The sequence below is a fragment of the Lemur catta genome, chromosome 4, assembly GCF_020740605.2.
Source record: "Lemur catta isolate mLemCat1 chromosome 4, mLemCat1.pri, whole genome shotgun sequence".
In the NCBI taxonomy this organism is placed as follows: domain Eukaryota; kingdom Metazoa; phylum Chordata; class Mammalia; order Primates; family Lemuridae; genus Lemur; species Lemur catta.
This window is the reverse complement of record NC_059131.1, coordinates 108006773-108067720: the sequence shown is the minus strand read 5'-3', so window position 1 is coordinate 108067720 and position 60948 is coordinate 108006773. Positions and strand designations below refer to the sequence as shown.

Below are 60948 nucleotides of genomic sequence, written 5' to 3'. Positions count from 1 at the left end.
GTCAATAAAGTCAGATTCTCTGGAGAACGGACCCAGATCATAGTAGTTGCTCCAGCTCCCCAGGTGATGCCAATCTGAGGCCTGAGTAGCAGCAAGTGAGAACCATTCTTAGGAGGAAGCCAGAATAAGTCTTAACTCATTTGTTTGAAGCTCATGATCTCAATTTTAGAAAAACTGTTCATTGAATATTCATTATAGAGATTTAAAAAAAAAATACACTGACTACAGGCATAGAGCACTGTGCTTCCCAAGGTGAGAGGCCACCAGTGATGGCACACTGGACAGGTGTCATATGACACACATAGGCACAAAACCATGTCACTGAACAACACTGACTCAGAGGGAAACATCTCAATTCTTTTAAAAGCCTGCTCTATTGAGGATAAGGCTTGGGTGCTAGGTCTTTAACACTTCTACTCACTAATCTTTTTTTAAAAATAAATCAAGAACAAGATTTGGACTCAAAGCCTAATAAAGGTTGTTTTTTTTTTCTTCTTCTTCTTTTAAAGAGTTTTAAGAAGTGCAGAGACATGACCAAGTCTGCATTTTTGGTAGATGTCTCCGGCTGTGAGTTTCAGTGTGGGGTCCATGGGCAGTGCCCATTCTCACCCATGCTGCCACCCTGGTCACAGTAAGAGGGTGTAACCATCTCTCATCTAAGATCAGGGGCTCTTTACAAAGCTAAATGAGCACTTACTACAGTAGCAAAGGATTGACTGAAGGAGTCTATCTTTCAATATTCCCTTACCTATATGCCATCAAATGAGACTTAACATGAAATGTTATCTCCTGATGAGTTTATTGACTGGGCACATTTCTCTGTCCACCTAACTAGATGATCCTGGGTATGGCAGATTTACCTTTTCATAGTTTATAGATAATAAGGCCCATTGTATGCAATGAATTAAAAATGTAAATCAAGTGAAAGTATAGTTTAAGAGGCTAACCTTGTTATTTTCAACTGTATTTATTTTGGGGCTTACCTACTATTTGTTACAAATAATTCTGATTTTCCATTTGAAAGTGAAATGATTCCTTTTCAAATAAGTCTAAGATAAATTTAATTAAGAAAAATATAGAAAGTAAAGAGTAGAGCATTGGCATATTTTGAAGAAGGTATGCAAACAACCAAAATTCGGGAAGTATTGCTTTAAATTTAGTATATTACTGACACACTTGTTTCTTGCTTTCTGTCATCCCTGGAAGCAGAATCTGCCCTAAAACACAATACATGAAATTAATGGAACTGGTAAAACCAGCACCCTCCTCTGTCCCTCACTTCACATGCCTAACTTGTCTTTCCTTCCTGTGCCCTCTGTCTGATCATGAACTCACTGCATGGGAAGTACCCCACTCTGCATGCAACTTCTTATTGTGCAACCTATTTCCATATATTCTGTGGCAGACAACATCTGTTTATCTAAAAAAAAAATAAAAAATAAAAAAAACCTTTGTTGAGCCCGTTGCCTGTCAGGCATACAAAGAAAAAAGCGGCAAAGTGGGATCAGCAAATAACCAGCCCATTGGGCCAGTGCTGAAGAGCTGTTTCCAAAGCCTAGATCTACCTTAGAATCCCCTGAGGTGCTGTAAACAAAGGCTCTTGCTGTGATGCGTGATGCTCAGCATCTTCCATAGACCTGTCGGCCATTTGTACATCTTCTTTGGAGAAATGTCTATTCAAGTCTTTTGCCCCGTTTTAATTGCTCTGATTTTTCTTACTATTGATTTATAGGAGTTACTCATATATTTTAATGTTAATTTCTTATCAGATACATGGTCTGCTAGTATAAAACACACAAAAGATAACAAGTGCTGCTGAGGATGTGAAACAATTGGAACCCTGTACACTGTTGGTGGAATGTAAAATAGTGTAGCTGCTATGGAAAACAGTTTGATGGGTCCTCAAAAAAAATTAAAAATAGAGCTACAGTATGATCCAGCAATCCCACTCCTGAGTATACATCCAAAGGAAATGAAATCAGTATGTGGAAGAGACATCTGCACTCCCATGTTCATTGCAGCGTTATTCACAACAGCTGGGATATAGAATCAACCTAAGTGTCCACCAACAGATGAATGGATAAATAAACGTGGCATAAGAAAACAATGGATACTATTCAGCCATAAGAAAGAAAGAAATCCAACAATGTGTGACAACACGGATGAACCTGGAGGACATCATGTTAAGTGAGACAAGCCACTCACAAATGGACAAATACTTCATGATCCCACTTATACAGGTATCTAAAACAGTCAAACTGACAGAAACAGTAGATTGGCAGTTGCCAGAGGCTGGGGAGAAGGGGAAATGAGGAGTTGTTCTACAAGTGTAAAGTGTCAGTTATACAAACAAGATGAGTAAGTTCTAGAGATCTGCTGTACAACATTTGCCTATAGTTAACAATACTGTATCGTGCACTTAAAAAGGGGTTAAGAGAATAGATGTCATATTAAGTGCTCTTACCACAATAAAAATGGACAAAAGAAAAAAGCTAATACACCATTTCCAGGCAGCCACTGATCTGTCTCTATAGTTTCAAGAATTTTCTAGGCTTCCATATTCTATCCATACTGTAGAATTTTATGCAAATGGAATCATACAGTATGTACTCTTTCTGTCTGGCTTCTTTTACTGGAAATAGTTATTTCGAGATTCATTCATGTTTCATATTTCAACAGTTTATTCCTTTTCATTTCTGTGTAGTATTCCATTGTGTGTATATACTGAAATTTGCTTATCCATTCATCTACTGATGGACATTTGGGTTATTTCCAGTTTGGAGCTATCACAAAGAAAGTGGGTATAAACATTCACGTACATCCCTTTGTGTGGACTAATGTTGTCACTTCTCCTGTGTAAATACCTAGAATTGGAATACTGGGTTAGGATGGGTACACGTTTAACATTTTTTTTTTTTTTTTTGAGGCAGAGTCTCACTCTGTTGCCCACATTAGAGTGCCGTGGCATCAGCCTAGCTCACAGCAACCTCAAACTCCTGGGCTCAAGCGATCCACCTGCCTCAGCCTCCCAAGTAGCTGGGACTACAGGCATGTGCCACTATGCCCAGCTAATTTTTTCTACATATATTTTTAGCTGTCCATATAATTTCTATTTTTAATAGAGACAAGTCTCGCTCTTGCTCAGGCTGGTCTCGAACTCCTGAGCTCAAACAATCTGCCCGCCTCAGCCTCCCAGAGTGCTAGGATTACAGGCGTGAGCCATCACGCCCAGCCCACGTTTAACATTTTAAGAAACTACCAGCAGTATGTAAGAGTTCCAGGTGTTTCACATTTCCACCATTTGTACTGACTTGGTACAGTCTGTCTTCCTAATTTTAGCCTTTCTAATAGATCTGTAGTACAACCATTCTAGTTTTAATTTACATTTCCCTGATAACTAATGATGCTGGGCAACTTTTCATGTGCTCATCTGCCGTCTGTGTATCATCCTTGGTAAAGAAGCTGCTTGAATCTTCTGCCAGTATTTTTATTGGGTTGTATTTTTATTATTGAATTTTGTGAGTCTGTAACATAATTCAGAAATGAACCCTTTATCACAGCAATCCCCAACCTTTTTGGCACCAGGGACCAGTTTCATGGAAGACAATTTTTCCAAGGACAGGGTTGGGAGTGCGGAAGCAGAGCTCAGGTGATGATGCAATGGGGAGCAGCCGTAAATACAGATGAAGCTTGCTCATTTGCCACTGCTCACCCTTCACTGCTTCTTTGTTGTTAGTGTCATGTCTAAATTTAAAGCATAACTCAGTGGTCCCCAGCCTTTTTGGCACCAGGGAGTGGTTTCATGGAAGACAATTTTTCCATTGATGGGAGGAGGCGGGAGACGGAGCTCTGCAGCTGGGTTCCTAACAGGAGGCCACAGCTTTATCAAATATATGTTTTATAAATTTTTTCTGCAAGGGTGTGGTTTGTTCTGTTCTTCCCCTAAACACTGGTTTTCAAGCAGTGTAAGGTTTTTTTTATTTTAATGAAGTCTAAGATTTATCAATTTATTCTTTTACTGTGTTTTGGGTGTTATATTTCAGAAATCTTTGCCTACACCAAGGTCATAAAGATATTTTTTCTTATGTTTTCTTGCAAATAGGTTTTACATTTAGGTCTATAATCCATTTTTAGTTAATTTCTTACAAGGTGGAAAGTAAAGATCAAAGGTCATTTATTTTTTCTTATATATGGATATTTAATTGTTCTAGCACCATTTATTGCAAAACATATCATTTCTTCACAGAATTATCTTTGCATTTTTGTCATAGACTAGCTGTCCGTATATATGTAGGTCCTATTTCTGGATTTCCTAGTCTGTTTTGTTTATTGATCTTTATGCAAATACCACACTCTCTTGATTAATGTAGCTTTATAGTACATCTTAAAGTAGCATTTAAGCCCTTCCACTTTGTGTTTCCTGTTGAAATTTATCTGGGCTATTGTAGGTCCTTTAAATTTCCACATGACATTTCAAAAAAGCTTGCCAATATCTTTAAAGAAAAAAGAAAACCTACTGGGATTTCAATCAGGGACTGTACTGAATCCTTAGGTCAATTTGGGAAGAACTGGCATCTTAACATTGAGTCTTCCATCTCATGAGCACATATCTGTCTCCACATATTTAGGTCTTCCTTAATTTCTTTAGTTTTCAGTGTAGGGGGCGTTGGAGAGGTCGTACAAATCATTTGTCCAATTAATCCCTAAGTATGTCATATCTTAATACTATTTTAAATGCTATTGCTTTTCATTTCAATTTCTGATTAACATATAGAAAGAAAATTAATTTTTGGTTATTGATCTTGGGTCCTTCAATTTCAAATTCAGTGTTTTGCTGCAGGAAAAAAAGTTGCCAAAGAGACCCCTAGAGGTATAATGGCAGAGGCCAGTAGGCTAGGAGAGTTTGCCAACTGTCAAATTATTCTACAGAAGACTTCACGCAATGCTCTCTCCTTGTGTGTGTGTTGGGGGTGGGGCGGGGGGGGCAGGTAGCCAGACATAGGAAAGGGGAAAACCTAGATGGTCAACTTGTGGTACTCACGTTAACAATCATCTACATAGTTTATTAGTTTTGAAAACCACTTACCTAGATTTGCCACTTAATTTAGGAGACTGAATTTTAACTGATGGTTCTTGTAAATCGGAAGAATGCTCATGTTTTGAAGTAATTTCTAGTGACAAAAATTAAAAACAAAGAATGTTAAGCGCTTCAAGTAAACATTTAAACATACCACTCAAATCTTATTTATGGTAGGTAATGTATCTGACCTTGTTGTGTATCATCCAGTTTCAGTTTTTCAGATGGACTCTCAGCTGTATTTCTTTGCTACAGAAAAATAAAAACTTATATTATGGCACCTTTGAAGCTTCTCTTTGGAAGTCTTGGAACTACTTTACACCTCATAAGAATGGACTACCCATTGAACACTAAGATATCATGCCCCTTAGACATTGACAACTGAATTTATTGGCACCAAATGACTGTGAACTAGCTGGATGAGAAGCCTCAAGCTCCTTGATGTTAAGTAATGTGCCCAAGTTCCTACAGTAAGTATAAACCAGGTCTGACTGCAAATATTAGGCTCCTTTCCCTACATCTCAGTCTCCAGATCCCAAATGAGTCACGCATTCATTCCCTGGGAAAGTGAGTTGCATGAAAGGAGAGAATAAACAAACACAGCAGGCAAAAACAATCCCCAAGAGGAGATGGTCAAAAAATTGACAGATGGGTGGCCAGCAGAAAATGGTCCACAAACCAGGAGAGGTGCTTCCACCTGTCAGCATCCTAGTGGACACTGATCGGAACTCTGAGCCCAGCTCCTTGTACTCACAGGCGGTGCAGACTGGTCATTCAAGGGGAGAGTTATCAGGCAACAGTCATCTCCTGCACTCATGATCTCCTCCAGGTCAGTAGATTCTTCTAGCGGCTCTATACACATTAAGAACAGAACATTTAAAATAATAATAACCATGCCCACACTGACACACTTACCATCACTATTCACGGAACGCTAACGTCTGGCACCTTGCCGTCCCTTGGAAAGAGCTGGTAATGAGGGCCTGCCTCAAACCTCAAATCAGAAATCTGAAAGCACTTGGGAAAACATCCTTGGGGTGAACTCCAGTGCAGAGCCGCTTTGTGGGCCAGCAAGACCCTCCCTTTCCCCACCTCCTGCCTCCCCATCCAGGTTTCCCTTTGTCCCTTCCAGCTGACCCACAAGAGAGACTTTATCAAGCATGGAAACTGATTCAAGGCTACCAGCCGCTCTTCCTTCTCCAGAGGCACAATCAGACACTTATTCCTCTTACATGAACACTTAGATGAACACACGTTTCCAGTGCCCTGTTCCAAGTGAGGTTTCAGCACTGCTTAGGAAGGGAATTCACAGTCAGAATTTTGTTATTTCCCAATGTACCTGTCTCTCTTCCATGGCTATTAGGAATCTCAGTGTCTTCTTTCTCAGACTTACTAAAAAGTTCTGAGGAAGTTTTCATCTGGCCAGGGACCATCTGAAATGAAAGCCAAAAGTCACATGACTTTTAAAAGCAGTAATCTTTAAAAAGAAACATTTTTTTAACGAAAACGTAAAGCTTAGAACATAGCACATTGATAAATCAGAAGTTAGTCTTCAGTTTGTCTTCTCTTGAAGGATCATTTTACTGTTTTTGGCTTCTCTCCACACCGCCTTCCTCCAGGACCAGCTCTGGCCAACCACTGCCCAACCTCTGCCTAACAGGGGCCTCACATTCCAGGAACTGCAGCTTCACCACATGCAAACCTCAAGTCTCCTCCCGCCAAAACATTTTATTCATTTTGTGAAACATGGAAAGACATAAGATTTTGATGTTTTCTGAAAGCAAACCTATCATGTCAGGGAAATTCATATGTAAAGTGGTGGAGAAGGTTTTTAAGTGATTGATTCTCCTTTAGTTCTCATCCTCATGCATGAAATGGTCTTTTCCTTAAAAGATATTTCATTAAAATAAGGTGAGTTTTGGGAAACTATATTTGCAGAGCACTTTATGACACTTAAACACCTTCACATAAAACACAGACCAAAAGAACGCTGGCCCAAGACTTCCTCCCTCAGGAAGAAGAGGTCCTCTGAAGTCTTAACTCCCTAGTGGCCATTACCATAGTATTTTTTGTCTTCTTGTCACAAATTTCAGCCAGCTGTGATACAGAAAGGTTTCTTATTCTTATGAATAAATAAGAAATACTATAGTCAGAGAGTGGGCAACTGCAGCAATCTAGAGATGGGCAGGCCATTTCTACAAGGTAAGACCCGTAGGTAGAATGTTGGCAAAACTCCCCAAGAAACCCTATTCTCAATGGCTTCCTCTAGGTTCCGGAGGAGCTGAGAGAGAAGGGAGCTCCAACAGGCCCACAGTAAGTACCCTCAGAACACCAGGAAGAATAGGGTGAGAAGGTGATGTTAGCCCAGAAAACCTTTCAGCTGTTCACAATAAATGAAATAAAGCGTGACAAGGCACAAAGAGGCTTTGTGCCCTACATTGTTAAGGCAATAACACATGAAAGGGAAGAACTGGGACTGGAATCCAGAACCCTCCACTCTTTTTACATGCCACTCAAAAGACTAGGTCTTCTGCTTGATCAAATATTCCCATTTAAACCCAACAAGGAAATTGAAGAGATGTGAAACATATTAAAACATTTTCAGGTAATCAAAAAGAATAAAACCTGCCATCTGTTTGTCTTCTCCTAAAGCTTGCATGGAAGGTTGTGATATGTTGAATTGCAAATCAAAATGGATTTCTCTTTTCATCACTGCTTTTTTGCTAATAATAACAGGCTTCTTCAGGTAAATGATAAAAATCTTCATCTTCTCAGTTTCTAATGAAATATATCAATGCACATCAACATACTGAAAAGTTCTATTTTAAAGTTTTATAACTTTAAGTAACTGAACTGAGATATTTGTCAACTGTCCAGATTTTTCTGTGATAAGTTGAAATCATATTAAGTGAAATTACTTTGAAATTCTATTTATTAAATGCACGTGTGTGTTTATACATACTAACAAGATATGATTAAATGGTTGACCTTGCAAAAAATAGGAAGTACCTTACCTTAGCAAAGAAATGGAGATAATTTTGTCTTCTGCAATTCAGTCGGTTTTTCTAAGAACATTTTGTTTACAAAAAGCTATCAACTGCAACAGGTATTTTATTTCCAAACATACTAAGCACAATAGTCATTTTTTTTCTCTCTCTGAAATCCTTATTTCTAAAATTCAAAATAAATTCACTGTTCCCAATATGCAAAATGGAGTAATCCATTGCCATTTCAATAATCTCTGCTTGAAGAGAAGAAATGGAAGCACCTTACAGAAGTCCGTGTCTCAGACAACAGCCTCCTTGAGTGCTCCTACCAGGTCACCAGCCCTTTCCTGACAAAGAGTAATTAGGTTTAGAAGAGGAAATAGCTTAAACCAAATTAATAAAGAGCAATAAAGAATCAGCTACAGTCAAATACAAGGTAAACTGGAAGCAGCAGAAGAGCAAAGGCAATAAAGTCCATGAAATGACAGGCAAAGCTAATGGCCACAAATTGACAGAACAGAAAGAGGAAAAAAAAGAGCGAAGCATACACAGGTGCGATCCATGCCGTCTAGTACAGCAGAGAACCTGAACATGGCTAGTACCAATTGGGATGCCCTGTGAGCATAACACAGGTTTCATGTCGTCAGATTGCGAAGACTCAGTACAAAAATGAAAATGTAAAATACCTCATTAAAAATTTTTATATTGGCCACATGTTAAAATAATACTTTTGATCTACTGGGTTAAATAAAATGTTATTAAAATTATTTTTTATTTAATATGATTACTAGAAAATTTTAAATTAAGTTGGTGGCTCATATTTTATTTCTATAGGACAGCATGAGTCTAGAGTAAAGCTCAGCGATCTCCCCAAAATGCTGACTTTACTCAATATTTACTCATCACTGCAGGGAGGGGGCCAAGTCTATCAAACCTTGCAACAAAAGTAATTTTGTTAATAAAAATACCTGAAAAAGTAACTAGCTAGTTGGGCTGTAAGGATCAGTGCAAACATGTAAGGGTCAGAAGAAACACCCTGAGGGCTACAGCAAACTTCCCGCATACTACATTGGCAACTCTAAAGCCGCGAGGGCTATGATGCAAAAGTCTTGTTTGTAGAATTTACTAGACATAGAAGCCGTACCACTTACTTCCTCCAGCTACTGCGAGACATTTTTTCAATTATAAGGTCTCCCAGAAGTGTGATATATTAATGAAATATAGAATATGAACTTTAGCAAGTTGGTTTCTGAAAACCACCATAGTAGCAAAGTTTACAGTTAAGAGACTTAAAAGAGGAAGAGTAATAGTTAGAAGTACCCTCGTCAGAAAACTCATGCAAGTACTTATAAAATATTTATATTTACTCTAAATAACTATCATAGACATTTTATATATCCTGAATTACATAATAGTAACGAATAATGACTACATATATTAAGAAACTATAAAGGTCATAAAGCAAACCCTACTTGATCTGAACCAAATGATAGATAACGATACTGTAATAGCTGGAGACTTTAACACCCCACTGACAGTACAGGACAGATCCTCCAAACAGAAAATAAAGAAATAATGGACTTAAATAGAATGCTAGAACAAATGGGCCTGACTGACATCTACAGGACATTCTACCCAAAATCCACTGAATATACATTCTTCTCATCAGCTCATGGGACATTCTCTAAGATTGACCATATCCTAGGACATAAAGCATGTCTTAAAAATTTTAAAAAAATAGAAATTATAGCATGCATCTTCTCAGATCACAGCAGAATAAAGACACAAATTAACCCTGACAGAAATTCTCATTCCTACCCAAAGTCATGCAAGTTAAACAACCTTCTCCTGAATAATTATTTTATAAATGAAGAAATCAAGACAGAAATCAAAAGATTCTTTGAATTAAATGAAAAAGGAGACACAACTTATCAAAATCTGTGGGACACACAGCTAAAGCAGTTCTGAGAGGAAAATTCATTTCCATAAATGCTTATGTCAAAAAGACATAAAACTTACAAATAGACAACCTAATGAATAGACTCAAAGAGCTGGAGAAAGAACAGACTGATCTCAAACCCAGCAGAAGGCGAGAAATTATGAAGATCAAATAAGAACTAAATGAAAAGGCCAACAAAAAAACCATAAGGGAAATTAATAAAACAAAAAGTTGGTTCTTTGAAAAGATAAACAAAATAGACACACCTCTGGCTAGACTTAACTAAGAGCAGAAAAGAAAAATCTCTAATAACCTCCATCAGGAATATGAAAGGAGAAATCACAACTGATGCCACAGAGTTACATGATATCATCTATGAATTCTACAAAAATCTTTATGAACACAAACTGGAAAATGTGGAGGAAATGGGCAAGTTTTTAGAAACACATAGCCTTCCCAGGCTCAACCAGGAAGAAATAGAATTCCTGAATAGACCAATAGCAAGCACTGAAATCGGAAATCCATACCATGCTCGTGAATTGGAAGAATCAACATTGTTAAAATGTCTATACTACCCAAAGTGATCTATAGATTCAATGAAATTCCTATTAAATGACCAACATCACTTTTCACAGATTTAGAAAAAATAATTATACACTTTGTATGGAATCAGAGAAGACCCCGTATAGCAAAACCAATTTTAAGCAATAAAAACAAAATGGGAGGTATTGGTTTGCCAGACTTCAAACTATACTACAAAGCTGTGGTTCTTAAAACTGCCTGGTATTGGCACAAGGGCAGGGACACAGACCAGTGGAACAGAACAGAAAACCCAAATATAAAACCATCCTCATATAGCCATCTAATCTTTGACAAAATAGACAAAAACATACTCTGGGGAAAAGAATCCCTATTCAATAAATGGTGCTGGGAAAACTGGATAGCCACATGTAGAAGACTGAAACAGGACCCACAGATTTCACCTGTCACAAAAATCAACTCACGGTGGATAACAGATTTAAACCTTAAATGGGAAACGATTAGAATTCTAGAAGAAAATGTAGGAAAGACTCTTACAGACATTGGTCTAGGCAAAGAATTAATGAAGAAAACCCCTAAGGCAATCACAGCAACAACAAAAATAAATGAATGGGACCTGATTAAATTAAAAAGCTTCTGCACAGCCAAAGAAACAGTCACGAAAATAAACAGACAGCCTACAGAATGGGAAACAATTTTCGCATACTACACATCAGATAAAAGACTGATAACAAGAATCTATTTAGAACTCAGGAAAATCAGCAAGAAAAAATCAAACAATCCTATCAAAAACTGGGCAAATGACATGAATAGAAATTTTTCAAAAGAAGATATAAGAATGGCTAAAAAACGTATGAAAAAATGCTCAACATCCCTAATCATCAGGGAAATGCAAATCAAAACCACAATGAGATACCACTTAACTCCGGTGAGAATGGCCTTTATCAAAAAATCTCAAAACAACACATGTTGGCGTGGATGCGGACGGACAGGAACACTCATACACTGCTGGTGGGAATGCAAACTAGTGCAACCCCTGTGGAAAGCATTATGGAGATACCTTAAACAGATTCAAGCAGACCTACCATTCGATCCAGCAATCCCATTATTGGGCACATACCCAGAAGAACAAAAGTCATTCTATAACAAAGACACCTGTACCCAAAGGTTTACAGCAGCACAATTCACAATCACAAAGATGTGGAAACAACCCAAGTGCCCATCAATCCACGAATGGATTAGTAAACTGTGGTATATGTATACCATGGAGTACTACTCAGCTATAAGAAATAACGGTGATACAATATCTCTTTGGTTCTCCTGGAGAGAGTTGGAACCCATTGTATTAAGTGAAGTATCCAAAGAATGGAAAAACAAGCATCACACGTACTCACCAGAAAACTGGTTTCCCTGATCATCACCTAAATGCACATTGGGGAAGGATACCAATTGGATATCAGACTGAGACCGGGAGTGGGGGGCGGAGATGTATGCCTACATGATGAGTGCGTTGCGCACCGTCTGGGGAATGGTCATGCTTGAAGGTGCTGACTCAGGGAGGTGGGGGGGGAGGGGATAGAGGTATGACTACATGGTGAATGCCAGGAGCACTGTCTGGAGAATGGACACGCCTGAGGCTCTGACTCAGGGGGATGGGCAGGACACGGACAATGTATATAACCTGAGCTTTTGTAGCCCCATGAAGAGCTGAAATGAAAAAGAAAAAAAAAATCGAAACAGCAATAAAAAACCTTCCCAAAAAGAAAAGCCCTGGTCCAGATGGGTTCACACCCAAATTTTACCACACCTATAAAGAAGAACTGGTGCCCATCCCACATAAACTATTCTCCAATATCGAGAAGGATGGAATTCTCCCCAACACATTTTACCAAGCCAACATAACATTGATACCAAAACCAGGAAACGATGCAAAAAAAAAGAAAACTACAGACCAATATCTTTTATGAATATAGATGCAAAAATTCTCAATAAAATCCTACCAAATCGAATCCAAGTGCTTATCAAAAAAATAATCCATCACGACCAAGTGGGCTTCATCCGAGAGATGCAGGGATGATTTAACATACGCAAATCTATAAATGTAATTCACCACATAAATGGAAGCAAAAATAAAGACCATATGATCCTCTCAATAGATGCAGAAAAAGCATTTAACAAAATTCAACACCCTTTTATGATAAGAATGCTTAACAAAATAGGCATAGATGGGACCTACCTAAAAATGATGCAAGCCATATATGACAAACCCACAGCCAACATCATACTGAATGGGGAAAAACTGAAAGCATTCCCACTCAGAACTGGAACGAGACCAGGCTGCCCACTATCCTCATTACTTTTCAACATAGTATTGGAAGTCCTTGCGAGAGCTATCAGGCAACAGAGCAGAATCAAGGAAGTCCAAATAGGGAAAGAAGAGCTCAAACTCTCACTCTTTGCTGATGATACGATGTTATATCTGGTAAACCCCAAGGATTCAACCAACAGACTCCTGGAATTGATCAATGAATTCAGTAAAGTCTCATGTTACAAAATCAATACACACAAATCAGAGGCATTCACATATGCCAATAACAGTTAATCAGAGAACCAAATTAAGAACTCAATACCCTTCAAAATAACAACAAAGAAAACAAAATACCTAGGAATATATTTAACTAAAGAGGTAAAGGACCTCTACAGGGAGAACTATGAAACACTGAGGAAGGAAATCGCAGAGCATGTAAATAGGTGGAAAACCATACCATGCTCGTGGATCAGAAGAATCAACATTGTTAAAATGTCTATACTACCTAAAGTGATCTACAGATTCAATGCAATCCCTATTAAATTACCAACATCATTTTTCACAGATATAGAAAAAATAATTTTATGCTTTGTATGGAACCAGAGAAGACCCCGTTTAGCAAAAGCAATTTTAAGCAATAAAAACAATATGGGAGGTATTAATTTGGCAGACTTCAAACTATACTACAAGGCTGTGGTTCTTAAAACTGCTTGGTATTGGCACAAGTGTAGGGACACAGACCAGTGGAACAGAACAGAAAATCCAAATATAAAACCATCCTCATACAGCCATCTAATCTTTGACAAAGAAGACAAACACATACTCTGGGGACAAGAATCCTTATTCAATAAATGCTGCTGGGAAAATTGGACAGCCACATGTAGAAGACTGAAACCGGACCCACATCTTTCACCTCTCACAAAAATCAAATCACGGTGCATAATAACAGACTTAACTCTTAGGTGTGAAACGATTAGAATTTTAGAAGAGAATGTAGGAAAGACTCTTACAGACATTGGCCTAGGCAAAGAATTTATGAGGAAGACCCCTAAGGCAATCACAGCAACAAAAATAAATGGGACCTGATCAAATTAAAAAGCTTCTGCACAGCCAAAGAAACAGTCACAAGAATAAACAGACAACCTACAGAAAGGGAAAAAATTTTCACATACTACACATCAGATAAAGGACTGATAACAAGAATCTATTTAGAACTCAGGAAAATCAGTAAGAAAAAATCAAACAACCCTATCAAAAAATGGGCAAACGACATGAATAGAAATTTTTCAAAAGAAGATATAAGAATGGCTAACAAACATATGAAAAAATGCTCAACATCTCTAAGCATCAGGGAAATGCAAATCAAAACCACAGTGAGATATCACTTAATTCCAGTGAGAATGGCCTTTATCAAAAAGTCCCAAAACAACACATGTTGGCGTGAATTTGGATGCAGAGACACAGCTCATACCCTGCTGGTGGGACTGCAAACTAGTGCAACCCTAGTGGAAAGCAATATGGAGATACCTTAAACAGATTCAAGTAGACCTACCATTCGATCCAGCAATCCCATTATTGGGCATCTACCCAAAAGAACAAAAGTCATTCTATAAAAAAGACACCTGCATCCGAATGTTTATAGCAGCACAATTCACAACTGCCAAGATGTGGAAAGAACCCAAATGCCCATCAATTCATGAATGGATTAGTAAAATGTGGTATACCTACACCATGGAGTATTATTCAGCTATCAGAAATAATGGTGATACAGAATCTCTTTTGTTCTCCTGGAGAGAGTTGGAACCCATTCTATTAAGTGAAGTATCCCAAGAATGGAAAAATGAGCACCACATGTACTCACCAGCAAATCGGTTTCCCTGATCATCACCTAAGTGCACATTTGGGAATAACACCAATTGGGTATCTGACAGAGGTGGGGGTGGGGGGTGGGGATGGGTGTATACCTACATGACGAGTGTGATGTGCACTGTCTGGGGAATGGACACGCTTGAAGCTCAGACTCTGGGGAATGGGGGGGCATGGGCAATATATGTTAACCTGAACTTTTGTACCCTCATAATAAGCTGGAAAAAAAATAAATAATAAATTTAAAAAAAATAAAAAAGAAGCCTTGAACGATACCAGAATCTTACATTAAAGCCTCCGATAATCTGAAAAGATAAAATAAAAATCTAAAGCACCTGTGTGGATACACTGCAGTTCTGCTACACACTGCCATTGATTGATTGACTGAGACGGGGTTTCAGCATGTTCCCCTGGCTGGATTCGATCCCCCACCTCAGCCTCTACAGTAGCTAGGACTACAGGCACCTGCCACTGACTTCACTTACACACTGCTTTTTGGCTACAGATGTATAAGTGACTGTCTTTGTCAAATTAGTGAAATGCTTTAAAACTGGATTGTTCACCAACAAGAAGGGTATTCTTACGTAGACTCTAAGGAAGTTTTTGACCCGTAACCAAAAGAGAATCACAAATACTAAGAAAGATTCTGCCAATTAGCTCTACTATGTCAACATGATCAGCCACTTATAAATTTGGGGCAGCAATTGGGTCTCCCTATATTACTAAATCAACATCAAAGGCCCATTCCATGTCACAATACCATGAAAGAGTGTTAAGAGGAAAGAGGCAGAAGTAGAGCAGTGTCAGTAAGAATACAAACCAGAGTCAGACAGACCTATGTCAAGTCCTGACTCGCAATGGGTTTACATTCATCTTTAAGGCTTAAGTTTCCTCATTTATAAAATGCTGATATCTACCTGACAAGTTTGGTGTGAGGATTAAATGAGACAACACATACAAAGCACAGTGCCCATAACATTATTAGCATTCAACACTATTTTTCTTCTGCAGCTACAAATCTCTAAATCTTTCAGTTTCTGTAGTTTCCATAAAACTAGAAACCAAAAGACAATTCTTTAGTCCCAAACAAATATTAGTTTTCATTTTCAGTAATTTTACATTAAAGTAAATGAGGGGAACTACTGGTCTAAAACATGGCAGTTAGCTTCATCAGCCACTGCTTTAGGATGCTGTGATGTTTACTTACTATACACAATCCTATAAAAGAAAAATTTTTGTCTCCAAAAAGCTGAGTGCAAATAAAATATTTTATTTCATTTTAGCAAGTCATTTCTTCATTTGTTTGGTCCTAATACATCTGTCTCCTCATAATCAAAATTTGCCTCATAAAACTATATAACACCACCAGAGAATCACCAGTAAAACCCTTTTTGGATATAAGGAGACACTAGTTTGTTTTGTTACATCGCCACATGTTTGTAGCAAATAATTGTGAAAGAAAATGACTATGTCTAATGATTCCTCCTCTGTTACTATTTTACATTTAAAACTGCATCAGCTATTTAACTGAACTTTGGGTTATGGAGAACAGCATCATACAATACAAACCTAGCATAGAGAGTATGAAAGAAAACCTTATCCTTCTAGTAACTGAAGGCTAAAAGTTGTCATATGATTTCACATCAGGTAATCTGCACCTTTAATGAGAATGAATTTTCTTTACTGTTTTTGAAACACATAAAATTTCAAACAAAAAAATTTTATGGGATCAAATAAAAACTCAATCGTTTCGGCCAATACAAAAAAGTTTAAAAAATGCACATGTAATATACATCAGAAATTGCTTTCCTAAGTTTTGGACTTAAGGAATCAGAAAGCTGCTGACTAACACAGATGACTACCTTCTGTCGACCTTGTCTCCACTTCAAACTATACCCTCTTTCCTTCTCTTCTAGCTCAAACTTTTCCAATTTTTCTTCAGCCTTCTTAAATGACTGCCTTGACAGCAACTACAAAAAAAAAAACAAAAAACACCACCACCACCTTCAAAACCTTTTGGTCAATGGCCAAGTGAGTTCGCACAGCCTATAAAACTGCTTTGCAGTGGCAAGTTATAGTTTACTGTGAAAAATACAAAGTGCCATCATTACACATCACCTTATTTTTCACGTATTCATATTCACTCTCTTCCTCTCAAAGTTAAATTCCCAGACGCAAGCAGGCAAGAAGATTTCAGGACTAGCAGTAAGGGCACAGCCACCTGGAAAACGGGGACTCTAATTCAAGCAGATCATTTAAACAAGGTCAATTTAACACACCACCACAAATCCAAAACGGTCAAGCAAGGCCAGCATTCACAATGTTGTCACGTGCAGTAACAATTAAAGAAAATAAAGTCACAGGTGTTGGTTAGCAGACTCTTTGCGGAAAGTGAAGGAGGAAAAGAGTTAAGGGAAAAATAAGTTTCCCAAGAAAATAAAGTTGGTGTTGAAAAATAAAAAGGAGAGAGGAGATTCGGGTTACCGGAGAAAATTGCTTCAAGAAATTAGTACTACCCCTAAGCCCTCAGCAAAACTGTCATTAAATCTCTCTGTCTGGTGCCGAGTGCTGCGTTAACCATGCGATCCCCTCCTGCCCTCCCGCCCAAGTTCTGTGTCAAAATGAATTTCAGGTGAGTCCGGGCCGAGTGGACAGTGTCCCGCTTGGCGGTAACTGCAACCGCGGCGTGCGAAACTCCGCCGGCCACAGCGCGCCAGCCCACAGAGGCGCTCCTGGGCAGGTGCCACCCACGGCGGCCCCCTGTCCCGGACCGGGACACGTCCCCTCCACGTGACCAGGGCAGGTCCACGAGCCCAGTCGCGAGGCCGCCCTGCTCTGAGCGCCGCCGCCGCCTTCAATCAGTGTCTGGGACTCGGGGCGGGACGGCCGGGGGAGGGGCGGGGTCGCGACCCTCCCGCGTCCCGGGCCCACAGCCGCCAGCGCCGCCGCACAGCGACCGCCACCCGCGAGGCCAAGGCTGCCTGTGACCGAGCCCGGCGCGCCGCCGGCCCCGCGGGCACGACCGACCGGGGGTCCGTGCGCAGCAGCGCGAGCAGCAGCGCCCGGCCGGGCTCCGGGCCCTCTCGCTCACCTCACGGTGCGCCGCCTCCTGCCGGTGCGCGCCGGGGAGCGTCCAGGGCGGTCCCGCCCGCTGCCGCAGCGCCGCCGCCGTGTGCTCCCCTCCAAGTGCTGCCGCTCCAGCCGCCCGAGGGGCCGCCACGTCTTCGTCTCTGCAGCCCGCCAAGGCCGCCGCGGACGCCGCCGACGCCTACTCTTCCCTGTCGGCGCAGCGGCGTCCGCGCCGTGGACCCTCGACGCTAGTCCTGCCCGCCGCCCCCTAAGTCACCTGACCCAGCGGCCTCCTCTGTGCGACTGCGCCCCCCTGACTCCGCCTGCGCCCCCCCTGACGCCGCCTGCGCCCTCCTCTGTGGCCTGCGCCCCCCGTGACACCGATGCGCCCCGCCTCACGCCGCCCGCGCCCCCCTGACGCCGCCTGCGCCCTCCTCTGTGGCCTGCGCCCCCCGTGACACCGATGCGCCCCGCCTCACGCCGCCCGCGCCCCCCTGACGCCTTCTGCGCGCCCCCTGACGCCGCCGGCGCGCCCCCCTGACGCCGCCCGCGCCCCCCCCGTGACGCCGCCCGCGCGCCCCCCTGACGCCGCCCGCGCGCCCCATCGCCGCCCGCGCGTCCCCCGACGCCGCTCGCGCGTCCCCCGACGCCGCCCGCGCGCCCCGCCTGACGCCGCCCGCGCGACCCCCCGTGACGCCGCCCGCGCCCCCCCGTGACGCCGCCCGCGCGACCCCCCGTGACGCCGCCCGCGCCCCTCCTGACGCCGCCCGCGCCCCCCGTGACGCCGCCCGCGCGCCCCCCTAACGCCGCCCGCGCGACCCCTGACGCCGCCCGCGCGCCCCCTGACGCCGCCCGCGCGCCCCCCTGACGCCGCCCGCGCGCCCCCGTGACGCCGCCCGCGCGCCCTGCCTCACGCCGCCCCGCGCCCCCCCTGACGCCGCCCGCGCGACCCCTGACACCGCCCGCGCGACCCCCGTGACGCCGCCCGCGCCCCCCGTGACGCCGCCCGCGCACCCCCCGTGCCGCCGCCTGCGCCCCCGTAACGCCGCCCGCGCGCCCTGCCTCACGCCGCCCGCGCCCCCCCGTGACACCGCCCCGCGCGACCCCTGACACCGCCCGCGCGACCCCCGTGACGCCGCCCGCGCCCCGCCTGACGCCGCCTGCGCCCCCCCGTGACGCCACCCGCGCGACCCCTGACACCGCCCGCGCGACCCCCGTGACGCCGCCCGCGCCCCCGTGACGCCGCCCGCGCCCTCCTGATGCCGCCTGCGCCCCCAGTGACGCCGCCTGCGCCCCCCTGACGCCGCCTGCGCCCCCAGTGACGCCGCCTGCGCTCCCCTGATGCCGCCTGCGCCCCCCTGATGCCGCCTGCGCCCCGCCTGACGCCGCCTGCGCCCCCAGTGACGCCACCCGCGCGACCCCCGTGACGCCGCCCGCGCCCCCCTGATGCCGCCTGCGCCCCCCTGATGCCGCCTGCGCCCCGCCTGACGCCGCCTGCGCGCCCCCTGGGTTTTCGGCGACAGCGAAGGAGAGTCCCGGCCGCACCGCCGCCCTTAACTGCGAGTCTCCGGTAAGGTGCGTGTCTTGCGAATACTGACTCCCAGTCCGTGCCTCGCTTGCTTCTCCCTTCTCTTAATACTTTCTTTCTCAGGCAAAAGTTTTTGATATTAGCAAAGATATACCAATATTTTCTTTCGTAGATTTTACTTCAGTGGTGTTATCTGAAAAGTCATTGCCAAACCCAAGGTTACCTAGATGTGTATTCTCTCCTGGGCTGTTTTATAGAAGTTTTACGTTTTGTGTTTTAATTGAGGTCTGAGAAGTTGAGCCGTGGAAGTGGAGAGTAGAATGATGATTACCCGAGGCTGTGTTGGGGCGGGGTGTGGGCCTCAGGTACCCAGTTGCACACAGAAGGACTAGGTTGTGAAATCTGTTGCACAGCAGGGCGACTGTAGTCAATAATAACGTATTGTAGATTTCAAAATAGCTAAGATAGTAACTTCAGATGTGTCACCACAAAAACGATAGGTGATTGGGCCGATGGATGTGTTAACAACCTTGGTTCAATTATTCCGCACTATATACATGTATCAGAACATGACAGTTTACCCCATAGATGTATACTATTAGGGTTTGTCAAGTAAAAATAACATGAGTTATAAAATTAGGTCTAAGATTCACTTTCAGTTAATTTTTGAGAAGGAAGGACTGTCTCGATTCTTTCTTTTGCTTTTCTTTTTTTTGGCATATAGATATGCAGGAGTTCCACCATCATTTTTGAAAAGGCTGTCCTTCCTCCGTTAAACTGCCTTTGCCTTTTTCGAAAAGGTCAATTGACTATGTTTCTGTGCTTTTATTTCTGGTTTCTCTGTTCTGTTCGGTTGATCAATTTGCAAGTCCTTCAACTTTGTTCCTCCCCTCTGATATTGTTGGCTACTGTGGGTCTTTTACCTTTTCCATATAAACTTTAGAATGAGTTTGTCACTTTCAAGTTGTCAAAATAACTTGCTGATGTTTTGAATGGAATTGTTTTGAATTTATGGATCAAGTAAGAGAATTGTCATCTTAACATTTAGTCCTCTTATCTATGAACATGAAAAAATCTCTTCGTTTATTTAGATTTTGATTCCTTTCAACGGTTTTGTAGTTTTCCTCATATAGAGGAAGACTTTGTTGGTTCTTTGGGATTTTTCTACATAGAAAATTGAGTTATCTGTAAGCAAAGAGCATTTTATTTCTTCCTTCCCAACCTATATATCTTTTATTTCTTTTTCTTAAGGCATTTAGCTAGAAGGGGCTTCAGTTCCCCACTTTAAGCCACCACTTTCAAATCCCTCGAAAAATCAACCACAGCAACCACTTAAAAATGAAAAAAATAACTCTGATGAAGTAAAATTTCCTTCCTTTTGATTTATGTCTGTGGATAGAAGGCCAACGCTGTCAGGTGAGCCCTTGTTATTTAATTGACATAAGCCATACTCACAGTCCATGGGGTGGAGACAATGGCAACAAAAAGCCTGTCTTCAAGGCCGTGCGTTACAAGAGCCATTTAGGATTCAAACTGATTTTAGACAGGCAAAATAGGATGCCATTTCCACTCTCTGGAAATGAAAAATGCAAATCCAAAATGTTAACCTAGTGCACAGTGAAGAACAAAATCATACTATAATTATATTCATCTTAGTTCTGTGATTATGTGCATGAACATGAAGAAAGACAAACATCAAGGAGAAATCAATGGAGAATGGAATTGTGTGTATAGGGGGTAGTTGTTAACATTTCCTTATGCCAATTTATACTTTTAAATGCAAGCACGTATTTCTGTGATAAAAGTAGAAAATCTAGAAAGGCATTTTAAAAAGTATCTTTGCAAAAGCTAAAAGTTCTTACAATTAAAAAGGAAGTCATGAAGCTCATGTCACACAGTGTTACCCACTGGCTTTTATACCAGAATTTGCCATTACAAATTAGACATTAGTTGCTTTTAAAACTGCTTGAATTATGCAGCCATGCAAACTAAAATATAAAAATATGAAATGTTTCCATCATTTAATATCTATCATTAAACCGAAAAAGCAAGATGTTTTAAAGTCTCTGGGGAAACTTTAAGTGAAAACGGGAAGAGGGTAACACTGGGAAATGCTTATATCTGTTCTCTTTAACGTTTTACAGAGCACACACCCTGTGCCGGTCACATAAGCTGCTGCAGGAGGCTCCTGTATCGGGGGTCCCCATTCTTCACGTGAAGACTCCTCAGTTCCTTCCATTGAAGAGACAGCGCTGCTTCTCTGGACCCTTGACTCTGAGTCAGGCCATGTGACTTGTTCTGGTCAATGGGATGCCTGCTGATGTGACACCTGAGGAGGCTCAGGACAGACTTGTGTTTTTCTGTGCCACTGCTGTGAGCGTGTGCCTGGGCTCTGGCTGAGGGATGAGGTGTGAGGTGAATCATCGCAGATGGGGCCATCCTGGACCATCCAGCAGCAGCTTCTCTGGACAGGTAAGAGACCCCAGTGAGAGGAGAGCATTGCTGAGCCAGAGTGTGGACGTGCAGGCCTGTGAGCTCATTGTTTCGGGCCAGGGGAGTTGGATGAGAGGGTTGGGGGGGTGTGGTTGTCCCAAAGCATCATCATGACAGGAGAGGACAAACGGGTACAGCTGCCCATAGTTTCTACCAACCATTTGTCAGTAACATTTCTATGTTATAATAGTTGTAGCAAATTAGATATCAGTAGATTTAACATACTTGTAGAGTTTCTGTATTTCTTTATAAAAAATACCTTTGAGATGTAATTCACCTGTTTAAATTGTACAGTTGAATGACTTTTTTGTGTATTTATAAAGTTTTATATTCATCAATACAACTCACGTTAGAACATTTTTCTTGCTCTAAAAAAAAAAAATCTCATCCCTTGTAGACATAATCCTCCAACCTTCCATCCCCTCCAGCCCTAGGCAACCAGTGATCTACTTTGTCTGTATAGATTTGTCCTTTCCGGACATTTCATCAAAATGGAGTCATGCAATCTATGGTCCTCTGACTAGCTACTTTCGCTCAGTATGTTTTCAAAGTTCATCCCTGTTACAGCTTGTATCAGTACTTCATTTTTTTCCCAGTCAACAATTTACTAACTAAAATTAATCTAAATTAAAATCTGTAGATGTATTAAAATTATAAGTTTTATATCTATGAAGCTATTCTAAGGTTTTTTTATAGTGGTACAATAGGCCGGGCGCGGTGGCTCACACCTGTAATCCTAGCCCTCTGGGAGGCTAGGTGGATCGCTCGAGGTCAGGAGTTCGAGACCAGCCTGAGCAAGACCCTGTCTCTACTAAAAATAGAAATAAATTATCTGGACAACTAAAAAAATATATATATAGAAAAAATTAGCCGGGCATGGTGGTGCAAGCCTGTAGTCCCAGCTACTCAGGAGGCTGAGGCAGTAGGATCGCTTAAGCCCAGGAGTTTGAGGTTGCTGTGAGCTAGGCTGATGCCACGGCACTCACTCTAGCCCAGGCAACAAAGTGAGACTTTGTCTCAAAAAAAAAAAAAAATACTATAGTGGTACAATATTTCTAACATAAAATTTACCATTTTAACCCTTTTTGGGTATAAAGTTAGTCATGTTAAGTACATGCATATTGTTGTCCAACCCTCACCACTGTTCATTTCTCGTGATTTTACATCATCCCAAATTAACACTCTGTGCCCATTAAAAAATAACTCTCCATCTTTCCTCCCCCTGAGGCCCTGGTAACCAGTATTCTACTTTATGTCTATATAAATTTTCCCATTCCACATACCCACATAAGTCAAATCATACAATATTTTATTATTTGTGTCTGGCTTATTCCACTTAGCCTAATGTTTTCAAGATTCATCCATGTTGTAGCACATATCAGAATTTTCTTCCTTTCTAAGGCTGAATACTTTCTATTTTATGGATACGTCTCATTTTCTTTATCCATTCTTGTGTTGACGATGGACATCTGGATTGTTTCCACCCTAGCTATTGTGAATAATGCTTCTGTTCATGTACAAGTTTTTGTAGAGATACACGTTTTCATTTGTTTTTGTGAAATAATGAGAAATACACGTATATTGGTCTCTGCCCCTGGTTACTGACACAGACCTCCTAAATCTCTTGGAATTTCCTGGATGTGACGAGCGTATTTTGTTCTAATGAGGAGACTCTTGTTGAGATTCTGGATGGGGGCTGGTCACCAGAAAGACCAAGCCATGATTAGAAGCTTGAAACTTTCAGCCCCCTACCCTGACCCACCATGCTCTGGAGAGGGGGGAGGGACAGGAAATGGAGTTCATAATCCATCATGCCTACGTGATAAAGTCTCCATGAAAATCCCTGAACCCCTATGGGGTTTGTAGAGCTTCCCAGTTAGTGAACACACCCTTGTGCTGGGAGGGACAGAAGCTCCTGTGCTTATGAACCTTGCTGACCCTTGCCCTACGTATCTCCAGCTGGCTGTCATCTCGTTCATTGATATAATAAACCAGTGAACATAAGTATTTCCTTAAGTTCTATGAGGCATCCTAGAAGATTATTGAACCTGAGGAGGGGTCATGGGAACCCTGACTTACACATAGTCTGTCAGAAGTACAGGTCACAACCCAGGGGTTGCAATTGTTGCCCCAAGTGGTGGGGGTACCGTCTTGTGGAACTGAGCCCTCCATCTGTGGGGTCTCTCCTAACTGCAGTTAGTGTCAGAATTGAGTTAAATTGTGGTATGCCCAGTCAGTGTTCACCAGAGAAGTAGTTGTTGGTGGGTTCAAACCCCTCACATTTTGGTTGTAGAAGTGTTCTGTGTTGAGTAGTGAGTGGGAGAGATAGAAAACTTAGTTTTGTGTTTGTATACATACCTTGGAATGAAATTGCTGGATCATGCTGTTTTTTGTATACATACATGGGAATGAAATTGCTGGATCGTACCGTAACTCTATGTTTAACCATTCTCAAATGGTTAAGGAACTGCTAGATTTTGTTCCAAAGTGGCTGCACCATTTTCATTCCCACCAGGTGTATGTGAGGGCTCCATTTACTCCATATCCTCAACATTCGTTGTCGTTTTTTTTTTTAATTATAGCCATCATTGTTGAGTTCTTAATTTCTGCACAATTGGAGCATGCATTTGTGCCAAAATAAGTTTCAAATGCAAATTGAATAAAAATGATAACATTTCTTCAACAGTAAACACAGGAACATTAATTTATAAGCACCCTTTATTAATATATAATGTCCTTTGTCTCTTGTAAACTTTTTGGGTTTAATGTCTATTTTGTCTGATACTAATATAGGTATACCTACTCTCTTGGTTACTATTCTCATGGAGTATCTTTTCCCATCCCTTCACTTTCAATCTATTTATGTCTTTGAATCTAAAGTAAGACATTGTAGGCAGCATATAATTGGATCATGTGTTTTTATCCATTCTGCCAATCTCTGTTTCTTGACTAGAGTTTTTAAAATATTTAAATTTAAAGTAGATAATGATAAGGAAGGACTTGATTCTGTTATTTTGCTATTTGTTTACTATCTGCCTTATAGCTTTTTTTGTTCTTCATTTCCTGCATGGAAAACCAGTCAACATTGGAAGACATGAAACTTCTAGAAGGAAGGCAGCTTTGTCCTCACCTTGATTTTAGACTTCTGAGTTCCAGGACTATAAAAGAATAAATTTGTGTTAAAATACTAAGTTTGTGGTAATTGTTACAGCAGCAATAGAAAACTAATATATGATGCCTTCTAATATTTAAATGTATGAAAGCAAAGGCTTTCAGAAAATAAGAATGAGACAAAAAGATAAATGTGATAAGAAAATACTAACAATTAAAGCAGTCTAAAATATAAAAGAGCTACTAAAGGTACTGGTAGATTTTCTGTGTCTATTAATGCTGAAGCTGGATGTCACCTGTTATTGAGGAATTTAAGTGGACTGCACCAGAGGACTATGAATATCCATACCAACCTAAACGTTTTACAAGCTACAAAGAAAAATGTAAAAAAAAAAAAAACAAAACAAAAACTGGTAATACCAATTTTTATTATATCAATGAGATTTAGCCAGTATACATTGCATACATACAAATGTCACAGTTACTATATTACACATTTTCACGTGCATTATCTCTGAATGTGGTGGATTATGTTTTCTAAATGACAAATAAAAAAATCTGGAGAACAAAGAGAGTAAACTATTGTCCCCAGTATCTTAAGGTGGAAGAACTGGGATCTGAACTCCAAAAATTCTACTTCTCTTTATTTAGCAAAATAGTCAAAAAAAAAAAAAAGAAAAAACCACAAAAACTTTTCACTTAGACACAGAAGTACATTTTAAAAATACTTTTATATAATTAAAATCTGCTTACTTTGTTTCATGTAGTGTTCTTCTAAATCGAAGAGGGGCTATCTTTGAATCTGGAAGGATACAAGCACTTTGTTTTTTCTCAATGGTTAGATTTTGTCCTGGATCACTGATTATAGGCCTATACAGAAAAATAAAAAGTCTGACAATTAAATCTGCTAATGCATTGCTCTAGCATTCATATATTTATAAGCAGTTGGAAAAACTCATATACCAAGTGCAAATTTGCATTACTGTCAATATTTTTATCAAATAGGAATAAATTTAATTATTAAAAAATACTGGCCATAAAAAAATCCAATATTTCTGTCTTTTTCCATAAATATTAACTAATAATAAGTTGACATTTTAGAGGGAGGTAAGAGCTTCATGTCTTTCTTTTACTACTCTTTAGCCAAGTAGACACTGTACTGGTTTCTGATAATATAGGGGGGAGAACACAGGTAAAGTAAAATAAGAAGATAAAGTGGTAAACGCCGCATTGGAAATTCAGTGAGGCAACAGAACAGGATGACTTAAGTCCTGGAAAAGAAGATATAGGGAAGAGTGCATGAAAGGCATCTGAGAAGAGGAGACGCCTGCACTGATTCTTAAAAGGTGAGTAGAAGTGAACACCCAGAGGAGAAAGAGTGAGGGCACCACAAGCAGAGGGACAATTTGTACAAGGCCACAGGAGGAGGACAGCCCAGCACATAGCTGAAAGGATGAGAGTGCAGATTCTAGAACTAGACTGCCTGGGTTCAATCCTTGTCTCTGGCAGTAATTAACTGTGAGGCCTTATCTAGTCATTTAGCTCTAGGCCACAGTTTCACCATTTATAAAAGAGATAAATAATGATACCTCCCCTCAAAGAACTGCTGTGAAGATTAAACAAATTAGTTAATATATATTAACATATATGTATAAATATGTATTGTTTAGGAGAGCGCCTCTCATGTAATAAGTACTCTAGAAGGACTCAATAGTTGAGGCTCTACCTCCCAGTTCCCCTTTTACTTACATTTTCTACTAAATATGAAGCAATACAGAGGCATGACGGCCTGTAAGTTGGCATTGCAATAGGCTAGAAAAGAGACAGTAAGGTCTTTGCCAAGGTGGTAGTAAATACAGTTTGATAAAAGAAATAATTCCTAGTGTTTGACAGACCAGTAGGGTGACTATAGTTTACAATAATCTATTGTACATTTTAAAATAGAAGAGAATTCAAATATTTCTAGCATAAGGAAAAGACAAATATTTAAGGTGATGGATATCTTAAGCACACTGATTTTATCTTTACACCTTATATGAATGTACTAAATTATCATATGTACCCCCAAAATACTTTTAAAAAATAAAAAAGAATACCAAAAAAAAAAAAATAGATGTAGAACAAATTTGAGAAACACCAGCAGTACTAGGAAACTAATTGGATTTGAGATCATAAAGAAGAAAGATCTATAGTAACCCTACAATGTGAAATGAGATTCAATTAATAATGTAAGCAACATGAGAGTCATACTGTGGTTTTGGTTTGTTATTGTTCTTATTGATACTATTTTAAGGGCAGGAAAGATAGGCTATCCTCAGATCCTCACTTTCCTTCTTACCCAGCTTGGATTCTATGATTCATCAAAACATAAATTTCTACAGGCCCGTAACAATCTTGCCGTCTCTGGCTTTTTTCTACTTGCCTGGCAAAATCTCAAGTCTGAGTGATTGATAATTGACTAGATGAAAGAATACAGAAGTAGACATTTTTAAAAAAGATATCATGAGCTTTCAAACATATGAAGACAAAACAGCAATTCAGAGATAAAAGAATTTATGAATTGATTGAGTTATTTCAATTGCTGGAACATTCGGGGAAAGCTTTAGGCATCTCTACTATATATTATAGATTCATTAGTGTGCCAACTTATGAACCAAATCTTCTTTTTAAATTGAGCATTAAGTTATTTTTTAAATTTCCCAAATGAAAAAGGCTGGCATTTACCAAAAAGTACCACCTGTTGTATTCTCACACTTTATCTATCAGGTCTATGTTAAATATACATATACAGAACATTTGAGTTACAGGAAATCTTAATGTTAATTTGGCAGAGGCAAAAATCAAGACACAGAGAAAGAAAATATGAAAGCTCAAACAGTGAATTAGTCACATAGCTAAACTTAAACCCCAGTTCTGCTGACTCTAAGTCCTCTTTTCCAGTTCATTTATTCATTTGCCCATTCAGCAAGTATTTACTGTACAGCTACTATGCCAGGCAATGCGAATGCAGCAATGAATACAACTGCCAAAGAGCCCTGCCCTCGTGGAGCTCACATTCCAAAGAGGCAGATAGATAATTAACATGATAAAGAGAGAAAATGTAAGGTTAATTACATGTCTCTATGGAGGAAAAAATGAAGAAGAGGTTTTGAGTAAGGGGTTATAAATTTTTTTATTTGGTGGCCAAGGAAGACCTCATCAAGGTGACTTCTAAATAAAGATATGAGCTAAAGTGATTAAGCAGCTGTATAAATTTCTGGGGAAAAAACATTCCAAGTAGAAAGGAAAATATATGCACAGTACCTAAGAGAGGAGTGGAACCTGATATGTTCCAGAACAGGGAGCAAGCTAAATGGCTGCAGTGGAGTAGACAAGAGGGAGAGAAGTCCAAGGTCCAATGGTAGGCTTCAGCAGACTGTAGTATGGGCCCCAATTTTTCAGCACTCCTGATTCATATCTTTGCCATGGCCTCATAGGTGGAGTGTACTTCTCACCCCTTGACTTTGAGTTTAGGCATCTGACTTGCTTTGGTCATTTATATACAGCTGTATGGCTCTGCTGACCCCAGGTGAACTAATTCATGCACGTGCAGGCTGGCTGGGATCTGCTGCTCTGGGATGACCTCAGCTAAGTGGCCAGCTGCATTTGTACAGGCATCTTCTTCTTGAGACTAGTGGGCTAGCCAAGCATTGTTCTTCTCTTGGAGAAGGCAGAAGCACTAAAGGGCAAATGGAAAAACATGAGATCTCTTAAGGCCTGAGCTCAGAACTGAGACCATTGCTTTTGCTCATATTTAACTGGCCAAAGTAAAAGGTAAGACCCATCCAGCCAAGCCTAGCCTGGACAGCTCACCTAAAGACACATGAGCAAAAATTAATGATCTTTTTCAGCTACTAAGTTTTGTTGTAACACATAACGAATACATGGGTCTTGTAGGTTTTATTACAACTGACATGGGGAATAACAGGAGGCTCTGATCTGGCTTGCCTGTTAATACTGTGGTCCCCAGCCCCGGGGAAGACTGGTACTGGTCCATGGCCTGTTAGGAACTGGACAGCATCACTGCCTGGGCTCTGCTGCCCGCACCCCACCTTCCCTCTATGTTAAAATTGTCTTCCATGAAACTTAGGAACCTGTCTGCACAGCAAGAGGTGAGTGGCAGCTGAGCCAGTGGAGCTTCATCTGTATTTACAGCCGCTCCCCATCACTCACATCTCTGCCTGAGCTCCACCTGCCCCCCACCATACCCCCGGCCCCGTGGAAAAACTGTCTTCCATGAAACTCATCCCTGGTGCCAAAAAGGTTGGGGACCGCTGTATTAATAGACTAGCTGCTGGGTTGAGAATAAACCAATAAGAGGCAAACACAGACTCTGTGAGACCAGTTAGGAAGTGACTGAAATAATCCAAGAGATAGAAGATAAGGGCTTGAGCAGGATGGTGGCAGCAGAGGGAGTAAACTTATTTTCATGGTAGGACTGAGAGTGTTTGCTGACAAACTGGATATAGGATTTGAAAGAAAGTGAGAAATCAAAGGCATCACCAGGATTTTAGGACTAAGTAGCTTGAAGAATGGAGTTGCCATGGAGGAAAATGAGAGGATTTGGTCATGGGTAGAGATAGGACAATGAGCTTCCGAGGGAACCCAGATTGGAAAAACTGAAACTGAAATCTTACATTAGGGAAGCATCAGGATATGGATGGTTTTCAAGGCTTGATACTAGATGAAATCACTTAGGAAGCAAAGACAGAACAGGTCCAAGAATTGAGCTTTCAGGCACGCCCACATTTAAAGTCTGGGGAGATGAAGAACAAGAAGAGACTGAGAAGGAGTTGAAGGTGGGAGAAAAACAGCCATGTGTGGGGTGCAGGAAGTGACGTGAAAAACAAGTGTTTCAAAGAGAAGAAAGTTCTCAACTGAAACGGATGTTGCAGATGGGTCCAGGAAATGAGAACTGAGAAGTCACCATTGGTCCAGCAGTGTGGATATCACTTACCCCTGCTTATCTTATGAAGAAAAGTGGCAGAGATGAAGACAGAAATCGAGGAAGCTTGTGAGATAATGGAAGGAGATACACTGCATGTTCTGGCTATCACTAATTGTTTCAAAGAATTTGCTGAAAAACATGCATGTAGAGTATCATTCTTTCTCTCTGCCACCTAACAATTTTTTCAAAGTTAAACTTAAGTCTTATTTTTCCCTTGAAGACTTCTTAGATTATTCCAGGCTCTTCTGAAATCTACCATATTTCCATGTGGTCACACATTTTAGCAGTGTATGTGTTAAAACCATATAGTTTTCTAAGGGGCTTTAAAATTCTTGACAGTCTCACAGTTCTCAGACTGCAAAAGGCACCCTGGGGTACCACAGTGAACTAGCAGGGGCACTGTGGGATATTTTTAATTTTTGAGGGAAACACAGTGATAGGTGACAGCACTTGCACATCAGGTAAATAACTAGCTCAAGATAGTTCACAGTTTCAACAAGGTATCATTCTCCTTCAATAATGTTACATCTTTGCAAAGCTGTATTTTCTACAGAAATCAATGTAGAATAGAGAGAATGGCAGCATCACAAATGATTCTAGGATTTAGGAGACTGTGCAGTGCCCAAAAGATGCATACAGACCATTGCTAAATAAGAATAAAATAAAAATGTTATCTTTCAATGTATGTGTATTATGTTTTCAAATGGTCATTGTTAGGAAATAAATACTTAAGTTGTTCAGACAAAAATAATAAATAGAACTGTTAAGTATTTCTCTTGGTCTAAGAGTGCTGTGAAAAAAAATTATTAACCCACTGAGAGTGTGGTGAACAGAGAAAGTTTGGGAAACTGAGTCAGTGGCTCATTGATTGACCAAGGATACAGGTGTCATGCAAGAAAAAAAAATAATGAAAGCTTTCTGAATAGATCTCTATTATCAGTTACTAATTCCCACCTAGATAAGTGGTCTGTCATCACTTGCTCTGCAATAGTCTTTTTCTTTTTCTCTGCATCCCCAATTTCCTTGTCCATAAAGCAAAACCAATACAATAGTTATCACAAAAGTCCTAAATCATAAATTAAACATCTTTGATTTCCTTCTTAGATGTAGATTACTTTCCCTTATTAATAAATTTAAATTCCAATTATTTAATCAAGTACCATTTACTTACCAAAATGCAATGCACTTAAATTTCAGTAGATGGCCGGGCGCGGTGGCTCACGCCTGTAATCCTAGCCCTCTGGGAGGCCGAGGCGGGTGGATCGCTCGAGGTTAGGAGTTCCAGACCAGCCTGAGTGAGACCCCATCTCTACTAAAAAAAATAGAAAGAAATTATCTGGCCAACTAAAAAAATTAGCCGGGCATGGTGGCGCATGCCTGTAGTCCCAGCTACTCGGGAGGCTGAGGCGGTAGGATCGCTTAAGCCCAGGAGTTTGAGGTTGCTGTGAGCTAGGCTGACGCCACGGCACTCACTCTAGCCTGGGCAACAAAGTCAGACTCTGTCTCAAAAAAAAAAAAAAAAAAAAAATTTCAGTAGAAATCATCAAATATTTCCATGGCCTGCTTTTATTTTATGGAGTCAGACTAAAAGAGGAAGAGACTATGCCATCCCTCCCCTCTGTTCCTTCCCTCAAGAGACATCCTGCAAAAGGCGTCTTAACTTGCTCTAGGAAGAATACCAACACTGACACAAGAAATTGGTTTAAAACTATGCACAGTAGAAGAGCCTGAAACCAAGTCTGAATCATTCAACCTTACATCAAAAATCTAAAACTAAGCAAAACTAAACTAAACTCTCTGCATAAAAAGTCTAATGATCTTTTCTTTGTATATATCAATAACACTTAATCAAATTTTCTCAATTACTGGTTTGATTAAACTGTCTTCATACTGTTTTTTGCTGTTCCAACTCATCTGAAAATATTTTTACTACTTTTTAGGTCATATCAAATTTAAAGATTTGTGATCATTCAATTCCAATTAGATTATCATGCATTATAATGACTAAAATGTTTCTTTTGAGGGAAAAGCAAATTAAAGAGGTTAAAAATTAAGAAGTCAAAATAAAGCTTGTTCTATTTTAGAATGTAAATGACTGTCATGCCCATTAATCACTCCAATGGATGAAATCAAGATCATGTTTAAATTAGTGGCTTTGTAACCTTAGGGAGAGTGCTTTAGTTAAAACTGACACAAAATACTAACTCAGAATGTCTAAAGGCATTATCAAAAAAGCAAAAAGTAAAAACTTGTAAGAAATCTGGAAAAGTTTGGTACAATTATTTAAATGTTAGCCTGCATTGAATGTAGGTTTTTGGTTTGGTAGAAATTTAAGATGTATAGTTTACACATGCAAATATGTCCCATAGAAAGTTTATTCATTTAATACATTCTGTGTTGCTCTCTAAGCTCATGACGTTATAAGATTTTATTTAGTAATAAATTTAAAACAACAATTAAAAAGTAAATAAACAACTGTGCAACCTACAGGTAAAGCAGGATATATTTTATAATATGTAAGGGTGATTCAGAAAGCAGACACTGACTAAAACATGGAAATTACATACAGAAAAGAGCCACATCAGCTAGAACACGGATATAAAACCCAGAAGCAAGCCAGAGAGGGAGATCAATGACCATCACAGAGCCAGCGCAGAAAGCTCACCTGCTTGCCAAAGTGTATGGCAGCTTATACTTTGTAGCAAAGCTTAGAACCTCTCTCAGGCACATTAAGTTAGAGGTCTCTGTAAACATAAAGCGGATTAGGAGCAGAAGTCACACGGATGGAAAGGACCTGTCAAGTGAAAAGTGACAAAAGAACTAGAAGAGACGAACATAAAGACCATAGGTTCGCTGCTTCTGTTCATTTAAGTGGTTAAAAATTAAAGAAGTTTCTGCCCTTTAAAGCAAATTGGTGCTAATTTCAGATGCCTTGAAAACTTACAAACATTTCCTGGGGGGTGGGTAGATAAATAAGTGCTACCACCATAAAGCAAAACATACTTGATGATGAATTTAGACACTTTGCTACAAATAATGTAATTGTAAGGAAAGGAAATCCACTAAACTCATATGACTTTGGATTTAGATTAAGAACAATACGCAATGAGTCTTTTTTTGTTTGTTTGTTTTTTGCTTTTGGAGACAGAGTTTCGTTCTGTTGCGGGTGCTAGAGTGCCCTGGCGTCAGCTTAGCTCACAGCAACCTCAAACTCCTGGGCTTAAGCAATCCTTCTGCCTCAGCCTCCCAAGTAGCTGGTACTACAGGCATGCACCGCCATGCCTGGCTAATTTTTTCTATATATTTTTAGTTGTCCAGATAATTTCTTTGTATTTTTAGTAGAGATGGGGTCTCACTCTTGTTCAGGCTGGTCTCAAACTCCTGACTTCTAGCGATCCTCCTGCCTCGGCCTCCCAGAGTGCTAGGATTACAGGAGTGAGCCACCATGCCTGGCCTGCAATGAGTCTTAAGTATTGGTAACATTCATTTCAAGTATAACTTCAGGAATGTATCAAAATAAGCCATATTTGGGACACTATTTTGCCTCATAAAGTAGCTTTTTTGTTTTTAGGATAATCCTGGTAATATTCCTGATTCTATTAAGCATAAACATCTAAACAAAAATAGGCATAGAAAATAATATGCATGTGGTTTTAGTAAAAGAATGATCACAAATTTCCAACTTGGGACATCCACAGAAAATCAGTTCACCTAGTCCAGAAATTGGTTACTCATTGCTGTTAATTTAGAACATAATTGATTCAGGATGATTGTGACCCAAATAAAATATATCTTGAATTTCCACTCAGTAATGATAATAATTTAATTTGCTGAATCCACATGACTTTGTTATTATTCAGATTGTCTAAACTAGAGTTTTCCCAAGTTGTGAGCCTCCACACCAACATCCCAGCAATCTCTTACAGTCTGCCTAAGATACTGATCACCTGGGGGTGTCTGCGGTGGCCAGTGAACTCTCACTTCAAGAAACTTGGTCCCCTCACCCAGGACATTATAGAAATTTAATAATTACCTGTTTGTACTAGAACTAGTCTTATCAACCTAACTGATTCTGTAAAAGACATAATTTAAAGTTAACATGGAGAATCTGGAATTTTGCTTCACTTTTCCTAAAAAACAAAACAAAACACTTTATTTCTGGCTTTTTCCTGAACTGGCCTGAATTTCTCTAGTGTTAGTAGCTTATCACTTTCAAAAAAATAACGAGGCTACTTTTTAGGGAAGGGGATGAGACCAAATAAGCCCATTAACATACATAGTGGCCAATTAACATTTTGAACAGTATAAACTAGATTTTTACAAATTCTCAAAGATTCAAGACAATCTTTCCACAGAATATATACCAAACATATCAATCATTTATAACAATGAGGACTCAATTTTCACATTAGTGAATATTCACCTCAGTCCAAATTCAATATATTCAATCATTGAATATCTCAGAGATTATTCATATGGAGTTAAGAGTACAGGCTTTGGTAGTCAGATCACCTGTTTGAACCCAGCTCCTTCAATTTGTAGCTAGATTATCTTAATGGCTTAGTTTGATATGCTTACTCATAGATAAAATGTTAATTAATAAATTAATTACTTCATCAAAAAAGGATTAAGAGATAAAATATGTCCAACACTTATAAAAAGTACCTGACACAGTAAGCATTAAATAAAATGTAGCAACTATTGTAACTATTATTGTCCACGTTCAGTCTTTGTGAAATTAATAAATATGGGCATGTCCACTCCATTATAAAGTTAAATTCAGAAGTCAAGAATTAAAAGATAGTTGTAATCTTTGAAGTAAAGAATTGTTTGGGATACTAAAGAGATAAACACTAAATTTTTCTTTGAATAGGAGATATACCTTTACTATCTTAACAAAACTAAAAATGTCCCGAATAGGATAGCAACTTGCCAAAAACTTAATAGACTTCAAGAGTTCTCGCCCCAGGGCTTATTATTACTTTAGATCTTCCTTGAAAGGTCACACTCCATCTTCATACTTTGCTCTGTTTTCATGACCTTTGATTGCTATATAAAATTTTATTATATATTTATGACTTATTGCCTGGCTCTCCTAATGTGAGTTCCATGAGGCCAGGAACCTTGTCTATCATTTTTATTGCTGTACTCCTGGTGACAGCACAAGATCACACGTAGTGAGCACTCAATAAGTGTTTATTCAATAAATGAATAATGAACTTTAACTATTTGCTATCTGGAAATCAATTTATGAAGATAATTTATAATTTTATTTATCCACTAATATACCTGTTTTTTCTAAATAGTGATACAGTTAAACAGGCACCAAAATGATGCTTAGCATATATATATATATGTGTGTAAATATATATATATATATGTGTGTATATATATATATATATATATATATATGTATGTATTTAGGGTTGGCACCTCTCCATCTTGTTTAATAAATCTTTACCTACCCTAAAGCCATAAATATATTCTTCAATTTACTTTTCTAAACATATAAAGGTTTTGCTTTTCACATATATGTCTTTATTCGTCAGGAACTCATGAAATTTTTTTAACTCAATGTGGTAGAATTTAAAGCTGAATAGTACTTCATTATGTATATATATCCTGTCATTTGCAACAACATGGACAAACCTGGAAGACATTATGTTAACCAAAATAAGCCAGGCTTAGAAAGACAGATACCACAAGATTTCACTCATATGTGGAGTGTAAAAAAGTCAAACTCACAGAAATAGAGGGTAAAATCGTGGTTACCAGAGTCATGGAGGGGTGGGGGAATTGAGAAGATATTGGTCAAAGGACACAATTTCAATTAGACAGGAGGAATCAGTTCAAGGGATCTATTATACGCTATGTAACTATAGTTAATGATAAAATGTTGTGTACTTGAAAAGTGCTAAGAGAGTAGTAGATCTTGTGTTCTTACCACAAGAAATGATAAGTAGTTGAGGTCATGCATATGTTAAATAGCTTGATTTAGCCATTCCACATTGCACACACGTCACTGCTCTGTGGGAAATTCTTCATTGGCCTTCCCCATTAACACACATCAAGGCTTAGGCTTCATAACTTCATAAGACCTCTATGATCTAACTTCTGCCTGCTTGCTTTGGTTTATGCTGTGAGAGGACTCCAAGCATGTCTGTCCTGTCTACCTTGGCACTATTCTCAGTGCCAAGCCCACGGCCTGACTGACATCTAAGAGATGATTACTAAATGGATACATCACTGCCTCATCTCTTATGTTTCTGTTTCATGGATCCTTTTTGCTAGTCTGAACTTTTTCAGTTAACACAAGTGTGGCCTCCTCTCATAACTCTAGCCTAGTTACTATTCACTCATTTATTCACACATTCGCTCCTCTATCTTGAAATTACCACTATCTAACCCTGTGATTTGTACTGAGCATGTTCTCTGAATGAATAAATGAAAACAAACTTAGAAGTACGGCTCACGTACATACCTGAGGAATTGACCAATATAAAGGACTGCAACACAAAAACAGTTTTTCCCCAGGCAGTATCTAAGTGAACAAGCACGGGAGGCAAACATGTTGCCCTCCCCAGTCTGGGAACTAGATTTAACTAATCAGGACTTTGTAGACTGAATGGGACCAAACCAAAACAAAGCACAAGGGGCTAACAAAACAACTTCTGAGAAAGAGCTAACTGAAAAGGTAATCAAGTCTCCCAAGCACCAAACCTAAATGACAGAAGGTCCAGGTGTTCTCTGAAGCCCCGGCCGTGGAGGCGGGGCCGGTGCGGGTGGGGCGGGGTGTCAGGTGGCCCCGGCACCTGCGCGCCCCCGCCGTTTCCTAGGAGATGCAACACACAAGAGGCCGAAACTTCACAAGGGAGAGAAAGAGGTAAGCGGCTGGCGCGGGCCGGCAATCCTGAGCGGGCTGCGGGGCGCCACCCTCCGTCCACCCCAGCCCAAGCCTGACCTGCGAGGCCCGCCTGGCATGTCCCCTCGGCGCCCTGTCCGACCAAAGCCAGTCTCCGCCCAGAGACAGGCCCGGACGCTGGTAGGGTAAGGACCTGAGTGAGGAGGGGCGGGGGCGGGGAGGGTGGAAGCGGACAGAGGGGTCCTGCGTGGACTGCGGTCACTGCTCCCGAGGCTCCGTGACAACTTTCCCGCCCCTTCTGGACCGCGGGGATGGGCCAGCTGTGGGAGGATGACTGCGGGGCATCCACCAGTCCCGGAAACCCCCGCCCCGCCCCCTGCCCGCCAGGGTCTCCGACCTCCTTCCCTCCCCGCTCTCCCTGCGGCAAGAGCTGGAGGGGACACTAAAAGGACTGCGGGGCGGGCTAGAGTCCCAAGGAGGCAGCGGAACTGAGTTCAGAACTACTAAACGGTGTAAAAGGAGAGAGAAGAAAGAAACTGGGTTCAAATCCAGCCCTCACTGGTGTATCCCAAGTGACGCGCAGGTAAAAGCGGAATCCCTGCACGCTCGTGTCCCTGCAGGGCGGGTCCTGGGGCCGCAGGGTGCTGGGGCATCGCCCACCCGTGGCGGCCGGACACGCGGGGGCCGGGACAACCCCTTCCAGGCAAACCCGCGAGACACCGGCCCCAGGAGTCTTTTAAGAGCCTTGGTTTGCGGAGCCGTATCAGAGTGCGTGTGACAACAACTGTACCTTTTCTGCAAATAATACGTTTTAATTTAGGTCAAGAGTCTGGCGTCTGGAGCATTGAAGCTGGTTTTTAGTGGTTGATAATCTCAAGTCTACAAGCAAAGACACTTATGCCATTGTATTGAGATAATCTTTGAAAAGGAATAGACATTTGTTCTAATGATAACGGAATTCTCATAGAGGAACCAAAAGTTATCGAACTTACTTTAATCAGAAAAACAACCCATCTAGTCGAAATAGTGGTGGAGACAAAAGTTACTTTCTTGTCTTCTCATTGGCTTTTTAAATCCTCCCCTGGCCCACGCCCGCGCTCCAATTCCCCAGCAGCTTGATGGGAAAAGGAGAAGCTTCCCCTGCTGTCCTTGGGCAGGATGTTTGATCTCTTCATCAGGGTGGCGCATTTTTGGTTTATTAGTTTTTAAATAATATGTGAATATCAGCACAGAGAACTGTGCTTTTATATTTTAAGACAGAATCTTTGTTTTCCCATTGTAATCATTCCTCTTTTAATTTCTGTAAACGTATGACTTGGTTAGTTTGAAATCTATTTTTCTGTGTTGCTTTTTAAGCAACTCAGTGATGGTTAAAATGTTAGTTACTGTTTTGTATTACAAACATTAATGTCAGCTTTGGATTGATATCATTATAGCATGTTCTACAAAGCCAAGCTGAAGACCTCCAAACCTTATCTGTTCAGTGATTGGCAGTCATAAGTTTTACCCTTCATTTGCCCTCTGTGTTGATCTTCTTTAATCCTATCTAAACCCCTTATTAGCTGGCAATACAGTCCAAGTTTACAACAGTTGTGCACTTAGATGAATGGTAATTATGCACTTAGATTAAAAATATGAAAAACTAGAATGGGAGATAAATTATAAGTGTATTTACTTTGTGTAGGTCTATACTTGAGCCTCTAAGTGTCTTTTTTCTTAAATCAGAATATAAGGCTTGTTTAACCCATAGGAAAGCCAATAAATATTATAGTTTGATTGTGGAAAATTCCAAGGTCCTAACAATTCTGTTAAATTACTTGAGGGTAATAATTATATTACATTTACTCGGGTTTTGTTTTGTTCCATGTGTATCATACGTATGTAATATATATACACAAGTACATAGGAAGCTGTGTTAATCCCCATTTTTCAGAATTAGTTTTCCATAGGTCAACAGAGAGGAGAATATGTAACTTGCAGAGAAATACTATTATGCTGGAGAACCATAAGATGTCTGTGTTTAAGTTACATATACGCATTTTGACTAATAATCCGTAGTTGCTGTGCTACACTGATAAATGTAGTTGTTTATGTGTTATCAGCGAATAGGTACATGGGAATAATGATTTTTAAAAAGATTTACCTTTATATTTGTGCCTCTGTACATCAGACCATTGTCCCCATATTTTCAGGGGGATAAAAGGCACAGCTGAAATAATGAGCTTCTCACTCTGGAGAGCTGTTTATTTTGTAATTATGATGGCTCAAAAGAGGCCTTTCCAAAATTTTACTGAAGGAGTATAGTATGAAAACTTGTTTTACTTAAAGGTTAGGTAGCATTTAAACTGGACAGATGTTTGCAGAGCCACAAGTCTGACCTTTTAAAAAATCTATGTCATGTCTATAGTCTTCACCACTCCACCCCTCAAGCTGAAAAAACTGGGGAAATGCCCATGTTCGTTGTTTATTATTCTTTCAATATAAGTATACCCTATCCTCTAGCCATCCTCAATTGAAACAAAATTTGTGTTTCTAGTGTTTATTTGGGAGTCAGTTGGTTAGGCTTGGAATGAGGTTTCTACATGGCCACTCCAGAAATGGCCGGGCTTGCCGGCTGATGCAGAGTCCTCAGTGACTAAATGTTCTGCTGGGCTAACAGTGCTAGTGCAGAGACAGGGCCACCCTCCCATTCCCAGGTGGTAGGGATGGTGGTGGCCCATGGCCTTAGTAGTGGAAGAGAGAGGGCAATTAATTCCACTTTTCAGGTTGTTGGGCGAATTTGAGGTAAATTTTGCTGATTGTTTCTGGCACCCTCTTACCTCTGAACTTCTGGTGGCACATCCTGGATAACACCCCACCACCACCACCACCACGTTACTGGGGACAGCTCCCTCTTCCATTCCCTTTGCATGCAGTATGTCCGTATTCAGAATTGCCTACCCTGCTTTCTACCTCAGACCTTCAAATGCTTGTCCTTGGTTATGTGTTAACATGAAAATAATTTGGCTAAAAGATAGTATGATGCTATTATACCATTCCATTTCTGAATTAAATGATTTTCATGGGGAGAGCTCTAAGTAGATGCCTTCTCCTTAACCTTCCAAGTTCTCATTTCTCATACTTCCTTCCCTTTCACCGTTTCTATTATTTTTCACAATGTCTTTCCGGGTATCTTTTCTTCTGCAAAGAAAAATGGATATGCTTGGTGCTTTTTTCTTTGTTGAAATATTCATTGCACCACGGGATTGTTTTGATTAGTTAGTATGTTTATATTTTGATTATTCTAATTTGCTCTTCTGTTAATTTTTAAATTCTCTTTAGTGCCACAAGGTATTTAACTTTATAATTCGTATAAGAGAAAACTAGACTAGGAATTGTTGGTAGAGTTTTGAAGATATACACAACTAAAAATATGTAGAAAAAATTAGCCAGGCGTGGTGGCACATGCCTGTAGTCCCAGCTACTCGAGAGGCTGAGGCTGGAGGATCCCTTGAGCCCAGGAGTTTGAGGTTGCTGTGAGCTAGGCTGACGCCACGGCACTCTAGCCAGGGCAACAGAGTGAGACTCCTTCTCAAAAAAAAAAAAAAAAAAAAAAAATCTTAAGGCAGAGGTAGGGGACAGTTTGAGTTGTGGGGCCCAGTTTGCCTGGAGCAGAAAGGATCATGATTCCTTTAGCCACATCTGTCATTGTAAAACCTGACACCAAGTTTCAGAAGAGCAGGTTGTTTAAAAATTGGAGACTAAAAGAAAAAATAAAAATAAAAGTTGGAGACTACATCAACAAATGAACAGCTTCAAGCCTAATGCACATATTAGACTGACTCCATCATTGATTCTTTGATCATAGACAGATCATTTAATCCTTCCATGTTTTTATTTTATAATCTTACTGTCATGAGAACATGATGGCCTCTTGCACAGATATATTCTCTGTATTGTTACTTAACCAGAAAGAATCAGTAAACCTAGAGATAGCAGATTTCCTTAAAGATAGGTATAAGTCACCTTAAATAGGATAACTAGGAAAAAATGTACAACAGTTTAATATGCTGGTAATAAATTACAAAATACTGATTTAATGAATTCCTAAGTGATGATACATTTTAATTCATGTTCTGTTTCATCAGAACACGTGGTACAAAACAAAACAACCCAAAAGATCTTTCTGAATTATATTTGCTTATACAGATGCAGGAAAATTTAAGAAAATCAAATGCATGTTTCGATTAGAACCAAGTAGAGAGATACTGCCTTTCTCTATATTAACACCTTCATATTTAGAGTCAGGGTCTATGCATAACATAAAGACCACTTACAGAAACTGTTCTTTTTCAAGCAAATGAGGAACCATTTGCTGGCATTTGTTAAGACCATTAGCTCAGGTTTAAATCTGACAAAAATAAAGAACTCCCTAAATAGAAATGGAATCTACTGTCTCAGTCTCTTTTCCAAGATCCTAAGCCATGGAGTTGGCATAGCCTAAATTATTTTACATGCGCCTATGGAAGGATTATTGCCTATATGAATTAAGAGAATTGTTAAATTCTTACACACTCCCTGCTATTTAAAGGCCCCACCAGGTTCTTCTAAAGTTCCTTGTGAACAAATACATTCCTGTAAATAGGAAGCAACATAGTTTTACTGTACTTCTCTGTACATGTTTATGTTTCTTTTTCTAGAAAGTCTGTTTTTGGAAGCTTTAAGTACTTTAACAACTACAACACATCCTTGTTGTCCTAAAGTCCTTCATATAATAGAGAAGCAATTTCTATGATTTTATTTTATGGAAATGAAAGTGCTACAGTAAGGGAAAAATATTCTTTGGATGAAGCACCAAATTATAAAAGGCCTTTTAAAACAAACTACAGGCATATCTTGGAGATACTGCAGGTTCAGTTCCAGGCCACCAAAATAAAGCAAATATCAAAATGAAGGGAGTCTCACACATTTTTTGATTTCCCAATGCATATTGAAGTTATGTTTACACTATACTCTTCTGTTGTCTATTAAGTGTGCAATAGCATTATGTCTAAAAAAACAATGCAAATGCCTTAATTTTAAAAAACTTTATTGCTAAAAAGTATTAATGATCATCTGAACCTTCAGTTGAGTCATAGGTGGAGGGTCTTGCCTTGATGTTGATGGATGCTGAGTGACAGGGTGGTGGTCACTGAAGGTTGAAGTGGCTGTGGCCATTTCTTAATATAAGACAACAGTGAAGTTTGCCACATTGATTAAGTCCTCCTTTCATGAAAGACTTCTCCATAGCATGCAATGCTGTTTGATAGTTATTTTACCCACCGTAGAACTTCTTTCAAAATTAGAGTCAATCCTCCCAAGCCCTGCCACTCTGTGTTATCAACTGAGTTTATGTATGTGTTGTTTAAAATCCCTTGTTGTCCTTTCAACAGTGATCACAGCATCTTCACCAGGAGTAGATTCCATCTTAAGAAACCACTTTATTTGCTCATCCATAAGAAGCAACTCCCCATCTGTTAAAGTTTTATCATGAGATTGCAGCAATTCAATCACATCTGCAGGCTCCACTTCTAATTCTAGTTCTCTTGCTATTTCCACCATACCTGCAGTTACTTCTTCCACTGAATTCTTAACCCCCTGAAAGTCATCCATGAGGGTTGGAATCAGTTTCTTCCAAACTCCTGTTAATATTGATACTTTGACCTCCTCCCATGGATCATGAATGTTCTTAATGGCATCTACAATGGTGAATCCTTTCCAGAATGTTTTATTTTTCCCAGGTGCATCAGAGTAATCACTGTATCTATGGCACTTATATCCTTACAAAATGTATTTCTTAAATAATAATGACTTGAAAGTCGAGATTACTCCTGGATCCATGGGCTGCAGAATGGATGTTGTGTTAGCAGGCGTGAAGACAACATTACTCTTCTTGTACATCTCTATCAGTGGTCTTGGGTGACCAGGTGTACTGTCAATGAGCAGTAATATTTGGAAAGGAATCTTTTTCTGAGTATAGGTCTCAACATTGGGCTTACAATATTCAGTAAACCATGCTGTAAACAGATGGGCTGTCATCTAAACTTTGTTTTTCCACTTACAGAGCACAGGCAGAGTAGGTTTAACATAATTTTTTTTTCTTTTTTGAGACAGTCTCGCTTTGTTGCCCTGACTAGAGAGCAGTGGCATCATTGTAGCTTACAGCAACTTCAAAATCCTGGGCATGAGCCACCATGCCTGGCCAATTTAGCATAATTATTAAGGGCCCTAAGATTTTCAGAATGGTAAATGAGCATTGGCTTCAACTTAAAGTCACCAGGTGCATTAGCCCCTGGTAAGAGAGTCAGCCTGTCTTTGAAACTTTCTCTTCTCTAGCAATGAAAGTCCTAGGTGGCATCTCTAATAAAAGGCTATTTCATCTACATTGAAAATCTGTTGTGTAGCCAGCTTTATCGATGATCTTAGCTAGATCTTCTGGATAATTTGCTGCAGCTTCTACATTGGCATTTGCCGCTTTGCTTTCCCTTTTCTGTTATGGAGGTGGCTTCTTCCCTTAACTCTCATGAACCAACCTCTGCTGGCTTCAGACTTTTTTCTGTGGCTTTCTCACCTGTCTCAGCCTTTATAGAATAGAAGAGACGTAGGGCCTTGCTCTGGATTAGTCTTTGTCTCTGGTTGGATCTTCTACCCAACCATTCAAACTTTCTCCTTATCAGCAGTAAGGCTGTTTTGCTTTTTTTTTTTTTTTTTTGAGACAGAGCCTCACTCTGTTGTCCAGGCTGGAGTGCCATGGTGTCAGCCTAGCTCATAGCAACCTCAAACTCTTGGGCTCAAGCGATCCTTGCAGCCTCCCGAGTAGCCGGGATTACAGGCACACACCACCATGCCCAGCTAATTTCTGTTTTTAGTTGTCTGGCTGCCACCACATCCAGCTAATTTTTTCTATTTTCAGTTGTCTGGCTAATTTATTTTTATTTTTAGTAGAGACGGCTCTTGCTCAGGCTAGTCTCGAACTCCTGAGCTCAAGCAATCCTCCCTCCTTGGCCTCCCAGTGTGCTAGGATTACAGGCGTGAGCCACCACACCCAGCCCAGTTTTCCTTTCTTATCATTCATGTGTTTACTTGAGTAGCACTTTTGATTTCCTTCAAGAACATTTCCTTTGCATTCACAGCTTGCCTGTTTGGCACAAGAGGGGAGCTTTTGGTGTATATCTTGGCTTTGGACTTGCCTTCCTCACTAAGCTTAATCATTTCTATTTTTTGATTTAAAGTGAGAGACATGTGACTCTTTCACTTGAACACTTAGAGGGCATTGTAGGATTTTCAACTGGCCTAATTTCAGTATTGTTGTATCTTAGGGAACAGGGAGTATCAGGGAGAGGAAGAGAGATGGGGGAACAGCTGGTTGGTGAAGCAGTCAGAACACACACAACATTTACCCATTAAGTTTGCTGTCTTACATGAATGAAGTTCATGGCACCCCAAAACAATTACAATATTAACATCAAAGATCACAGATCACCATAACAGATAAAATAATAATGAAAAAGTTTGAAATATTTCAAGAGTTACCAATATGTGACACAGAGTCACAAAGTAAACACTTAGTGTATTTTTCACACATTTTTATGCAGGTACACTGAGATAATGCTTGGAGGGTGTTATAGAATGTTGTATACATACCATATTACATCTCTAAAAGATGAACATTTCTGTATTCTATAATATATCTGGCCCAAGAGTTTCACATAAGGGCTTAAGGGCCTTTACTTTAAATTGTAGCTGGTCATACACTTGCAAACTCTATGGCTGCATGACAACTAAATGCAATATTGATCTTGAACTGGATTCTATACTGGAGGGGGAAATGCTATAAAGGGCATGACTGAGTCAACTGAAAAAATTAGAATGGTTCATTAAAGTATTATATTCATCTTCAGTAGGGGTAAAGGGTCCTGATGTATGTAAGTTAACCTTAAATGGTTTGGAAAAAAATTGTGTGTGTATCTGTTGTGTTTATATAGAGAGAGTTCTTAAATGATGAACAAAAATGGGGTAGGCTGGGTGCAGTGGCTCACACCTATAATCCTAGCACTTTGTGAGGCAGAGGTGGGAGGATCACTTGAGGCCAAGTATTTGAGACCAGCCTGAGCAATACAGCAAAACCGCTTCTCTGCAAAAAGGAGAGAAAGAAAATAGGGTAAGACATTAACAATAGGTAAATCCACGTTCTTTGTGTGTTCTCTGTGTTGGACTGTTCTTTTTTTTTTTTTTTGCAACTTATCTGTAAGCTTGAAATTATTTCCAAATGAAAGACTTAAAAGATAAAATAAAATTAAAAGGCCTATATATTAGGAGAGAATTAAAAAAAAAATGAAACAAAAACAAAAAACACACTCTGTAGCCCAAACTCTGCCGACATAGGTGTTGATGTTAGCACACAAACAATAACATAAGCACATTATTAAAATTTTTATCTCCATTTGCAGATTTGACTATTAAATGGAAATTATGAAGTTGAAGTACATAAAATGTTATTAACTATATTAGCGAATAGGTTTTAAAGATTGTGTCTGCATTAGAATATCTGATCATAATTCTATATAAAAACATAGTGCCTTCTCTCAGGGGTTTTATATTTCCATCAGCCATAGCCTTGGTCAGTACCTGCAGCCTTTCCTGTCCAAAAAGAGTGATTCCAAGTCAACAAACACTTTCTGGCATGATGTCTTTGTCAGCTCGGGCTGCTATAACAGAATATCATAGACTGAATATTTAATGAAAGTAAATTACTGGAGGCTGGAAGTTCAAGGTCAAGGCACCTAGAGATCTCAGTGCCCTGGTGAGGGCCCATATCCTGGTTCATAGATTGCACCTTCTGAGTCCTCACAGAGCAGAGGAGACAAAGGAACTATCTCGGTGCCTCTTTTATAAAGGCACTAATCCCATTCATGAGGGCTCCACCCTTATGATCTAATCACAAAAGGCCCTACCTCCCAATACCATCACCTTGGGGGGTTAGGATTTCAATATATGAATTTGGGATTGGCAGGGGACAGAAACATTCAGACCATAGCACATGGTAATGGGAAGAACTGTAGCAGAGTTGGTCTTGACTTTGTTCTTATACAATCTCTGCTGTGACTTTGGATGAGGCACTTAACATTTTGGAACTCATCAACCACACTGTCTGCATTACAGAATTGTTGGGGGACTTACATGAAAATGTTCTGGAAAATTAAAATGTGTTATATAATGTTGTTATTGAAAAATTAGGAATAACAGTGAGCCCAAAAGGTTTTGCTTATACTGTTCAAAGGATATTTGGTAGTTGGCATTATTTTTATAACACATAGTTCCTGGATTCTCAGCATGTATTATCATTTCATGGCTAAGCATCATAAGTAAATATCTGTTACATTATCTTCTCCATGAAGGAAAGTGTCTATGAACTATTAGTATCATAGTTTATATATCAGTTATGTGACTTTTTACAGTTACAAGGGGCAAAAACGTACCTGGGACCGTTGATATGTCTATTGGTCACCTTTGCTTCAGTCATAAATTATGCTGCAACCACAAAGCATTACCTTTCACTTCCATCATCTTCTGGCTTCAGTTGACAGTGGGACTCTTCCTGTTCCATGTGTCTTCTTCATCCCAGGCCCCAGGCTGAAGAGCAGCCCCCATCTGGGACATGCCATAGTCCTGGCAGAGAGAAGAGCCAAAGCAGGATCCTGGGGTAGCTCTTAAAGCTTCTGTTCCGATATGGCCGGTGTTGTATCTGCTCATGTTTCGTTGGCTAGAGAAAGTCACATGTCCAAGCAGTGGGGGAGCGGCCTGTGAATACACTATCCTACTTGGTGGGAACTGCAAGTCACATGGCAAGGGCAGCACTGTATGATTCTGTACAGGAAAGACAGAAAATAATTAGGCACAAGAGTACAATCTGCTGGCCTATGTTTATTTTAATATTCATCTAAAGGTACATATTGTTAATTTCAATTAAAATAAGCAACAATTTAGAGGAAAGCATTTACTATCAAATGAGAGCTTTGAGCTTAATGACTTCTACGGTCCCCAGAGCTTTAATATTCTGCAATTCATATTTAGAATATCTGGAAGATGATACCATCTCATATAATTGGGGCTCCTTTCCTAAAAGTTTCGTGGGGTTTTTGTTGTACAAAAAAGTAAATAGGGATTTCTCTCGACAGTTTCTGTTTTGGTGTGCTGTATTAATGTTGTAAAAGAGCTGCCCTCCTGAAGAAGAAGGCCAGAGTAGCCCAGCCACTGCCACATTAGCACCACTGACACCACCAAGTTGGAGGACTTGGGAAGTATTGAGAGACACAGTCACAGGCGGATATTGACACATAAAAGTGACCCCCACTGTTGGAAGCCACTTGAAGTCCAAGTGAATCCTTGGCTTTGGACAAAAAAGAATTCAGGAGTGAGCTGATAGTATAACATGAAAGCGAGTTTTATTTAGAATATATAGAAAAATCTCCACAGACAGAAGAGGCTAGTTCTCCCTGCAGACGAGAACTGGCTCCATGGTTCCTTTTTCCCCTGTATTTAAGCAGCAGGTTAATTATAGGCTAACCAAGGAAAAGAATATTCATGTCATTTCTCAGAAAGGGGAATGAGGGTTTTCCTGGAATTAGGGTGATGCCTCCTTTTAACTCAATATAGTCAAACAAGAAGTTTCATGGTGTCAGATGCATGATGGGAGTGGGAGGTTTCCTTAGAAACGTTTATGGTAATGAGATGTATGATGAAGCTGCAAGGTCAAGAGGTGGTCAGTTTCTCCACCGTCCTCTTTCTGTGCAGTTGGAACTTGTCCTGCCTCCATCTTGTTTTGATCAGGGTCATTGGAAAACTCTGTTTTGAGACTTCCGGACTCAGTTAAACAATGTCTGCACAATTAAGCAATGCCCAAGGCAATGCCCAAAGCAATGCCTGAATCAGTGCCAGAAGCAGTGCCTGCCAGTTCCCTGGCTCAACATGGGTCACTCATTTACCTGGCCTTTGCTGTCTTAGTGCCACTCACAGGTGTGTCACTGGGGCAAAAAATAGTTGTGATAATGAAGAATTGGTAAGAAATTTTATAATTTTAAAATTTAAAATTTTGCAATTTTACTGAACTTTTAGTTTGTGTTTTTGCCCCCCTTTCAGTTGTAAGAGACTGTGTATCTGTGGGTGTCTTTTCTGATGTAATAATTGCAAAATTGTGTGTGTGTGGTGTTCATAGTGTTTAGAAAATATATAATTAAAGACAGGGAATTTTAGAGCTGGAATGGCCTTGTTTTAATGGCCTTGTTTTACAGCTACGTTAATCGCAGTCCAGTAGGTTGAGAGCTTTGGCCATGATGCACAGTTGTAGACACTGGTTTGACATTCAAACCTCTGTCTCCATTCTCCTAATCCAGGTTTTCTATACTTCAATGAGATCCACCTTTCCAAAATTTTAGTTATGTCTCTTAAACTCCTTCTAAAGTAGTCACATAGATTCCCAAATAGGCATATATATGTAAAGATATTTTTGCATCTTTTACTTCTTTGTATAAATTCTAATGTGATACTAATTCCTAATTAGTGCTTAAATTTTTCTTAGTTTAATGTAAAATAAAGTAGCATGTTATTTAAATAGAATATGAAATTTTTTTAAAGTGCTATTCCCTTCATATAAAACAAAATTTTTGCTTTATATTTAATTTACCTAATTGGGGTACTTGTATTCTACAGGGAATTTATAAACAGTACAGTTTTAAATTTAATATGCTAGATTAAATATACAAAAATTGATTCAAAGAGTATATACAGTAAAGATGTCTATTTTCCAAGTATTATTTGGAATAATATAAATTATATTCAATAAAAAGGAATCATATAAGTCATTAGGCCAATTTTGAAGATTCATAGGATAAATAGCACAGTGCCGTGTAAATGAAGCATTTATCAAGTAAGTATTATCAGTCTATTATATGTGAACTTCATTTCACATAGCACAAATGATTTACTGACAAATATAATACTTAACACAGTAGTATTTATATTATATATTTATAATTTTCCTCTACGCTCTACGTTGCCAGTAAAAATTTTTGAAGAGACTCTTTAATGGAAATTCATTTTATTCTTGTTTTCTTTTTCATAGGGTGTTCATAAGAATGGAAGCAGTGTTTCCTTGTTAGATTCCTTATTGCTATATCTCATGAACCTACATAATCTTGGGGAAAAGCCTGTATGTCATGATGACAAACCTGTCACCAGTATAACAACAACAGTGTGAGGACAAAAACAAATAAAAACATAGAAGCATTCAAATTTATATTCAACAAGGAAGTCAGTTTAATCAGCAATTTCTGCTGCCTTAGTTTTCCAAGATGAACCGATACACAACCATGAGGCAGCTGGGGGATGGCACCTATGGGAGTGTGCTTATGGGCAAGAACAACGAATCCAGGGAGCTGGTGGCCATCAAAAGGTACCGTGTGAGCACTGCCAAGTTTACCTTTGAAAACTCTGATCTTTGTTTTCCTTTGCTTGCTTAAGAACATATACAGGCACAGAGAGAGGTCTAGTTTAGGCACCGTGATAGTTTGGCTAATGAGGAATGACATTCTGGAAAAAAAAACATTGCCAGAAAGGAATTCTGCTGATTCCCATGTATATTACTTTAATTTTCTGGCTTGTCCAGCTACATTGATAAAGCAGAATATGTGAGTGCTGAAACTTTTATGCACAGTACTTTTAGACTGAAGCTAAAGGTAATCTTTGGAATGTTTTTCAAATTTAAAGTGGAGTACAAAGTAGAGCTTATTATTTCTTTAAAACAATAGGCCTCAAAATCCTATGGTATTCATAATGTCAAATGAGTTCTGAAAGGCATATGGTATTTTCTAGAGCTTACCAATTAAAAAGAAATAATTATTATTAATTTAATTATCTCTTTTTAACCCACTGTATTTATCTTTTGCTACATAACAAAATACCCCAAAGCTTAGTGATTTAAAATAAGAGCAAACATTTATTGATTCACGGGGTTTCTGTGGGTCAGGAACTCAGGAGTGCTTAGCTGGGTGGTCCTGGCTTGGGACCTCTCATGAGGTACATTCATCTGAACACCTGGCTGGAGCTGGGGGATCCACTTTCAAGGTGGCTCCATCTACTCGTTTGCCAGGGCTGCTGTAACAAAGTGCCACAGATGGTGGCTTAAACAACACACATTTGTTTTCTTACAATTCTGGAGGCAGAAAGTCTGAGATCAAGGTGTTGGCAGGGTTGGTTTCTTCTAAGACTGCTCTCCTTGGCTGGCAGGTGGTCGCCTCGTCTCTCTGTCTTCACACGATCTTCCCTGTGCGTGTCTATATCCAGATTTCCTTTAATGAGAATACCAGTTGCATCAGATTAGGACCCACCCAAAAGACTTCATTTAACCCTAATTACTTCTTTAAAGACTATCTTCAAATGCAGTCACACTCTGAGGGACTGGGGCTTAGGATTTCAACATATAGATTTTGAGGTGACACAGTTCAGCCCACAATAGGCTGCTATAACAAAAACCGCAGACTGGGGGGTAAATAACAAATTTATTTTCTCACCATTCTGGAGCCCAGAGGTGTAAAATCAAGGTGTTGGCAGGGGCGGTTCCTCGTGAAGGCCAGAGGGGAGGACTTACTCCAGGCCCCCGTCCCCGGCTCACAGATGCCGCCTGCTCCCCGTCTCTGCAGCGTCATCTCTCTATGCCCGTCTCTGTGTCCCAGTCTCTCTTTTCTATAAGGACACCAGTCCTCCTGGATTAGGGTCTGCCCTAATGACCTCAGTTTAACTTGATTGCCTCTGTGAAGAGCCTGTCTCCAATACAGTCCCACACTAAGGTACTGGGGGTTAGGACTTCAGCATATAAATGTTTGAGGGACACATCACACTCACTCACGTGCTTGGCCAGCTTGTATGGGCTATTGGCGCGAGGCCTCAGCTCCTCTTCACACGGGCCTCTCCAGGGGCTGCTTGGGCACCCTCCTGCCGTGGCAGTTGCCTTCCACCAGAGCGAGTCTTGGAGGCTGATGACCACATCAACCAAAGTAAGACAACCTAAAATTTAAGTACTTTAACAAATGTTTGTAAACATCACGATCTTCTAAAACATTACATGCACAAGGAAACACTTTTATAAAATATTTTTGAACAGCAGTTATTAATCAAATATGCACATGTACAATAACTGAGAATTTTATTGAATGAGCTTATTAAAATGCAATACCCATTCATGACTTAATGAATTTAAAAAATTCTTGGCTTTTTAAAAAACTCAAGATTAAGGGGGAACCATCCAACTATTTAGCACACAGGAATAAAAAGAAACTTTCCTAGCCTGAGAAAACCTGTATAATTCACCATCTTGACATGAAATATCAGAAATACTGCCAGTCCAGTTGGTTTTAAGCCTAGAATGGCTGCTGTCAACCTGCTGACAGGGACTGCACCAGAGATGCTACCTCCTGCAATCAGACAAAGACCACAGAAATGAGGTATAATTAGACAAAAGGTGAAAGAGCCCTTATTTGTAGATTAAATGATTGTGTAAATTCACACAAAGAAATCATTTATTATACACAAATACATTCATATATAAAAATATTTTAAAAGGCCTGGGAAGATACACATAAAATTCATGCTAGCTGTGGTTTCAGGGAAGTAGGTAGGAGAATGAGAAGGAGGTTGGGTCTTGTGGTGTCAGGAAGGTTATTACTGTTCAGTTTTATGTGACAAAATGTTTGTTATTCCTTCTGAGTGGCAAAAATGTGTGTGTTTTGTCTTTCAATTTCATAAAATTTGGAATTGGGCTGCATCTGCACAGACCTAGGCAAAGTCTTGGGAGCAGTGAGGGGTGAAACACCATAAGAAAACAAAGAGATTGAGGGCTGAGAAGAGGCCAAAAGTATATAATTGAGGAATGCTTTCTGTGAATATTTATGAAAGAAATATTTAAAGCCTAACCAAAAGTGACTTAAATAGGGATTTATTTATCTCACATAATAAAAAGTTTTGGCACAACTGTACCATTGCATTATACACTTTTTTTTTTTTTTTTTTAGACAGAGTCTCGCTCTGTCTCCCAGTATAGAGTGCAGTGGCGTCATCATAGCTCACTGTAACCTCAACTCTTGGACCCGAGCCATCCCCCTGCCTCACCCTCTGAAGTGGCTGGGAATTCAAGCATGCGCCACCATGCCCAGCTAATTTTTTCTATTTTTAGTAGAGAAAGGGTCTTGCTCTTGCTCAGGCTGGTCTCGAACTCCTGACTTCAAGCGATCCACCTGCCTCAGCCTCCCAAAGTGCTAGGATTACAGACACGAGCCACTGCACCTGGATGAATTATATACTTTAAGTGAGTAAATTGTATAGCATGTGAATTATATCTCAATTAAGCTATTATTATTACTTTTTTAAAGTCCTGAGACTTTTTAAAAGTAGCCCAGGGCTACTACCTTGTCTCAACGATGTTATCACAGACCTAGGCTCTTCTATCTTCAAAAAATAGCTGCTGCAGCTCCAGGCATTGAGTATGAATTCCAAGCAAGATGAAATAGGAAGAGTTGAGTGAGGCCAGTTAGTTACTGTACTTTTAATTAGGGAAGCGAAAGTTTTTCCACACCCTTATCCAGAAGACTTCTGGTTACTTCTCATTGGCCAGAAGTGTGTGACATGGCACATAGGGAGGCTGGGAAACTGACTGCTTAGCTGGGCTTTTTGTATCACTGTATAAAAGCTGACTCTGTTAATAAAGAGGAAGAGAAGGTCTTTTGGATAGTCAACTCACAGTGTCTGCAAAATTAAGTATCCACTGTGTGCCAGACAGTGTTGTTATTTTTTTTCTTTTTGAGACAGGGTCTTGCTCTGTTGCCCAGGTTAGAGTGCGGTGGCATTATCATAGCTCACTGCAATCTCAAACTCCTGGGCTCAAGCCATCCTCCTGCTTCAGCCTCCAAGTAGCACTAACCACACTTGGCTAATATTTTTATTTTTTTGTAGAAACAGGGTCTTGCTATATTGCCCAGACTAGTCTCAAACTCCTGGCTGGACATGATCCTCCCACCTTGGCCTCCCAAAGTGATAGGATTACCAGTCTGAGCTACCATGCCCAGCCTCAGGGTTCTAACTTAAGCAAGGATAGAGCAAAAATGAATGATTGAGAAGAGGAGGAGTCCCATAGAAGAAAATTTAAATATTCATTCAGCACAAAATTGTTAAGCTCCTACTGTACTTAGTGCTTGGGACAAAATGGAGATGAGATAGATGCATTACAAGATAGTGAAGAAGACCAACAAATTAGACAAGTTACAACATAAAGTATGCTGAGTTCTGTGGCAGGGAACTATTGGGTTCTGTGGGAACACAGAGATAGGAAAGGTCTGGATTCCTTGGAGAAGTGTCATGAAAGGCTTCCCAAGAGAGTGAGACCTCAAGAAGGAGAGAAAATTATTAAGAAACAAATTAGGAGGAAGCACAGCAGGTGGTAAGAATAGTAAGTGTAAAGGCCTGGAGGCAAGGGAGAGCCTGTGAAGGCTTGACTGGGGCTGAGTAACAGAAGAAGCATGAGGGGCTGGCATAGGTCATGAGTAGGGCAGAGAAGTCGTGAGGCTAAAGCGGTGAAGTCATGAAGCCCACTTAAGGAGTTTGTGTATCTTGAGGACTGGAAGTCGTGAAGGATTTTAAAAAGAAGATGTGATCAAATTTTGGGGACTATCTCATTAGCAAAAGAGTGGAAACTACCTAACATGTACATTGAACACTGTTTGGGTGATGGGCACACTATTGCCTTAACTTAAGCATTATATAAAAACTATCCATGTAACATAAACATTTTTACCCCCTTAATATTTTGAAATTAAAAAAAAAAAAAAGCAGAAGTTTAAAAAAAAAAAAAACATGAAAACTTGATTGAAGAGGTCAAGATTGGACACAAGGTGGCCAGTTAGGAGGTCAGTGCAGTCATCTTGGTAGACGTGGTGGTGGCCTGATATAGGAGAATAGCATTGGGGATGGACATAACTGGACACATTCAAGGGACATTTAGGAGACAGGCTCTGTAGGAACTGGTGACGGGGTGTCGGGGGAAGAAGTCAAAGAGGGGAAGAGTCCCGGCTGACTCCTGGGATTCTGGCTTAAACGAGTAGAGGTGGTGCCGTTCATCATGACAGGGAGGGGAAATCATAGGCTTATGGGTAAATCTGAGTTCAGTTTTGGGCATAATGATTTAAGATGACTATAAGCAATTGAATAGTTGCATTTAAAGCACAAATTAGAGGTCTAGGCTGATGCTTTTGGAATTGTTAGTCTACAGATGGTAATTGAGCACTGAGAAACCCCAGCATGTAAAGGATGGGCCCTGGCACAGAGTCTTACAAAGAAGACTGAGAAGGAGCCACCAGAGAAAGCAGGAGAGTGTAGAAAATATCCAAACCCAAGGAAAAGATCTAAAGAAGGGAAAGTGCTCAACTGGAAGATGAGCGATAGTTAATGACTAAAAAGCTCTGGATTAGTTAGGAATGCATCTTGCTGCAAGTAACAAATAGCTAAATTAATAGCAAGTAACAGAACTGAAGACTTCAGTAAGTAGGAGTTTATTTTTTGACATATCAGGAAATCTGGAATTTGATGATTCCAGAGCTCTTTTGTGGCTCAGCAGTGCACCCAAGGAATCCAGACCTTTCCTATCTTCATACTGAATGGTTAGCATTTTTTTGTCCTCAAATGTGTCACCTAATGGCCACATTATGGCTATTTCACCTTTAGGCATTACATCCATGTTCAAGGTGGGAGGAGGAGAGAATAATACCAGCAACCTCTTCTCTCATCTTTTATCAGGTAGTGATCTTTCTTTCCCAGGAGCCCCCAAGGACTTCCCCCTCACATCTTGTTGGCTGTCACTGGCCACATGGTCTCCCTTACTTCCCAAGGAGGCCAAGAAAGTGAGTATATTCACTCTTCTAGCTTCTGTACCAGGAGGAAAAAGGAAAGGGGCTGGAAATGGCCGTCTGGTATCCAAATGATACCATCTGCCATGGTGCTCCATGGGGCACCTGACATGACTGGGGGCTGTGGTGAGCGTCATTCCAGTGGAACAGGAGAAGAAATAGGCCAGAGTGCGGTAGGGCAAGGAACAGCAGGAAGCACAGTGGTGGAGGCATTGAGCCTGGAAGAGTTGTGAAGAATGCGTACTGAGTTACCAAGAAAGTCACAAAAGGATTGCCAAGTATCAATAAAAGTCCACCTTCAATTATCTTTGATTACATGGGATGAATATGAAAGTGGAGCTACTGGGAACATTTACATGACTTTTCTTCCCATCTTTACCCATCTATATGGAAAGCAGCCTGGAGGAAGGCAAGGCAGGAGTGGTGGGACGCTGGGAGAGGGGGACATTCAGAATATGTGTGTGCTCTTGAGAGGGGAGTGGTGAAGGGCTGACTAGGGGCCCAGGCTGGCTGGGGAGGTAAGGTAAGCCGAGCCATGAGTAGCTGAGAGTTGAATGAGAGGGCGTGTAAAGCAGTTTCCAGGGTGAAGCTGGTGAAAGGATAGGAGGTTACGGTCAGAGTCTGAGGTTGTAATGGCTGAGGTCTTGGAGAGCAGAACCATTCCTCACGATGAGGTGTTTATGAGTGACTGTGGCAGGGCAGAGGAGTTAAGGACCTGTGAAGCCTGGCTACTGGCAGGATTGTCAATGTGAATATTCACTATAGCCATCACTCCTTAGGGTTCTGGACAAGATAGAATCTTAGGATAGTTTTTGGTCTTATGTTGCCTACGAGAGTCATGCAGGAAGGCTTTGCCATTTCTCTTAAGCCTGGTACAATGGAATAAACTTTACCTGAAAGTTACAGTTATTAGACCCCTTATTATCCATTCTTATTCCTATTGGTTACCAGAACAACTCACATCCCATAATATCCAATCTTCTTATGCTTGGTGGTATAAAATTTTAGGCACTTCCAATTTAGGCCATAAATATTCTAATACTTTGGATAACACTTGACATCCATCCATCCCTTTTCCCAAAAATTAAAAACAAATTCCATATTGAATACGCTTTGTGTAACAGATAAAGAAGAGCTGCCTATCCTTAATCTTCAAAGTGGGCAGTAAGCATGTCTCCTTAAAGGAAAGTTGATTATTTGGAAGAAGGTATTTTCAGTCTAAAAATCTTTTAAACAGAAGAACCAGGAGTTAGGTATTGCGGGGGTGGTGTCTGTTAGAATTAGATGTGCTCTGTTAAGAATGATGTTGAGGAGAGAGCAGAGGCTGAGCGCTAGGCCAGTATGGAGCTGGCCTGGAGGAACGAGGGTGCCGTATGGCAGTGGGTAGAGGATGGAGAGGGTGATATATTTGCCAGTGTGAACCTGGGGAAGAAAGTTAGTGCTTAATTTAGTAGGCAAAGCTTCTGAGCAGTCTAGCACTCCAGTCAGAACTGGCTGGGATGTGTCAGAGGGTGAGCGGTTAGAAGCTGGGAGAACACTACAAAGAAGAAAATGAAAGGCCCCTTTTGAAAATTTCCTTTGGGGAGTTTGAATTTAGGTCACTGGAAAGAAACCTTGTCTTATCTGCTACCATTTTTCAAAAAAGCTATAACCTACAATTCATGCTAGAGAAAGGTGGTAAGAGTCCCTCACCTCATTCAGCGAGCAAATATTTGTTAAGGCCTCTTCCCTTTAAGGACTTGAGAGACAATTCCATTTCTGAGGGTCACCTGTCTAGGGGGCAGGTCCTCATGAGCTCACCTGTGGGCATAGAAATTCATTCAGTCATTTAGCAAATATTTATTGAGCACCTACTATGTGTCACAACCAATCTAGGCATAAGGGAGTGTCCCTAAGGAGCTTACCTTTGGGAACAGGGGGTAAAGAAGCATATTATATAGTATGTTAGACCGTGATAAATGCTATGGAGAAAAAGAGCAGGAAAGGTGACCTAGTAATAGCATTACCATTTTCTTACCATGAGTAGCTAGCAATAGCAATGAAAATTAGCACAGGGCATTAAAGAAATAAGAATCAGCCTGAAACGGCCTTTTGTTTCCTCTAACCAGCTAGCTATCTCTGTCTGCCCAGAACATCTTTTTCTGTCTTTATAGGCTGGGACGTTCTGTCTTTCAGGTCTCAGTTGAAATGTGGTCTCATCAAAAGGGCCTGGCTATTAAATCTTTAAAAGATCCCTTTGTTCTGCCTCATGGTCCTTATACCTAATCTGTATGCCTGTTATGTATTAACTCATCTAAAATCATTTCATCTGTTAGATGGGAAGCCATCTTTAACTTGTTCATTGCCCTGCCATGAAGTAGATGTTGTGTGAATTAATAAATGAAAGAAGAGGGCAAGGAACCTAAAAGGAAATACCTTTTCTCAGCTATTCTAAGAAATTGGTTTGATTTGGGGATAATTATTTTGCAAGGAAACATGTTTGTTGTAGATAGATACATGCGTCACCTTAGGGAAGTATTGCTGAGAAGTGGTAATTGCTGGAAAGAAAGCCGTAATTTAGTAAATGTGGATGAAGAGAGCAGACTTTACAAGTAGGACAAAAATTTCAATTATTAATGAATTATGAAAAGTAACTTGAATATATTTTTATCTGGTTTCTAAAAGATTGGATACTTTTTAAATTCTGAAATTACTTTTTAGGAATCATAACAGATTATGTGTGTGGCTTTGGATGGATACAATCATTTTATTAAACTACTTTTATAGCTGTACTTAAATTGACTTCTGTTTTATTTTAAATTCATCATTGTGCTACATTTACCTTTTGCACTTTAGCAAGACATTTTACAAATCTATAGCACAGAAAGGTATCTTTTAATAAGCCAGTAAACCCTTGATTTCATCAAGCTTCTTCGTAAATTTCTGGTACCTGAATGACTATAAATGAAATTCTGATTCACTGAGGACATTTTAGAAATAATAGCAGTAATGCCCTTCATGTCTTATTATAGTCAATCATAGCTATTGGTAAAAATGAAACCATTTAGTAGTTATTGAGTGCCGAGCTAAGCAATTTGCAACAAGTTTTTCTCATGCAATAATTTCTACTTTATGGCTAGCTAAGGAATTTGAGGCACCAAGAGGTCACTAGGTTAACTTGTCCAAGGTCTTGCACTCAGTGAGCATCTGAGCAAAGTTTTGAGTCTGGGCAGTGCAGTTTTACAGCCCACATTCTTGACCGTGATGTTGTGCTGCCAAGTGTTTACTCGTTTCCTTACCTGTGTACTATACCCTCATAGAGGGTATAATTATAATTTCTGGACTGTAAGAATTATTCTAATTAATAAAGACAATTCTAAGCTTCCTATCTTCTAGAATGCCTCAACAAGAGATTATAATGCTAAATGATAGCAGTGGGACATATTTAGTTTTTATTTTTTACAATCTAGCCTTGTAATTCCCATATCTGAATATGAGAATATTTTTTTAGAATGTGAATCTTATTTTTTCTTATCTCCTGTTTTGTATGGTAACTAAAAATCTGTTCATATAAAACACAACCACTATTTATGGTGTATATAGTAGAAATACTTCATTACCCTAAATACTCTTTTGGTATATTTATCTCTAAAGGTAACCAACATTGGGATTGAAGAGGAGAAATAACAAAATTCAAGAAAGCAATTTCTAAAGGTTGGTTACTTCTGAATTTTTACTGACTTTAAATTACTTAACTTTATGAACCTCTTGTCGAAAACTGAGGTAATGATATAAAAGTTGTCAGATCAAATCACTGACTAAATTTGCTACCAAAATTTGTGATTTCTTTTCCTACCCACCTCTGAAGTATAGTGTTTCAAATTTATCTCTCAAGTTTCAGAAAGACAGGAAATTTGTAAGAGGCCCCTTTAGATAAGCACAATTAAACTAATTAGGGAATGTAAAGAACTCACCCAGAAAGGAAGATTAACAGTAATTTTTTCATCTTCTTGTTAAAGCAGAATTTCAGATATGATATAGACATGAGCCTCTACCAAGTAGCCTTGAGATAGAAGGGAGGGGATTTCCTTACAAGGGTGAGGGACTAGAGATAGAGCTTCCCCAGAGGGAAACAGTGTTAGAGTAAGACAGCCAGCGGTGTAATTTGTGTCTTGGAATCCTCAGTCCCTGTACACTAAACTTTTTAAATTTATTTTAGGATGAAGAGAAAGTTCTATTCTTGGGATGAATGTATGAACTTAAGAGAAGTTAAGGTAAAATCCTAAAGATGAAAAGAACCCAAGAAGGCCTTAACGCTACTCATGCCCAGGACAGTAGCTGAGATGATTCTGTTCTCTGTGGGAAGCATTCCAAAGATACTCGTGTTCATGTTTTTCCTTTATCTTCCTAAAGTAAAGTAATTTCTCATTTCTTCTTGTTCTGGTGTCAGTGGAGAACAGAGTACAATTATACTCTCATATTTGAAAGTTCATTTTTACTTTTAAAAGATCACTTTGGCCAGGCGCGGTGGCTCATTCCTGTAATCCTAGCCTTCTGGGAGGCCAAGGCAGGTGGATCGCTCGAGGTCAGGAGTTTGAGACCAGCCTGAGCGAGACCCTTTCTCTACTAAAAATAGAAATAAAAATTATCTGGACAACTAAAAATATATATAGAAAAAATTAGCCGGGCATGGTGGCGCGTGCCTGTAGTCCCAGCTACTCGGGAGGCTGAGGCAGAAAGATCGCTTAAGCCCAGGAGTTTGAGGTTGCTGTGAGCTAGGCTGACGCCACGGCACTCACTCTAGCCTGGGCAACAAAGTGAGACTCTGTCTCAAAAAAAAAAAAAAAAAATGATCACTTTATTGTAAGTTATCTAGAGATAAAAAAGAGCATTTTAATTCATATTATCAAAGGAAAGTCAACTTTTTTAATTACTACATGCCATTTCCTTATATTTTATGCTTAAAGACTTGGATAAAATTCTGGGAACTTCTGCATGGCATGTCACTTGGTTAACTCAGACAAAAGTTAGACCTGTTTAACAGACTGAGAGGAAAATGTGACAGATTGAAATGTTTGGTAGCTATTGTTGACTTGGTTTGTTGTTGCACTTAGCATTCATTTCTTAAATCAGTTAGTGCTTGCTTTAAATAGATGTTCTAAGAGGTTTTAAAATTATGTAGATATTAAAATGTAATTCATTGAAGCTAGAGAAAGAGAGGACAGGCCATGGACCAGGGGAGAGGGCACAGAACCAGAAAAAGATGTATTAAGGAACTGCCATGTCATCAAGAGAGAGAATAAGAGAGAATAAAGCCAAAAATATAAAGAGAAGGAAAGGAAAGCAGGAGGCAAAAATCCAGGCAAAGGCAAAAAACAAAGACATGCTGATGAAACCTTAACCGATTTCTGGATCCAGTGGTTTGTGAAGGCTTCTGTGAGCCAATAAATCCCCTTTTTTGCTTCTGCTGGTTTTTGATTGGATTTCTGTTACTTACAACCCAAAGAGCCCTAATACAGTTACCACGCTGTAGGCCTTGAGATTTTATTGTTTTTACTTAGTACTACAGAAATTATAAATAAATAATTGAACTAAAGACAATAGCCATTCACTACCTTTAAGATTTCATTTGCACATGTATGCACACACATGCATGAACACATGCACACACATTCGTGTACATAAATATACAGAAGTCACCATACATATTATTTATTATTGATCTGTGTGTGTGTTCTTTTTCATTTGATTCTTTTCTCCGCCACCGGTATCAGCTCGAATGCCACCCCTCCTGCCTGCCCCCTGCCCCAGGAACCCATATTAACTAGCTGGTATGTTTTCTCCTATGTACAGATAGTCCCCAACTTACAATGTTTCAGTTTATGATTTTTCCACTTTTACAATGGCACGAACCCAGTAGAATCTATATTTCAAGTACCTATAAAACCATTCTGTTTTTCCCTTTCAGTATTCCATAAGTTAATGAGATATTCAACGCTTTAGATTGTTAGATGATTTTGCCCAACCATAAGCTAATGTAAGCATCCCAAGCACAGTTAAAGCAGACTAGGCTAAGCTATGATGTTCAGCAGGTTAGATGTATTACATGTATTTTCAACTTACAGTATTTTCAATTTCCAATAGGTTTCAGGACATAATCTCCACCATAAATCAAAGAACATCTGTATTTTTCCATGTTCATTTAGTTGTAAAGACACAAATACACAATCCTTTTC

The 60948-nt window shown here is 40.0% G+C and overlaps 1 protein-coding gene across 1 annotated transcript; it reads right to left on the bottom strand.

Annotated features, from left to right (window-relative positions):
• Positions 1 to 1156: 1156 nt before the first annotated feature.
• LOC123637489 (synaptonemal complex protein 2-like) lies at positions 1157 to 17019 on the bottom strand. Its single transcript, XM_045550648.1, has 6 exons — positions 16836 to 17019; positions 6417 to 6510; positions 5832 to 5929; positions 5269 to 5326; positions 5087 to 5171; positions 1157 to 1217 (listed from the first exon to the last, which is right to left on the bottom strand). The coding sequence occupies exons 2-6, from the start codon at positions 6508 to 6510 to the stop codon at positions 1157 to 1159; spliced, it is 396 nt and encodes a 131-aa protein (XP_045406604.1). The 5' UTR covers positions 16836 to 17019.
• Positions 17020 to 60948: the final 43929 nt, after the last annotated feature.

Excerpts from the sequence above, each read along its gene's own strand:
- LOC123637489 (XM_045550648.1), bottom strand. The coding sequence starts at position 6,510 with ATGGTCCCTGGCCAGATGAAAACTTCCTCAGAACTTTTTAGTAAGTCT. Across the intron at positions 5,327-5,831 it reads ATGACCAGTCTGCACCGCCT|CAAAGAAATACAGCTGAGAG; the intron begins GTGAGTACAAGG and ends ATTTTTCTGTAG. Across the intron at positions 5,172-5,268 it reads ACTGGATGATACACAACAAG|AAATTACTTCAAAACATGAG; the intron begins GTCAGATACATT and ends TTTTGTCACTAG.